The 68,759-nt window shown below is 51.9% G+C and overlaps 4 protein-coding genes and 3 non-coding genes across 10 annotated transcripts in view; 2 read left to right on the top strand and 5 right to left on the bottom strand.

Annotated features, from left to right (window-relative positions):
• PDIA4 (protein disulfide isomerase family A member 4) overlaps positions 1–5,642 on the bottom strand; it is an 18,665-nt gene extending 13,023 nt beyond the window's left edge. Inside the window, exon 1 of the mRNA XM_045834038.1 lies at positions 5,302–5,642. Within this exon, the coding sequence (XP_045689994.1) occupies positions 5,302–5,389 (88 nt within the window). The 5' untranslated portion in view covers positions 5,390–5,642. The remainder of the gene's footprint in view (positions 1–5,301) is intronic.
• A 9,292-nt stretch (positions 5,643–14,934) lies between these two features.
• Positions 14,935–26,008, bottom strand: ZNF786 (zinc finger protein 786). Of its 4 annotated transcripts, none has more exons than XM_045833510.1 (4): positions 25,950–26,008; positions 21,713–21,839; positions 19,059–19,211; positions 14,935–18,260 (listed from the first exon to the last, which is right to left on the bottom strand). In XM_045833510.1, exons 1-4 carry the CDS (start codon positions 25,965–25,967, stop codon positions 16,090–16,092), a joined length of 2,469 nt encoding a protein of 822 aa, XP_045689466.1. In that variant the 5' UTR covers positions 25,968–26,008; the 3' UTR covers positions 14,935–16,089. The 4 variants fall into 4 exon arrangements, with proteins under 4 accessions (XP_045689466.1, XP_045689471.1, XP_045689485.1 ...); XM_045833515.1 differs by lacking the exon at positions 25,950–26,008 and adding an exon at positions 25,539–25,675; XM_045833529.1 differs by lacking the exons at positions 21,713–21,839; positions 25,950–26,008 and adding an exon at positions 18,352–18,466 and having other exon boundaries at positions 19,059–19,182.
• Positions 26,009–28,061: 2,053 nt separating this feature from the next.
• ZNF425 (zinc finger protein 425) lies at positions 28,062–37,316 on the bottom strand. Its single transcript, XM_045833539.1, has 4 exons — positions 37,219–37,316; positions 35,344–35,470; positions 33,589–33,747; positions 28,062–30,451 (listed from the first exon to the last, which is right to left on the bottom strand). The coding sequence occupies exons 1-4, from the start codon at positions 37,294–37,296 to the stop codon at positions 28,584–28,586; spliced, it is 2,232 nt and encodes a 743-aa protein (XP_045689495.1). The 5' UTR covers positions 37,297–37,316; the 3' UTR covers positions 28,062–28,583.
• A 3,988-nt stretch (positions 37,317–41,304) lies between these two features.
• TRNAC-GCA lies at positions 41,305–41,376 on the top strand. The gene has a single exon. It is a non-coding gene; the product is annotated as a tRNA-Cys (tRNA).
• Positions 41,377–42,460: 1,084 nt separating this feature from the next.
• On the top strand, positions 42,461–42,532 carry TRNAC-GCA. Its single transcript has one exon. It is a non-coding gene; the product is annotated as a tRNA-Cys (tRNA).
• Positions 42,533–49,561: 7,029 nt separating this feature from the next.
• Positions 49,562–49,633, bottom strand: TRNAC-GCA. The gene has a single exon. It is a non-coding gene; the product is annotated as a tRNA-Cys (tRNA).
• A 4,353-nt stretch (positions 49,634–53,986) lies between these two features.
• On the bottom strand, positions 53,987–63,555 carry ZNF783 (zinc finger protein 783). Its single transcript, XM_045833552.1, has 7 exons — positions 63,404–63,555; positions 60,487–60,888; positions 60,276–60,402; positions 59,984–60,112; positions 57,730–57,840; positions 56,565–56,675; positions 53,987–55,017 (listed from the first exon to the last, which is right to left on the bottom strand). Exons 1-7 carry the CDS (start codon positions 63,425–63,427, stop codon positions 54,155–54,157), a joined length of 1,767 nt encoding a protein of 588 aa, XP_045689508.1. The 5' UTR covers positions 63,428–63,555; the 3' UTR covers positions 53,987–54,154.
• Between the last annotated feature and the right edge of the window lie 5,204 nt (positions 63,556–68,759).

The raw sequence follows: 68,759 nt of genomic DNA, 5'->3' as shown, positions 1-68,759 counted from the left end.
CCCGGAACCCCTGGACCAGCCCCAGCCCCACCCCCAACCACTCCCCCCCCCCACCTACTTCAGGGCTGGCCCTGCAGCAGCTCAGGGGGGCCAGGGAACTGGTCTGGGGGTCGGGGTGGGGGCAGCTTTGCTCCTTATCATTAAAACTGAGCACTCTGCAGAGAGGTCACCTAAAGCAAATGAAACCCCCACCCCTCCGGCCACTTTCCTCACCCATGGCTCTTTGAACCCCTCACTGCTTTTTCCTGACTCTTGCATCCCTTTGCAGGGGGAGGGAGAAACAGCTCTGCACCCCCAGAGAAAACCCACCCACCTGAGAGGAACGAACCAAGCAGGTGCCGTGTTTCTTGGGACCAGATCCCTGCCCTGCCCTCAGCCTTCCTCCCGGCCCAGCCCCTGTACTCAGGGCTGCAGCCCTCCAACACCCCTTCCCCGGCCCCCTACCACTCCCCTCCTCCACGCAGGAACCCTGTGGGCTGGACGGGCCTGCAGAGGCTCCAGGGCCCCAGCACTGTCATCGGGCAGCACCAAGAACAAGGCTTCCCAGATGGGCAGGACGGGGGATGCTGGGGAAGACAACCTCACTCGCAAGTCCTACCCAAACGACCTGCCTGAGGGCTACAAAGCTGGGGGCTGGACGGTGTGATGGGGGGGGGCGTCCCTGCTCCAGCTGGGGCACCTAGGAGGCGCTGTCCACCCTGGCCCGGATCTGGATGCTCACTTGGGCTGGATGGCCGCTGCGGCCAGCTGGGTGGGACTCGTGGGCCGTGCACACACGTGCACTCTCTCTGCCTGGCTGCTCTGCCCAGTCGGATCTACCTGCAGAATCCAATGTGCTTGCAGGGCGATGGAAAGACTGGAGAAAGGGGGGACAGAAAGCATGGGGAACTCAGCCAGGGGAGGGAGAGGGGCCTCGCAGTCCACCCAGCACACGGGGATAAGGAGAATTTTACAAAAAGGAAGAGCAAAGCTCCTTTACACACGCTCGGCCTGACGTGGTCCGTGAGCACTAGTGGTGGTGGGGGGGCTGTCCTGATGAAACGGGCATCCGCGAGTTACCACGGGCCAGAGCTAAGGGCCGCTCATTTCTTCATAAGGACCGATTCCTCTGCCGTTTGAGAAAGTGCTGGCTCTATATTCCTACCTACTAGAAACCCACACTTCCCTGCAAAGGAAGCTCCCACATTTTTGTGGGGAGACCATTCTTCAAGGGGCTTCCCTTTCAAAGTTGGGTGTTCTTAGCCTTCCGGTCAAGATGGAGGCACAGGTAAACACGGCTCGCCTCCTCGCACGACCACAGCAAAAATTACAACTACACTACAGAACTATTGCCCAGAATTGTCAGAAAATCGAGCTCTCTAGGAAGTCTGACAACCAAAGAATTAAGAAGCCACATTCATTTAGACAGGTAGGAAGGAGGGGCAGAGACTTGGAAGGGGCTGGTCTCACATAAAAACCAGGAGCGGTATCTTGGGAATGAGGGATCCCACCCCCACACCAGACCACGCAGCCCAGGGTTCCAGTGCCAGGAAGGTAAGTCCCCATAACTTCTGGCTGTAAAAACCAGTGGGGGGTGGAGCAGCGGTGGAAGAAGCTGTGGGATTCTCGGACGTCTGCTCTTAAAGGGCCTGGAACAGACTCAGGACTTACTCGGACTCACAGGCTGTGGGCTCCAGCACCAGGGCAGCGGCTGGAAGGGTGCCAGGGGCATATGGGGGCACAAGGGTGACGGGACCCTCCCAAACAAAACTCTACAGAGGCCAGAGAGCAGCGACTGTTCCTTTTCAGAGCCCTCCCCCACCTCACAGCCACAGAGCGGCAGGTCCACACCTGAGGCTGCAGCGACAGGCTGCCTCGCCCTGGCAATCACCTAAGGCTCTGCCCCATCCAACTTAGGTTGTGTTTTTCTACATTAGACCATGCTGCTAAGAAAGGGGGTCAAGGCACATCTACCTAACACAGAGCAACAAACACAGGGAGGCTGCCAAAAGGAGGAGACAAAGACGTGTGACCCAAATGAAAGGAGAGATCAAACTTTCAGAATAAGAACTCAACAAAATGGAGATAAGCAATCTATAAGATGCAGCGTTCAAAACACTGGTTATAAGGATGCTCGAGAAACTCATTAGGTATTTCAACAGCATAAAAAAGACCCAGGAGGACATGAAGGTCACACTAAGTGCAATAAAGAAAAATTTACAGGGAATCAACAGTGGAGGGGAGGAAAATGAGAATTGAATCAATGATTTGGAAGGTAAGAAAGAAAAAACATTCAGTCAGAACAGCAAGAAGAAAAAAAGAATCCAAACAAACGAGGACAGTGTAAGGAGCTCCTGGGACAACTTCAAGCACACCAACATTCGAATCATAGGGGTCTCAGAAGGAAAAGAGAAAGAACAAGAAATTGAAAACTTATTTGAAAAAATAATAAAAGAAAACGTCCCTAACTTGGCGAAGGAAGTAGCCATGCAAGTCCAGGAAGCACAGAGTCCCAAACAAGATGGACACAGAGAGGACCACACCAAGACACGTCACAATTAAGATGCCAAAGGTTAAAGAGAATCTTAAAAACAGCAAGAGAGAAGTAGACTGTTATCTACAAAGGAGTCCCATAAGACTGTCAGCTGATTTCTCAAAAGAAACTCTGCAGGCCAGAAGGGACTGGCGAGAAGTACTCAAAGTGATGAAAAGCAAGGACTTACAACCCAGATTACTCTGCCCAGCAAAGACATCAATCAGAATTGAAGGGCAGATAAAGTTCCCAGATAAGGTAAAGCTAAAGCAGTTCATCACCTCCAAGCCATTATTTTATGAAATGTTAAAAAGACTTATTTAAGAAAAAGATGAAAACTATAAACATTAAAGTGGCGATAAATTCACAACTATCAACAACTGAATCTAAAAAACAAACTAAGCAAACGACCAGAACAGGAATACAATCACAGATATGGCGATCATTCGAATGGTTACCAGTTGGGAGAGGAAAGAGAGAGAATGGGGGAGAAGGTGGAGAAGGTGCAGGGTTAAGTACAAATCAGTAGGTACAGAATAGGCAGGGGGACCTTGAGAACAGTACAGGAAATGGAGAAGCCAAAGAACTCACATGTGACATCCATGGACATGAACTAAGTGGGGGACTGCTGGAGGGAAGGGGGGTGCTGGGTGGAGGAGGGCAAAGGGAAAAATCGGGACAACTGTAATAGCATAATCAATACAATATATATGTTTTTAAAAAGGTGGGAACAGAAAACAGAATAAAGTTGGATGTTCTTGGATAGAAACACACCTATACCTTTCCAGCACCTTCCAGAAGGGTACCATCTTCCTCAGCATGAGGCCAAAGCAGCTCAGGTAAGGGGGATGGGGACGTATATTAGAGAATCTGGTAACTATTTTCCTTCCACTTACTTTCAAAGAATCTAAACCAATCCCAAATAAGAGCAGGCATCAAAATATTTTCCTTCACTCTGGTGGCTGGAAAGACACCAAAGAGTATCTTCTAACTTCTAATCTGCGACAGGAGAGCCCTGCAAACGGAGGCTAAGTCATCAGAGCGGACGCTGTTTAGTGTCCACATTCTTGGGGGACATTTAGAGCCCAGGCACTACTGCGCTGTCTGAACCTACAATGTAGGAAGCAGACAAGCACAACCGAAAGCCCTATGGACTCGGAACGTCAGGGGCAGAGGAAAGCGCGGCCCCAGACTACATCCACAGGAAAAGTCTTATCCGCGGCAGGCACCGAAAGGGAAGGGCCAGGGATGCCCAAAGGATGGGAGAGAGTCCAGATAAAGGCTAGAAGCGCCGCGCCACCCCACCCCAGAGGACGACTGTGGGAGACCCTGCCTTGGCCACGACAACCCAGAGTTCCTGGGCTCACCCCAGAGGCAACTGCCTCCCAGGGCCCCCACTGCTTCAGTGACCTGTGACCTAAATGATAAACGTGCTGGTTATTAGTAGCCCTTGATGTCCAAGTGGTTTTTAACTTTCAGCTACATTCCAAACAGTGTCCTCCATCCCCACTGGTCCTCAAACTTAAATGCGCCTCCCGAAGTTTATTCCACCTACGAACCATGAAGAACTTGTTTAAAATGCCCCCAGCGACACACCCCCACCCCCGCCACTTCTGCTTCTGTATATTTTGGGACTCTGTGTTTAAATAAGCATCTGATGATTTGGGTAAAGGTCCCAAGTCACACTTGTAAGGCCACACTTCTATCTAGTCCCTTTAGGCAAGCATTTTTTTCCACTAGGCACTGGCTTTTACTTCATTTTCTTTTTGGGTAAAGCTTCTTGATTCAGTGACCCCAGAGAAGTTACTCAATCTGCTTGAAAGAGCATAAAGTTCACATTTTCCTACTCACTAATATTTGAAAAGGGGTGTTATTATATTGCAACAAACTCACTAGGGAAACTCACTAGGGAGAAAAAAAGAAAAAAAACTAGTCATCAGGAGAAAGCCCAGCAAGGAGGAAAGCTGAAACCAGTAACAGGATGCCCTGTTCTCTAGGAGTAGCTTTCTTTTCGTGCCTTGCGCGTTCTAATTCTCAAAGTCCTCTTATCCACTTGTTCTGAGCTGGCTGATTTCAAAGCAGAGTGCAGGACCAATGACTAGTAGCAGCCCTACGCTCGTGCGAGGGCGGGCGCTTCTCGGGCAGCGACTACACCCCTCATTCTAGACTCCCGGAACCCAGAAGCAGTGACTGGCACGTACTAGGTGCTCAATAAATGCTCCCTGAGGCACTGGTATCCTCGGATTTCAAAAGATGCAAACCAAGCCATCCCTTTATCCCTCAGATCAGAACCCTTGGGGTACTTATTTCCAAATCTACATTTTTTAAAAAGTAAAATGCTAGTTGACCGCGGCTCCCCAGCCTCCTATGAATTCTATTTGAAAATCAGTGGCTCCGTCTCCTTCACACTCCCTGGGCGCGTTCTCCTGGAAATTTTAAACAATTCCCTAACTCTTCTCCTCGGGAACCTGGACCTCAGGAAAATCTGAGCAGAATCAGAACGAAGGAGCCAATTGAACAGAAGCCACTTTGCACCCCGTCCGGTCCAAGCCTCCGTGGCAGGGGGCTTGCAAAGAGGCCCCGCAGCGCCGGCCCCTTCACGGTGCTGCTCTCCAGAAATCTATGCGATGCTGGCCACCTGCCACCGCCCCTTAAACTCCAGCAAGTTAGCGCCGGCATCAGTCCCGGAGAGGCTCCGCGCGGAACCCACCGGTCCCAGGTCGCACCCATCCCTGGTGCCGCGCCGCGCTCTCCAGCCCGCAGGCCCGGCCCACCGCCCAGCCGCTCACCTCCGTCCTCTTCCCCGGCCTTCGCCACGGCCAGCAGCTGCGTCAGCGCCAGGAGCAGGACCAGCAGGCAAGCTTTCCCGGGCCTCATCACCGCGGTACGAGTGCTGCCTCCAGTCGCCAGCGGCTGCTGAGCTACCTGGACCTGGGGGGGTCTGGTCTGGCGGTCGAAACGCAGGAGACCCAAAGCAACCCCCCCAGGAAGTCCTCGCAGGTGATTGGCTGGGGGCAAGGGAAGCCGAGGGCCGGCCAATCGCAGCCGGATCAGAGACCCGAGCCGAGTGAGCTTCGCTGCGCGTCCGTGCACAGTCGCACCGCCCTCCTCCCCAGCCTCCCCCGCGCGCCCGCGACTCGAGCGTTTAAAGCTCCGAGTCCTAACGTGAGGTGCCCCCTTCTGATTGGCCGTGCCGCGACCACCAATCAGCAGCTGCCACTCGGTTTTCCCGGAGCGCACAGGCTGAACGAGGGAGAGAGGGAGAACAAAGGCGGCAAGCCAGAGCCAGAGAGGCGGGGTCGTTGTTGCGATTGGCCGGCGGCGAGGTGGGCGGGGCCTATAAAACGGCGCAGGGCGGAGCTCGTGCAAGGCGGCAGAGCTTGGCAGGAAGAACACGTGTCCTCAAAAGAGCGGTGGAGAGAGGGGCTGTCAGCTCGGCCCACTGGGATCCCTAGAGGCTGGGATCGATTTGGGAGAGGGATCCGAACCAGTCTGTTGATAAGAAGCGACCGAGACTCTCCACTCTTGGGCTTCCTGTTTTCTTTTTTCTCCTTAAGCAAATAAAAGCATTTCTTTCCTGGGTTACAACACATACTGGGCTTGGAGAGGGGATGAGCATGCAGTTGAGGGAATCCGGAACTGGGATTTGGGGAAGCTTCTCTCCGTGGTTTCATCTATGAATATGCCATCAGATGAGTGTCTAAACTTTGCCTGTTATTTATTTCTCTCGTGATTTTCTGCAAAATACCAGAAATACCAGAATACGCAAGCCTAGGGATTTACAAAAGCCTAAATATAGTCTTGAGGTTTTCCCTCCTGACAATTTAGGAGAAAAAAACTAGGTTAAGGTAATGATTTTTGAATGTCAAGGCTGTGGTATGTATTAGGGTTTGATATTTCTTTAATGCCTAGGATTAGTATGCCTGCAGTTATAAAACAAGAACGAGGGGGGGAACCCTCAAGAGTAGGAGCATCTTTCTGTGTATACAGATTATTAAGTGAGGAAGAAAGAAAGCCAGGCTCTCACAGGCTTTAGCAATTAGAAAATTTTAATTTAATATGTTCTTATTGAGCTGCGTGAACCTGATGGTTTCCCCTCATTTTTGTAGGGCAGGAAGACATTTAGGCCAGAGCATAGCTTAACGCCAGAGTATACATTAAGTGATTTCTTAGAATGCTATGAATGCAGAATATGGAACTGTTCAATATAATTTTAAAGAACACTTCAAAAAGATGGAGTCCAACCAGAATTTTTTTTGTTATTCATGGTAGTTTCCTATCAATCCTTGCTAAACTGAGAGGAGTGAGAGCACCATATACCCAGATGTGGGACAAGTACAACCAATTTCACTAAGACGCTGCTGATGCAAGGTGTAGGAGGAAACCTCTCTATGAAATCACTATTGTACTACTTGTGAAATTAAAGTAGTATGCACTTTTCAGAAGCATATAGAGTATAGCAACAGAAGTTCATTCAATAGCAAAACATTATTTTTTCAAGTTGTAAAGCTCTTTGTTTTTTCTTTATCCCTAAATCTCATCTGATTTGGTTATGGCTACAAGCAGGCTGGGAGACCACTGTGCTGAGGGTGAGAAGGGAGAGTGACACTATTTTTGTGACTGTCTCCAAGATCTCCAACTGGTTATGAGTACAGAGAGACTATTAAGTCATAGAACTGGCCCGAGGCTTGTCCTCAGGGCTGCCATTTAACATGATCAGGGTTGTTGTTTTTTTAAGTCATAATCATTCTTATTTTTTATTGATTGACTTTAGAGAGAAAGAGGGAGAGAGGGAGAGAGGGAGAGAGAGAGAGAGAGAGAGAGAGAAACAGTGATGTGTTGTTCCACCCACCCACGCATTCATTGGCTGATACTTGTGTGTGCCCAGACCAGGGATGAAACTGGAAACATTGGCATATCAGTATGACACTCCACCAACTGACCTACCCAGCCAGGGCCATAATTATTCTTATGAATATGATGTCTGGCACCAGTGGGGGACAAATAAGCAGTAGGTACTGCTGTATTGTTACAGGCAGGAAACCCAAGCGTGCGAAGGTTGACACCCTACTGGAGGGCAGAGTAGGGAACGCCCCATTCTGATGGCATTATCTTTGTAGGTCAGTTTGAACACGTGCTCTCCTCTTCTGCCACACGGCACTCAGTCCACTGAGCCACACCAGCCAGGGCTATTTTATGCCATTTTAAAGTGCATTAAAAAAATTTTTAAACCCTATTGTTCATTGTAAATATATGGAAATATGATTGTTTTTTGTTTATTGACTTTGTATCCTGAAACCTTGCTAAGCTAACAATAGTTTTGGTAGTTTTGTTGTAGATTCCATGGGGTCATCTACATAAATTATGTCATCCACAAATAAAGACAGTTTGCCTTTTTAAAAATAAATTATTTATTTTTAGAGAGAGGGAGGGAGGGAGAAAGAGGAGAGAAACATCAACGTGCGAGAGAAGCATCCATTGGTTGCCTCTTGCATGCCCCAAACTGGGGACCTGGCCCGCAACCCGGGCATGTGCCCTGACCAGGAATTGAACTGGTGACCCCTTGATTTGCAGAATGATGCCCATCCCACTGAGCCACACCAGTCAGAGCAACTTCTTTTCCGTTATGGATGCCAGTCATTTCTCTTGTTTTCCTGATTTCACAGCCAAAACCTCCAATACAAGTTTAAAGAGAAGTAGAGTGGATTTTCTTGCTTTGCTCTTGATCTGATGGAAATAATTCCGTCTTTCCTAATATATATGTCAGCTATAGTTTTTTGGTAGATGCTCTTTATGAGGTTGAGGAAAGTCACTTCCAATTCCTATTTTTCTGAGAGTTTCTTTATTAAATCAAGAATGGATCATGTGGGTTTTCCTGTTTTAAGTCTGTTCATATAAACCATTATGCTGATTTTCAAAATTAAGCCAATCTTGCATTCCTGAGACAAACTGTACTTGGTCATGATATGTTAATCATTTTTATATATTGTCGGATCAGAATTTAGTAAGAGTTGATACATCTATGTATAAGGAATACTGGTCTTCAATTTTATTCTTTTGTTGTATTTTCTCTGGCTTTGATATCACTACAATGCTGGCCTCATAGAATGAGTTGAACACTATTCTCTCTTTTTTAATTTTCTAGAAGACTTTGTGTAGAGTTGATTTTTTTCTTTCTTCCTTTTTTAAATCCTTGCCTGAGGATATATTTATAGATTTTTTTTAGAGTGGAGGAAGAGGGGGAGAGAGGGAGAGAGAAACATCCATCAGCCACCTACTGTACACACCCCCACCAGAACCCAAACCCCACAATCCAGGTATGTGCCCTGACCAGGAATTGAATCAGCAAACTTCCAGTGTACGGGACAATATTCCAAACAACTGAGCCACACCAGCCAGGGCTGATTTTTTTTCTTTCTTAAATGTTTAGAATTCTCTACTGAAATTTTATTCATGGGAAAGAACAATAAATTAAATTTCTACAATAGATATAGGGCTATACAGGTTCTCTATTTCTTCCTGAGTGAGCTTTGGTTGGAGTTTGCCTGTTTCACATAAGTTGTCAAATTTGTTGGCATTAAGTTCATAATATTCTCCCACTGCACTTCAAATAACTGGAATTTGTAGTGAGATCCCCTGTCGTATTGCTGATATTAATAATTTTTGTCTTTTTTCAGGAGCTTTTGAGTTCATTGATTTTCTGTTTTCTAGTATATTCATTTCCACAGTAATCTTTATTTCCTTTCTTCTGCTTCCGTTAGGTTTCATTTACCTCCCCCCCTCCCAGTTCTTAAAGTGGAAAACACTGGAAATGTAAGTGTGTGTGTGTGTGTGTGTGTGTGTGTGTGTGAGAGAGATATGTAGAGATGTCCTTGCTCTGCCCACTGAGAGGGCCTGGGAGTGGCAACTCCCAAATATCGGTGAGCGCACCTAGTCCCAGACCCCCTTTGCCTTCTAACCCACTTTCTGTTCAAAGGAACCAGGGCTCCTTGGAGAAGCGACCAACTTCAGCATCGGGACAGGAAAAACAAAAGAAAAGCCTGGAACAACGTGGTCCAAAGAAAGCCCGGAAGTGGCCCAAAGATGAGGGCAACATGCCAGAGCAACACGGAAGGCTGTCTAAAGGGTTCCCGCTGTCCAAATTTGGGACACTTAGGGCATCAGAACAAACACTGACAAAGATTATTATCCACTGGATAAAAGAGGAAACGATGAGTCCGCACAGCTATTACACAGATAGAAAATTTGATGAGGAATGGGATATTTTTCATGATTTCCACAGTACCTCTGCACAAAATCACAGAACACTTGTTAATGACAAAGAGGGACAAAAGCAACTTCCGAGTGGGGAAGTCGGGCAGACATGACCTTAGTTAAGCGATCTGTGTGACCCTCCTCAGTAACGGAACAGACCGGAGCCACGTGCTGCCCGGCAAGGCGCGGTGAGAACACAGCATCGCTTCTCGGCTATCCCCGCGAGGACGAGGAACCTAACCCGAATCAGGAATCCCGTCCGACACACACAAACTGGGGGACAGTCCCCAGAATAACTGCCCTGTGTTCTCGAAAACTATCAGGGTCCTCACAGCCCCAGGCTGTCTCTTTTTTTTTTCCTAGAAACTTACGGAGGGCTGAAGCCAGCACGCTGCAACCTGAATGCTTTTTCCTACCGACTAAGCCCCCAGTGCTAAGTGTTAGCACTTCATGGTGTGGGTCCCAAGATACGACAGCTGACAGTCACTACATCACAAAGACATCAACTTCTAAGAGCAGGACAGTCATGTCTTCCTCCTATCCTGCTTCCTCTATGCCACCAAGTCCATATTTCAGGATCCATTTATGTGCAAACCCTCATTCTGTTAACAATTTCCATGTCTTTTAGGACTCTTGATTTTGCGAGAGAAAACTCAACTCCAACACATCTCAGATGATAAGACAATCTCCCTGGTTCCCCCACCTGTAGAGTCCAGGGGTGGGGTAAGGTCCGGCAGTTCGAGTCATGGTCACAGGACAGGTTTCCCTGGCTCTTGGTTCCGTTTCCCCCCTTTTCATTCATATCCAGCAGGGAAGAGGGTGTTCCCCCCCGCCCACGCAGGTCAAATAGAATAAGGAAGTGCTGACATGCTTTTCAAGCAGTAAAAGTACAGGTCGTTTTCTCTTCTCCTTGCATGAAAACTCTAAGAGAATGAGGGAAGAAGATAGTTTTCTGGACAGTTACACTCTATGTTTAACCTGTTGTTACCGCTATGTGAATGACTCACTGAATCATGGCTGCACCTTCATCTGCAAAAGAGACTTCAAAGGAAACATATGTGGCCCTGGCTGGTGGGACTCAGTGGGCTGGGCATTGTTCCACCAACCAAAAGGTCGCTGGTTTGATTCCCATTCGGGGCACAGGCCTGGGCTGCAGGTTCGGGGCGTGTGCCAGAGGCAACCAATTGATGTTTCTCTCTCACATGAATGTTTCTCTCCTTCCTTCTCCCTTCCATCCCCTCTCTCTAGAACCAATAAAAGGAAAAAAATCAAATAATAAATAAATATCCATGACTTTAAGTCACTGAATGGGTGGGGCAGGGGATCCTGCTGGTGAAGAAAACGGCTGCCAGGAAAGGCCAGCCAAGCAGCAAACAGAAGGAAGACCTGAGGGAACCTGTGTGGTCTTTGATTTCAGGAACTACTCTCAAATTTAAACGTCATGACTAGACAGATCAATCTCACAGATGTTCCTCATCACACATGTGTAATGTTCTTTCTTTAATTATTGATTTTAGAGAGGGAGAGAGAAACAGTGACTTCTTGTTCCACTTACTCATGCGTTCATTGGTGGGTTCCTGTTTGTGCCCGGACCGGGGATCAAACCCAGAGCCTTGGGGTGTTGGGATGACGCTCTAACCCACTGAGCTCACAGGCCAGGGCTATTGAAAAGTCCTTTCAATCCTCATCAGTTCTCCTACTCCTGTGCTCAGAAAGAGGTGGCCGGCCACAGGACTGAAGGGCGCTCCCCCTGGACCTGTGGACACGGTTCCTTTCGTCTCAGGACGGCTTCGCACCTGTCCTCGCCGATAATGGTTAAAAGCCTTCTGCCTTTGTCCACATCAGGTCAGGAGTTCTGAAACGGATCTTGAGAAGCCAGACTTTTCAATATGCGAAACAGGCAAGGCTTTGGTGACATAATACCAGGAAGACTTTGTGATTGTTTCGCTGGTCCTCTTTCCAAAAGTTAACAGAAGCTGCAAACAAAGCAGACTCATACCCAGGAAGAGGTGGGACACTGAGTAAATATGCCCTTGTTTTATAGGCATAGTGGGGAGAATGCATAAAGAAGTCAGCCATCGGAACCTCGGCAAACACTCATTTCTAACCGGAGAAACAGGACCTAAAATAAATAATTTATTTTTAAAAAATTATTCCTTTTTTAGTTTTTAAAAGATTTTATTTATTTATTTTTAGAGAGAGGAGAAGGGAGGGAGAAAGACAGGGAGAGAAACATCAATGTGTGGCTGCCTCTCACATGCCCCCTACTGGGGACCCGGCCACAACCCAGGCCTGTGCCCTGACTGGTAATCAAACAGCCAACCCTATGGTTTGCAGGCCAGCACTCAATTCACTGAGCCACAGCAGCCAGGGCAATAGTTTCATTAAATGAACATTTGAGCATAAACCACAGGACACAGTCATGTAAGCAATGTATAGTCTTGTGGGACATAGTCATGTATACATGTTACATAGTTCTGCTTGCCTGATAAAATCTGCATAGAACTGTCTTCAATGTTTTCTGTATGATATCTTAAAAACACTCATGTGCTTATAAAAAAGAAATATAGAAAGTTACATCTGAAGAATTCTCTACAATTGGTACTGCTTTTCACTCCAACAATACGAAATTTACGCTGAAAACTATTTGCCCCAAGAACACATTAGAAATGTCAGAAAGAAATGACAGATCATCAATGAACCGTCTGCACCCAAAATCAAAACATCGCTCACTTTCCCCAGAAGAAGGTGTCAAACGGGAGGAAGAAAAAGGCCCCATAGCTTCCCGATAGCCTGAAAAATGTGGGGCAGACATTTGATTAGGGCAGCCACAGTCCAAGAGAGGCAATACTGTGAATATTATTAATGAATATCTATTAAAGGAAAGAAGTCCCAGGAAACAGTTGTTGAAGGGGAGGAGGGAGAGCACAGAACTGGAACTCCAGAAACCTGCGCTGCATTCTCAGTGACCCACGTGACCTGGAGCAAATCACTTCAGCCTGTCTGCAACTCCTTTTACTCGTCCATGAAACAAGGGGTTACCATCTCTATGGGTTCTACCCTGAATACCACTTATTTATTTGTCTTTGCATCAGAAAAAAAGGGCAATAAGAAATTGTCAATTTAGGCTATCAGGAAACTCCGTTCTTGTCACCCCTGGGGGCCTTTAAGACTTAAATAAGGGTTGCAACCATCGGCATCATTTTCTACAGAACTTGTTAAATGGGAGTCCCATTTGGTATTGTACTATCATATGCGTCCCACCCCCCATCCCCGCCCCGCATGGGACTCTTGTCCCTTTCTCAGCCATAACGTCCTCTGTTCTTCTTCCCTCCATTCTGTGTCTCACTAACAGTATTCCCAACTCACAAGCTGAGTTTCAGGAACAAGAACACTCAGAAAGCCCTGAGTTGACTGTAAAATCAGTGTCTGTAGGGCTCTCAAGCCAGTGACTGATTCCACAAGTGTTCGCACAGCGCCCTCTGGGGGCCACAGGCTGGATGGGTAAAGATAAAAAAAGCCGTCTGCTTCACGGAACTCGGTGTGCGGGTGGGTGCTCAGATTTCCCCACAGCGCCCTCCCTGGCCCCAGCGCGCCAGCTCGGGTCGGCTGCGCCAGGGCGGCAGATCTCAGAGTTGGTCCGAGCACACCGGACAGCATCTCCCCGCGGCCTGGACAGCCCGAGCCGGCTCCGTCCTCCTGCCACCACGGACCGACCTGTCTGCCGGCTTAGAAATCACCACTCCCACCTGACGGCTCCTGCAAAGTCTCAGTAGGCCAAGACACCCCACCGCTGCCCAGCTCTGCGTCGGGGGTGGGGGGGGTCGGGGGGGCGGGGAGGGAGACCCGGGCAGGCGGAAAACCCCGGAGGGCGGAGCCTGTGCCAGCCAGCCCCGCCCCGTGGCGGCCGTTGCCCTGGGAACGTTTCCTTCCCACTGCCTTCCCCGAGCGTGGACTCGGCTTCTACAGCGCCACCTGCCGGCAGGAGCACCAAACAGCCTCCCGCGTCGCCCGATAGTGCTGCATTTTTGAACAGCGTCCTGATGGCCCCGGGCTCTGAACACTGGACTTAGCGCAGCTAGGACACGCTAACAGGGCTGCCTCCTTCCTTTTGTGGTTACACGAGGTTGGATCTAAAATGGATCGGCATGTAAGTCAGGGAATTGGGTCATGCGTAATACTGTATTCTCCCCTCAAATTTTTGCTACTCCAGACTGTCCGTTTTCAACATGAAATTGCGTGTGCACATGCTGGTTCACTACAACCACCTCCCGCCACCCACCCGCTTACGACGGTGGGTTTTCACTGTTTCAGGCAAGATTTAGTCTACCTTGGGTCAGGGCAACTCCCCCAGCATCTATGAGGAACTTGGGAGGGGTGGGGTGGGCCGTAAAGGAGGCAAACAGAAAAGTTAAACTAATGCTGGGTCAGGGTTGGTTAGTAAAATTTGTTATCGCGGTGTCAATACGTGGCTCTCCCACCACTCCCTAGGAAGGCTGGCCCCTGGTCAACAGGAATGTGTACTGTTCGGGGAATGGATTGTAACTCCTTTATCTCCTTCTGGGAGCGGCTTCTTGTCCTGCAGCTGCTACACCTACACCCTCACATGTAACACTAGAGTGGGAAAAAATTTTTCTGCCCCTATAGTTCTAAATTCCTAAAGCAATTTTTTTGGTGTACTTTTTCCCCTTGATTTGCCTAACACCTTTCTCCCAACTCTTTCCCTACGTTTACACCGTATGTGCACTTATGATTTATATAATTTTTACAAACTGAAATAAAAGGACCAAAAATTCTACAGAAAAATGGGCAAAAGGCTAGTATTTGTACAATTCAGTTTCTTCCATTTCCTTCCTTATCTTCTACCTGCTGGATACTGGGTTCTGTATCCTGAGAGATTTCTTTAATCCCAGTATAAGGTGTTTTATTTTAGCAATTACTTTTTTCTTTTATCTTCTTAGAACTTACTTTTATCTCTAGATGCTTCCTTTTTCATAAAATTATGTTCTTATTTATAATAACAGTGCTTTCTCCAAATATTCTGAATATTTAAAAAAAATTTTTTATTTTGTTTATTTTTAGAGAGAGGAGAGGGGAAGGGAGGGAGACAGAGAGGGAGAGAAACATCCATGGGTGGTTGCTTCTCACAGCCCCCAACTGGGGACCTGGCCAGCAACCCAGGCATGTGCCCTGACTGGGAGGGAATCAAACCAGCAACCCTTTGGTTCACAGGCCGGCGCTCAGTCCACTGGGCAACAGTGGATATTATATATATATTTGAAGCTAGTGTTCCACAGAAAATCATCTGTGATATATTGTTTCACAGTAATGTCTATTGCACTTGACTGAGTTCCTCAGAATTCCAGGGCAGCCATTCTGTGACACGAAATGTGAACTCTCTCAAAGTCAGCATTCTCCGTGAAATCCAACCCTCTCCCTGTAGCATAAACACTCTGTGCTCACAGAGCCCTCACCTAATGTACCAAACGCAGCCTTTTGTTGGATTTCTACTGGTACCGTGTTTACTTACAACATTTGCTCGAAAACGCTCTACACTAGGCTGTTGTGGCCTGCTATTTCATCTGAACTTGGACTTTAGTCGTCTGCTCAGTCGCTCCGTCCATGGATGGGGACCTCGTCCACTCCCTCAGCTTCAAGGGGCATCTCTGTCCCAGAACTCCCAAATCGACACCTCCTCTCCCAAACTCCTCTAAATTCTAGTCCCACACTTCTCGGCACCTTCAGTTTTATGTTTCTTCAACTCAGATTAGGCAAAACTTTGTTAAATTAGCAGCTTTTTCTTGGGGGAACTAGTTATGGTCACTGTGGAATCTGCTGTGGAAACTTCAGCACTCACATAAACTATACTTTGGAGAACTCCTTTTATCATCATCAGTTTTCAAATAAATCAATCTACACCAAATCTAATGTCCTGTTAGGCCTGCAACCAAATGCGCTGGACTTCACCCCCAGTTTAGGACCGCACTGTGAGTGAGAAGACAGAAGGGGAGCTGACAGGCAGCAGCCGGCGCTGGAGGGATCTCCGGTTTAAATCTGAGCTCCAGATTCCGGAGCTAGCTAAGCCTTTGGGGGGAAATCACCACGTAAGACGGCAGGAAGAACAAATGGGTCTTTTTGTCAACAGGTAGGAAATACAACTGGGATGATTTTGAAAAGAAAGCCCCTCTGTGGTTTCTCACACTCCTAACTTGTGTTCCACTCTGGCTCAGACAAGGGCCCCTGTTCCTGAAACCTGTGCCGCAGTGGCTTGGCCACGGCGACCCCCAGGCCCTCTCCACCCACCCGCTGACGGCTCCGGCGGCTCAGCTCCAGTCGGCCTCGATCATCGCGAACAGCTGGCTGAGCCGCTTCTGGATGTCGGGCCCACTCGGGGCCCGACAGGATTTCGTGTGCACTCGGGCGTGCTCGGCAAGCTTAGACTTATAGATGAAGCCCTTCCCGCAGTCGCCACAGGCGAAGGGCCTCTCGGGCCTGTGAATGCGCTGGTGCCTCAGCATGTGTCCCCGTTCCCGGAAGTTTTTGTCGCACTCGGGGCAGTGGAAAGGTCTCTCCCCTGTGTGCAGGCCTTGGTGGCTGAGCAGCTGGGCCTTCAAGCGGAAACTCTTGTCGCACTTGGGACACTGAAAGGGCTTCTCCCCCGTGTGTGTCCGGATGTGCTCCACGAGTTTTGACTGCTTCGCAAAGCCCTTGCCGCACTCACAGGAGAACGGCAGCTGCCCACTGTGCAGCAGCTGGTGGGCCTTCATGTCCGCCTTCACGCGGTAGCTCTTGCCGCACTCGGGGCACTGGAAGGGCCTCTCTCCTGTGTGCAGGCGCCGGTGACTCAGCAGCTGCCCCTTGAGGCGGAAACTCCTGTCGCAGTCGGGGCACTGGAAGGGCCGCTCCCCGCTGTGCACGCGCAGGTGCTCGGTGAGCTTGGACTGCCTGGTGAAGCCCTTGCCGCACTCCGCGCAGGAGAAGGGCCTCTCGGCGCTGTGGGTGTGCTGGTGGGCCTTCAGGATGCCCTTCAGGCGGAAGCTCTTGTCGCACTGGGGGCACTGGAAGGGCCGCTCCCCGCTGTGCACGCGCAGGTGCTCCCGGAGCTTGCACTGGTGGGTGAAGCCCTTGCCGCACTCCGCGCAGGAGAAGGGCCTCTCCGCGCTGTGGGTGCGCTGGTGGGCCTTCAGGATGCCCTTCAGGCGGAAGCTCTTGTCGCACTGGCCGCAGGAGAACGGCCTCTCCCCGCTGTGCCGCAGGCGGTGGGCTCTCAGCATGCTCCTCAGACGGAAGCTGCGCTCGCACTCCGGGCACTGGAAGGGCTTCTCGTCGCTGTGCAGCCGCTGGTGCCGCAGCAGCTGTCCCCGCTGGCGGAAGTCCCGGCCACACTCGCCACACCAGAACGGCTTCTCCCCGCTGTGCACCCGGGTGTGCTCGGCGAGTTTACACTGCTTGCTGAAGCCCTTGCCACACTTCCTGCAGGAGAAGGGTCTCTCCCCACTGTGCACACGCTGGTGGGCCTTCAGCAGGCCACTCCGGCGGAAGCTCTTGTCGCACTCCAGGCACGGGAAGGGCTTCTCTCCCGTGTGCACCCGGACGTGGCTAGCGAGCGTGGCCCTGGTAGAGAAGCACTTACTGCACTCTGTGCAAGAGAATGGCCTCTCCCTGGCAGGGCAGCGCTGGAGGACAACCTCCATGCTCCCCGCCAGGTGGCAGTGCTCCTCACGAGCTGGACAGGAGCCTGGCCTCTCTCCTGAGTGACCACTGCTGGGCTCGAAGGCCCCGGCGCCCTCTTGGTGGGAGCCGGGCTCTGCCCTGCGGCGCTGGTCCTGGGGGGCCTGGGCGCTGCTGTTCGGGAGGAAGCTCTTGTCACAGCTGGGGCACTGGGACGGCCTCTGCCCCTGGTGCGCGAGGTGGGGGCCGAGAAGGGCCCGCCTGTGGTGGAAGCACACGGTACAGTCAGGACTCGGCAACGGGCTCTTCCCGGCGTGTGCGGGCAGGTGTCTCAGCAAGTCCTGCTTCAGGCGGAAGCTCCTCCCACACTCGTGACAGCGGGAGCGCCTCTGTCCCCGAGGGGCGCTCCACTGATGCTGCGGATCGGCTTGTCTGCCCAGCTTCTCCCAGGCCCCACGTGGCTGGTCCCTGGAGTGGCTCCTGCGGGGCTTCTCTGAGGGGTTCTTCTTCCAAAAGCTCTCCCTGCAGACGGGCCGCGGGGGCTGGGTGCCCTCCCTGGAGGGTGCTTCCTGGGAGTCTGGGGGAGCCCGAGCTCTGGGGTTCGGGATTCTCTCTCTTTGCGGGAGCTCCCTGGAGTGGTGGACTGCTGGGAGCAGAGCCCGTGGATCAAGTCCGCCTGGCTTCACGAGGTCGGCACCTTGGTCAGGCCTGAAGGAAACATCTTTGCTATTTCCCGATAAGGGTTCAGAGGAACAGGGGCTCTCACAAGATGCTACCCGAAAATGGCGTCCAGGTTCTCCGGAACTCCCAGTCTGCTGGCTTCCTGAAATTGGAACCAAAAATCCAGTCAGAATTCCTATCTACAGCATGACTAAGTGCCTCCCGTCACCAGTAGCGGGACCCGTAACAGTGACCTGTGGTGGCCCAGGAACCTGGTTTCCGCTGAGCTGCACTCGGGGTGCATTTCCGATGGCTCTCTTCCATGGCCAGGAATTTGGTGAGGGTCTGCTGACGCTCAGCCGAACAGACCTTCTTAGAATAATACAGAGAGGAGGGAGAGACAGGTCACAGGTGTGGGCCGGGGCTCTGGAGCCGACTGCCTGGGTTGGAACCCAGGTGTCCACGGCAGCGCCCGTCAAGCTGATCTCTCTGGGCCTCAGGCCCGTCTGTAGAAATGGGGCGGTGAGACTGCGGGCGAATTACACGGGTTCACACGTGCAGAGTGCTCAGCGCGGGCCTGGCGTGCTGCACCTGCTCTGCGAGCATCCCCCACTGCCAGACCCCAGGACCGGCAGGCTCACCCTGCTGCGATGAGCAGGCACCCTGGAGCCTCGGAGGGACGGCAGCGGTGTTCCTGGCTGGCCCTGACTGATCCGAGGCTCCGTGTGACCCACGAGCGGCCCCTAAGCCGGGCAGCAAGGCCTCGTCTCTGGTCCCCTCTCATCACTCTCTCCTTCTGGGACCCACGCCCCTACCCACTGTACATAACCTCCTTCCTCTAGAACACAGCCCAGGGCAAGCCTTAGCCCAGCTGAAGCAGGAGACAAGCTCGGAGATTTAGAACTGAGAAGCCTGAATGGGACGTCTTAATTAAGGGCAGGGCTGATTTCTTCATACTTACCCTGGAACTGCCATCCCTCAACAACCGGGCCAAAACGCGGATCTGCGGGGCTGCGAGTTACGTCTCCTGATCCCCGTGGCTCTCCCGACTCCCTGAAGAGCTCCGTCCCCCGTTCAATGCAGGAAATCAGCTCTGGTTTGGGAAGCCCGCCATCTGCACAGAGAGGCCAAACGGGAACTTGGTTTCCTCGAGGGTGACATTTAAGGCACACTGAGTTGTTTTTATATTTCTTAAAATTAACTCAGGACCATGTATGAGAAGAGATGTCAAAGAACAGATTACAGCCCTGGCTAGTGTGGCTCAGTGGATTGAGCACTGGCCTGCAAACCCCAAAGGGTTGCTGGTTCGATTCCCAGTCAGGGTACATGCCTGGGTTGCAGGCAAGACTTGTGAGATGCAACCACACATTGCTGTTCTCTCTCTCTCTTTCCTTCTCCCTTCCTTCCATTCTGTCTAAAAATAAATAAAATCTTTAAAAACTAGTTTTAAATAAATAAAAGTGTTTTCCCAAAAATAAACAAAACAATATTCATTTACATAACATCCAAAAAAGTAAAATACTTGGAGATAAATTTAATAAAAAAATGCAAGACCTGTACAATATAAACGGTAAAATATTGTTGAAAAAAATTTAAAGTCCTAAATAAATGGAAAGATACCCTATGTTCATAAACTGGAAGAGTTGGTATTGTTAAAATGACAACAGTCCCCAAATCCAATCTGCTTTTTGTTTGGTGGGAAGGGGGGCCAGGAGTGGGATAGAAATTGACAAACGGATCCTAAAAGCAACAGGAATCAAAGCAGTGTGATAGTGACATAAGGACAGACACACAGACTGAGAAAATATAGAATTTAGAATCCAGAAATAAACTAACATTTATGGCAGACTGATTTTCCAAAAAGATGCCAGGAGAATTCAATAGGGGAAAAGTAGTCTTTTCAACAAACGGTGTTGGGCCAAGCGGATAACCATGTAAAAGTGGGTTCCCACCCCACGCCATACAGAACAACTAACTCAAAACAGGTCAAAGACCCAAGTGTGAGTGCTGAAACGATAACACTCCTAGAAGAAAACATGGGGGTGAACCTGTGGCGGCTCCGGATTAGGCATCGGTTTCTTTGATCTGGCACCCAGAGCTCAAGCAGTAAAAGAACACACCAACCAGACCTCATGAAAGCCGAAAGCTGCTGTGCTGCAAAGGACACCAGGAAACCCACAGAATGGAGAGGACAGCTGCAAATCATGTGTCTGATAAGGGCCCAGGATGCCCGAACAGATAGAGGACACGTCTAATTCGACACTAAAAGGACGAAGAGCCCAGTGCAAAAGTGGGCGAAGTATTTGAGCAGACATTTCTCCAAAGAAGAGAAAAGAAGACGCTCAGCCTGGTGAGCCACCGAGGAAGCGCAGACACAACCACGAGGACGTGCCACGGCACGCCCACTTGACTGTGATGCTTAGGGTGTGCTTTCTGAGTGGCACGTGGTTAATGACCTAAGATTATATTTATTTCTCTTAGACTCAATCACTGGTTCTTCAGTAATAACGAAAACACAGTAATGTAATGTCTCAGATGATAGGATTCAGAAATACTCTACAGATAGAACCTGGAAAAATTATGGTAACGAAACAAAATATAAATATTAGAAAACTTGCAACATAAAGGAAACAGTACAACTGGCAGGAGAGGGGGAAGGAGGTATAGGAGAACTAACTTCCTCATCTTCCCACACTCAAGGAGCCGAGCCACGTGATGTAAAGTCGAAGGCCCATAATCTGGAAGTTCATTCATTGTTCAAGTTATAAAGGCATGAAAAAAAAAACTATCAAAATCAGGGGAGAAAGGGAAAAAGGAGACAGAAGAATGATAGCATAAGTGAGATAATGCCCCATTTTTCAGAATGATGAGTTCATTAATGCAGCATAAACATGAAACATCAAAGAAGAGAACTGTAAGCATGACAATTAACGCGGATGGGAGGCAACCACAGTAAGGACTAGACTAGAAATGGTTAAAAGTGGTTGCCTTTGGGGAATGAACTGAGTGAGGGGTAAGCATGAGGTAAGAGAGTTTTATCAGTTGATGCTTTTCTGAAAGGCATGTTTTTTAAATTTTTTAATTGATAATAAAAAGAAACACAAAAGACCCTGTCAGCAGCAAGACTAAAAAGAACACCCATACCCACAACCGCGCAGAGACAGCTCAGGGGACAGCGGGGCCAAATCTCACTGCGGGGAAAGGAACAGGAGCTTTTTGGAGGCACGTGGACACCGCCGGAAAAGCTGACAGACTCAGACACCCGAGGTTGAAGGATCCAGGCGCTTCGTGGGTATGAGCTACCAGGCATGCGCCTATGTGGACAGTCCTGGAACCTGAGAGCGTGCAGTGACTGAGTGCCCTGGAATGTACTTCTCTGTCACCCCCGCCCACCTCACATTCCATGCTGTCTCCAGTATTCTCACGTAACGGTGTCTACCCTTGCGTAAGGAGTGGCAGCGCTGACGGGAGTATTAACAGACGAACACCGGGTGAAAGTGCCTTGCGGAGTTGATCTCTGAGAATTCTGGCTACCTGACAGGTAGGAACATCCAGTGACTGGCCCTGTTCCAGGACCCAGGTGCAGACTCACCCACCAAGTCCAACACTGCTTACCTAGAGAAGCCAGGACCTCATAATTGGTTCTCATCACATGCTTGTAAAGCTCCTTCTGCCAGGCCTCGAGGTTCTGCCATTCTTGCTCCGAGAAGTAAATGGCAATATCCTCAAAGGTCAGAGGTAGCTGAAATTACATGCATAACACACACACACAGTCATGACTGCTTCCAAGTGACTCCAGCTCCTTCCCATCCTTTAGATTTGGGGAGTTGACACCGTTTTTTGCCTGTTTGGCAGCTTCTCCCTGGGGAGCGACTCCTCCTCTGCTCCAGGCACATGGTGCTGTTGTTAACCACAACCTCTTCCACGTTCCAAAAAGGATCTAGCACGTTAGCCTTTGCTGATGAGATGAAACACATCACCGCACCTCTGCCAGCACAGGATGTCCTGAAGACTTACTGTTGTTTTTTTTTTTGCCAATGTGATGGGTAAAAAATTTGTATTTCACTGTTTCACTATGCATTAATCTGTGAGGCTTAGCATCCTGTTCATACTTTTTGGGGGGGGGGGTCTACATATCTTTGTGCATACCTGTTCATACCCTTTGCTCTCATAATCTTATATTAGGGTTAATAACTGAGTAGCAAATGTTTTCTCCCAGTGTATCAACTGTAATTTGACTTTATCTTCTGCTATTCTGACCCTTTCACTTAGTTCAAAATCTAAGTCTTCTCTATAGTGTTTCCAGCTTTTTCTTTCCTTTCCCACATCAAAAGTTTATACAAATATTCTAACTGCTTTTTCCTTGTATTATCAGACTTGTTAGAACCTCTTTTGCAGCTTCAGGATTTAGTGTCCGGATTTGGAAGCCTGGGTCTATTCTAGAATTATAAATGATATTCTTCTGAATTCTACATAACGTTTTTACAGCTTTATCAGAACGAGAACTTTTCCTGTATGAAACTCATTTCTCATAACAGAGAGGGACATAATTCTTTTTCCAAAATGATATTCAACAGACATAAAATATATTGAATAGTCTGTTTTTTCACCATTGATTTGGGACCATTTTTTATAAACTAGTTTTCCATTTATATTTGGGCACATTTTTGTTCCACTGGCAAATCTGCCTATTCTTGCTCCAAAACTGCACTCTTTCTTAGTTTTAGTGAATATTTTGCTATTTAAAAGGGCGGAGCCATCTTCCACCACCTCCATCATTTTTTACAGGGAATTGTCTTGACTTCTCTTGTCCATTTTCTCTTCTATATAAATAGAAAACATAGTTTGCCATAGTTTACACAAATTCTATTGGGATCTTGATAGGAATACACTGAGTATATGGATTAATTTTGGGAGAGCTTGATCTCTAAAATATGGGATCTTCCCTCCCAGAAACATGCTCTTTCATTTATCTAGATATTTCATGTGCTTTAATAAAATTTATAGTTTTCTTCATATAGGTATTATAGAATTATTGATAGGCTCATTCCTAGCAATTTTAGAGTTTTAGTTGCTACTGTAAGAACTGAGTAGGAATAATCAAAATGCACACGTGAACACCTTGAAGTACCTGTCTGACCCTGTGTGACGAGCCCCACCTTCCACACCTGGTGTGGTGACTTGCTGATTTCAGATAATCTTCCTTCCACGACTTCCCCATAACTCACAAACCCCACTCCTTCTTACACCCACTTCCACAGCAAATGTCAGGTAGGTCTAAAAATATTATTTCTTAATCATTTAACATGCATAAAACTGCTGTTTTTATTAAGTTCCTGTCCTTTTTTTTTTTTGGTCTTTAAAAAAATTTTTAATTTATTTTGGAGAGGGGAAGGACGGATGAGAGAGAGAAATGTCAATCTGTTGTTCCACTTATTGATGCATTCATTGGTTAATTCTTGTATGTGCCCTGACTGGGGATCGAACCCATAATGGAACAACATTATGCTGCCTGGCCAAGGTTCCTATCTTTTCTTTTTAACATGTAGCTGACAAACTTTTTTTTAAATTATTGATTTTAGAGGCAGAAAAATAATCAATTCATTGCTGCACCCATTCGTGTGTCCACTGGTTGCTTGCTGCATGTGCCCTGACTGGGAACCGAACCCGGGACGCTCCAGCTGAGCGAGACACCCAGGCAGGGCCTGCACTGACAGAAGTTTTGAGCGTTGTGTGCCCTACACCACTTCTCCCCTCAGCTATGGTTTTTACTGCATGATTTTGCCTGGCTCTGTGATCTTTAGAATTGCATGATGTATTGCAGCAGAATCAAATGTGTGTTTTAATCTCAGTTAAATATACTTATTCTCCTCTTCTCTGCAAATTCCTTACTTTAAAAAAAATTTTTTTTAATTTATTTTGAGAGAGAGGGGAAGGGAGGGAGAAAGACAGGAAGGAAAACATGATGTGTGAGAGGAACATCAATCAACTGACTCTCTCAAGCCCCAAACTGGGGAGCTGGCTCGAAACCCAGGCAGATGCTCTGACTGGGAATAGAAACGGCAACCTTTCGGTCTGCAGGCCGGTGCTCAACCCACTAATCCACAACAGCCAGGGCAATTCCTTCATTTTTTGTTTACAACTTTTAAAAAAAGACTTTATTTCTTTATTTTTAGAGAGAGGGGAAGAGAGGAAGAGAGGAAAATGTCAGTGTGTGGTTGCCTCCCACACACCTCCAACTGGGGACCTGGCCCACAACCCAGGCACGTGCCCTGGCTGGGAATCAAACTAGGGCGACCCTTTGCTTTATAGTCCAGCGCTCAGCACACTGAGCCACACCAGTCAGGGCCAATTCCTTACTTTAAAATAAACGTTTTTCAAAAATGTTCAAAAAGCTTTCATTGTTTATGACAGATGAAGCTCAAGTCCTCTTGGTCCCCTCTTCAATCTTGTTCTCGGGCTCAGTCCTGGCTTCCTCCTTTCCGAGAAGCGAACAGTATGATGGATGTGTAACTCTTCAGTCCATGTTTTTAATTTTTAATGTGCACACATATCTATAAATAATATATACCACTGCTTTGTCTTTTATACAAAAATAATTATACTGCAACTTGGATTTTCCATTCAATATTTTGAGATGTCCATTTTGATAGAGAACAGATTTATTGTAATTTTCTATAGGGTTCCATTGTGTGAATGTCACAATTTTCAACCATTCTTTTAACCATTGCCCACTCACTGTTTTCTGTGAATTGCCTTTTCATATCCTTTGTCTGTATTTTTACTAGGTCACCTGTCTTTTCATTTCTAGGATTTCTTTATATAATTTGTACATTGAGTGTTAACTACATTAGGTTGCAAATGCTTTTTCCGAGTGTGTCTAAATCTTTTAACTTTATTTATGCTGTTTTATACTAGACATAATTTTTTTTACTTCGATGTAAATATATCAATCTTTTCTTAGGTTAAATGAGGCATGTGGAGTGGATTTCTGTGTTTTATGAAATCTTTTTCTACACTGAGGTTATTCTACATTTTCTTCCAAAAGGCTAAAGTTTCACTTTTTTATGTTTGGACTTTTAATATACATAGAACGTAATTTTTAAATGGCATACAGTAGTGATCAACTCAATGTGTTCCCCCGCCCCACCAAATGGGAAAAGCAGTATAGCTCCCGTTTATCTATCATTTCCTCTATAAATGCACTGCATTTTCTATATTTAATCCAAGGAATTATGTCTTTTGTTGTGATAAACAGTATTTTAAAATGAACGATCTCATGAATTTGTTTAGGAATGAGCAAAAACGCTCAACATAAAGTTTATATAGGAAAACATAATAAAAATAATGGCCACTCCCTGTAAAACTCGGTTTCGACAAAACGCTAATGAAATAACATGTACCCCAGTTTTTATGTCCTCTTCTACCCCCTCCAACGTACCATCACCATCCTTCCTTGGTACACTCAACACAAACTTGGACACGTTAGCGGCTGAACGCTGGCACTTCAGCCGCTGCCAAACATCGCTTCAACCGCGCAGAATCTTAAATCTTTCAAAACAGTCGCTCTGAATTCAACACACGTCGCCGGCCCCACTCCTCCTTCCGGCCTTTTCCTTGTCGGCCCCCCCCGCCCCCCGCGCGCCCGGGAGCCCCCGGCCCAGGCTCGGCCAAGCCCACGCTCGGCTTCGTTCAGGTGTTTGGCCACGGACGAGTGCCACGAGCGGCGGCCACCAGCTCCGTCCAGGGTCGGACCCCACAACCCGAGTCTAGCGCGACCCCAGGCAGCGCCCCATCTGTCCGCCGCTGGCCCGCCCTGCACCTGGGCGTCCCCTCGAGGGACCCCTCTTACCGGAGCCGGTGCGGCCATGGTTCTCCGTGGTTCCGCCCGGCCCCCACGGCCGTGCCACAGACCCGCCCACCGCCTCCCGCTCCGCCCCGACGCGCAGGCCCCGCCCCAGTGCATGCTGGGACTCGCGGCCGGGCAACGCCCCGTCCCCACAGCGCCCCCCGCGGCCGGGAGGAGCGAATGCTGCTTGAGCTGCGAGTACCTGCGCCAGAGCCCCAGTCCCGCTGCCAGGATAGCGGCCACCTGTCGGAAACAGGACACTCGCACTCTCTTGGGGGCTCAGGGGTGGCAGAGAGAGACAGAGGCTAGTTGAAAGAGCTGGAGGGGGACGGAGACCGAGGCGGCAATGCAGAGTCAGGTGGAAATGGATGGAGAAGGGACAGGGACGGGGACACTTCACTGAGATGGAGACAGAAGCAGCGCGAGGGTTTAGTTCCTCCCAAAGCCGACCCCAGTCATCTGCGAGGTGACCCCAGCTTTAGATTGCGAGGGAGGTGAGAGAATCAAGGGGCATTAACAGGCAGGTCCCCTGTGTGGACAGTTGGGAATCCACACAGAGGGGCATTCTTGAGTGTGCAGGCCACCCCTCAGAATTGTCCCAGTGAGGACGAGGAAGGTCAGTGGTTATCCTCAGAAAGTCTTGCAGACCGGACTTAAATGAGGAGTGTGAGTCATAGTCTATAAAATCCAAGTAGTGGTCTTACAACCTAAACGTGAAATAGATCTCAAATTCACTTTCACTCTGAACAGTCATTGTGGTTGCACTGCCTGGGCATTTGTAATTGCTATTCCTGCCTGAAACATCTTCTTTTCAAAAATTCCATATAGCTCCGACCACAGTGGCTCAGCTGGTTGGGCATCACCCCACAAAGCTAAAGGTCAGGGGTTTGATTCCCAGTCAGGACACATGCCTAGGTTAGGGGTTCAGCACCCCTGTTGAGGCATATACAAGAGGCAACCAATTGGCATTAATGTTTCTCTCCCACCCTTCCCCTTTTTAAAAATAAATAAAATCTTTGCAAAATTACAGATATACATAGCTCTGGTTGGTGTGGCTAAGTGGATTGAGTACCAGCCTGTGAATCAAAGGGTCACTGGTTCGATTCCCAGTCAGGGCACATGACTGGGTTGCAGGCCAGGTCCCCAGTAGGGGGGATGTGAGAGGCAACCACACATTGATGTTTCCCTCTTTCACCCTCCCTTCCCATCTAAAAACAAATAAATAAAATCTTTAAAAAATAAAAATTACAGATATATAAAAAATAAAGCAAATTTTAAAACTAAAAGCTGCCCATAATTCTGACAATGTAAATGCTATATTTTTTCCACGTAACTTCCAGTCTCTGTTACAAGAACAGTTTCCTCCCTCCAGCCTCTCCACTCACTAGATCAAATGTCCTGAAACTTCAGTTTGCACAAGAGCACCTGGGAAGACTCTCACTCACTACCTCTGAGGAGGGTTCCCCGGTCTGCCTTTTTAACATGTACGCCAGGCAAAGGCAAGAGTTGTCCTGAGGTACAAGGATAAGAGGCCAGCCAGCGCTGACATCTGGCCCATACACGCGGGCACAGGCCAGAGGGAAGTGTCATTTCCTTTGCACAAAGGCACCATCGACTCGGCGAGAGGCTTGCACTTACAGGAAAGCATCAGGCAGAGGAGGTACCGCTACTTGTTGTTTAGACACCGTGATTCATTCGTGGGGCACCCTTAATCCCAGCTGACTGATTCAGGTGACTGGCCACAGGTTGTGCTTACAAAGACAGAATATTTATGTGGGCCCTGAAAATCCCTAAGGAAGGAAACCTTTATGTTTCTGTAGGAATCATGTTAAAGATGGACAGTCCACCAGGCAGACGAAGGTTTGCTGGGACAGGCTGGAGAACTGCCTTGTGACAGAGTAGGCCATAGAACAAAAAACAGATATTGTGAACTGACAATATTTTTTCCTTCAGTGTTTAACTCGGAGATCCCAACATTAAGGTGTTTCTTGGGAAACGGATACACTGCTGGACATGCAGAGAGATTAAGGATATACCGCTGCTTGTTACTCACAATGGTGGATTGTTAGGTGATTTAGATTAATCCAGGAGGAAGTAACACCTACGTGGCCATCGTTTTAACAAATTAGATGGTAAATGACATTTATTCGGAACAATGTAGAAAAATGCCCCCAAGACACAGATGCCCTCTCAGCCATTTGCAAGAAAATGAAAATTCACAATGAGAGAAAACGGAAAACTCCCACCACACAAGGCAGCCTGCTAATGGAAAGCAAGCTGAGGTGTTTGGGGGCAAGAGTTCTGTCTGCCACATTTGTTCAGAGGCTGCGGGTTCAGATTGTAACGACGGGATTGACCTTGCTCTTGGATGACACACCAGTGGATGAAACAGAGTAAGACGTTCCTTCCACGACTGGCAGGCCCTGCCCATGACGATTACAGAGGGGAGATGACTGTCGCGCCTGGATCATCTGGAACCTTTGTCAAGGAGGCGCCACACCCTGCCTACTATGTACGCAGCTGGCCCGTGTGTCTGAAGCCAGCGTTCCGTGAATTCTTCATCCTGCCTCAGCCAGAGCCAACAGATCTGCGGGCCCACCTAACGGCCGCCACTGCTCACTGCCTGTGTGGCTCGACCTAGAGGCCGATGGGCTTCTCCCTGGTGTGTGCTGCAGCAATATGGGTGTTCAGGGCCCCCATGTACGTGAAGCTCCTCCCACACTCATCACAAGAAAAAGGTCTCTCCCCTCTGTGATGGTGCAGATGGGACTTCAAACTTCTCTTCTGGAGGAAGCCTTTGCCGCATTCGGCACACCTGAAGGGCTTCTGTCCGCTGTGCGTGTGCAGATGGACCTTCAGACTTCCCCTGATGCAGTAGCTCTTGTCGCACTGTGGACACTGGAAGGGCTTCTCGCCACTGTGGACTCGAGTGTGTTCTGTGAGCCTGTACTGCTGGGTGAAACCTTTGCCACACTTCACACAAGAGAATGGTTTTTGGCCACTATGCTGGAGCAGGTGGCTTTTCAAGTTTCCTTTGAGACGGAAACCCTTCCCGCACTCGGGACACGGGAAGGGCCTCTCCCCACTGTGGCTTCTCGCGTGCTCGGCCAGCTGAGACTGCTGGGTGTAGGCCCTGCCGCACTCGCTGCAGGCGAACGGCCTCTCGCCCCTGTGCACCCGCTGGTGGACCCTCACGGAGGCCTTCCAGAAGAAGCTCCTGTCACACTCAGGACAGCGGAACAGCTCCTCCCCACCGTGCAGCCTCCTGTGCTCGGCGAGGTGGGACTGTCGGCGGAAGCCCCGGCTGCACTGGGCACAGGAGAATGGCTTTTCCTTGGCGTGGACCTGGAGGTGCTCCGTGAGCCTGGACTGCCGAGGGAAGGTCTTGCCGCACTCGGCACAAGAGAACTCCTTCTGCCTGCTGTGGACGCGGCTGTGGCGGGCGAGCCGGGAGGGCCGGGTGAACCTCTTGCCGCACTCGGCACAGGAGAACGGCTTCTCCTCGCTGTGGAGACGCTGGTGGGCCCTCATGGCGTTCTTCCAGGAGAAGGCCCTCCCACAGTCCGGGCACTGGAAGGGCTTCTCCCCGCTGTGCTGCCCCAGGTGGGCTCGCAGGCTTCTCTGCAGGCGGAAACCTTTCTTGCACTCCGGACACTGGAAGGGCCGCTCCCCGCTGTGAGCTCCGACGTGCTCAGCGAGGTGAGCCTCGCGGGAGAACGTCCTGTCACACTGGTCACACGGGAAAGGCTTCTCCCCGCTGTGTGCCCTCTGGTGGGCCTGTGCGGCGGCCTTCCGGGAGACACTCTGGGTGCCCTCGAGACAAGACAAGGGCTTCTCCCCGCCGTGCACCCCGCCGTGCTCAGAGAGCCTGCGCTGCTGGGCCAAGCCCTCGCCGCACTGCTGGCAGGAAAGTGGCCTCTCCCCTTTGCACAAACACCAATGCTTCTCCCAAGTGGCTTTGCGCCGAAAGGTCTTGGCACATTCAGGGCACTGGAAGGGCCGCCGCCCCGTGGGAGCAGCCTGGTGGGCGATGAGGCTGCGCTTCCCATGGTAGCTGCTCTCGCCCTCGCCGCCCTGGAGGCGCTGCTTCTCACCCGGGCTCCTCCGGGCCCACGGGAGGTCGGCGTTCCTTCCGGCCTGGCCCTTGTACTGCGGGGACTCACGGGGCTGGCTCCTGGGGTGGCTCCTTCTGTGCTTTGCCAGGTCTCTCTGGATGGGGAAGACCTTCCTGCAGACGAAGCAGGAATGGGATCTTGGCCCTGGGGGGACTTCCAGGTGCCCCCGGGGACCCCCCGCCTCATGCCCCGGGTCCGTCTTTTCCTGGAGAGATGCTGTGACATTAGGGTCTGTACGCGGAGTCTCCATGTCTTGGCGACGTTTCGAGGTGGCTGCTTGACCCAGTGAAGCTGCGGTTTCCTCCCCTGGTGAGGGAGCACTCAGGCCCTGCGCCTGGACACTGTTTAAATGGCATTCCTCTCCTTCGGCCCTGGGACTTCCTCGGTGACCTGGGGAGACAAAAAGAAGAGCCACCCGCGTCAGTGATGTGCCTGCACTGCGGTGGCGTCCGAGGGCCATCTTCACGTCACCACCGGCGTGGGAAAGGGGACCTCCCAGACCCCTTTCCAAAGCTGCCCGCCACGGGTAAATTACACGTAAGTTGAACTTTGATACCCAGATCCTCTCGTGATAGGTTAAGAAATGGCTGCGCATGAAAAAAAAATGGCAGGCAAATTTGTGAAGCTGTGGATGGCCCTCAGAGGGCGAGCAGAATTTCAGTTTCGCTGAGAATCTAACGGTTCCATATAACAGTTCCTTAAATCTGTGAAATAAACAGCAAAATGGGAAGGCTTCAGGTCATATTCTTTATTTTCTTTTATCATTTAGAAACGGTATCGATTTATTATGAATAACATTCTGTTTTATCATCGGTGGACACACAACCGGCAAAAGAGCCCGAGGGAAGGAGCCCAGGTCGGGAGCCCCTGCATACGGGTCCCCGTGCTGCCGGCCCCCACGGCGGCTGCGCCACCGCTTACGTTCCCACCAGCAGTGGTTCCCACCAGCAGTGGTTCCCACCAGCAGTGGTTCCCACCAGCAGTGCACAACCACTTGGTTCCTCCACACCTGCCCGGCCACAGCGTGGGGGCTCCTTGGAAGAGCGGGAACAGAGCCACCACCCATCAGATGGCACTCCCGCCCCCTCTAGCAGGGCCCTCAGGGAAAGGTTTTCTGGAAGCCACGCTAACGGGAACTGTAGTTCTGGATGTCAAAATAGCAACGTACTGAACTCACAAAGAACGCTGTGCAAGGAGTCCCTTTTTTCCACGAACCCCTGGATTGTAAGGAGGAGACTGGTGTAAGCAAAGTCCCTAACGTTCCCCAAGAAAAGGCCACGATGACAAGCAAAGAGGGAGCTGAGCCAGCATCCCACTGTCACCAGTGCGCCTGGAGAGGACAAGTCTGACACTCGCCTCGGCTGCTGGGCCTCAGAACCACCATTTCTCCCACGTCCCAATGAACCAAGTCAGGCCCCCCTTTTTAAATCTCTTAACCCGGAGCAAACCCCGCCTATCAGGAAGGGCGGGCCTGCCCCCAGAGAAGAACTCTGATACGCTCAGTGGTCACAGGAACACAGGCTGTTTCCAACCTGAGCGTGGCATTTTTTAAGGGAGCCCTCCGCCGCTGCTGCCTGGATGGTGACAGAAGCACGCCCACCTGTCCCCTCGCTCCCTATTCCCCCCCGGGGACAGAGGAGCAGCGTGACTAGGGGGTGAGTACCACCCGGCACGGAGGACACATTTCCATTTAGGAAGGGCCACCAAAGCGGTTCTGTGGTGCCCAAACACCTTTCCAGGCTCCTCCCCTTCTACAGGATGAAGTCAAACCCTCCTTTGGCATTCGTGGCCTCGGATCATTGGACACCAACTTATCCCCGACCCCCAGCTCCTACAGGAAAACATTCAGCTGTATGCAGTGTCTTCCGTTTCCTAAATATCGCAGGCTTGCTCCCACCTCTGAGCCTCAGCTCAGGAACCACACCCGCCGAATCCCTCTGCCCGGCCACACCTGCCCACTCTACGCTATTTAAACCCTAGTTCCTTCGCAAGTCCTCCTGGGCCGCTGCTCTCTCCCCTCTGCTCTTCCGCCTCTAAATCCAGAGAGCACTCACTATCATGGCCACTTACTACTTTATTAAATTGTGTGCAATCTTATTCTAGAGCTGACTAACTTAACTGCCACGTCAAAGGTCACTAAGAAGCGTGGGCTGCGAACCAAAGCGTGGCAGGTTCGATTCCCAGTCAGAGCACATGCCTGGGTTGCAGGCCAAGGCCCCCAGCAACTGCATGTTTATGTTTCTCTCTCTCTCTCTCTTTCTCCCTCCCTTCCCTCTCTAAAAATAAATAAATAAAATCTTTTTTTAAAAAAAAGGTCACTAAGACAATCAACTCCGAGAGGGAAGACTGTTTACAGTATGCAATATATCCCCCTGCCTGGCCTAAGTTGTACGTTACACAGTCCTAAGCACGGGAGGGGCTCAGTACAGGTTACACGAATGAATGGGCAGATGGTAAGATGAATCGCAGCCCTCGGGAGCTCTCTGTCCTCCGGCTGGAGCCTGCGCACTCTCCCTGGGTCCAAATCCCCTCCCCCCCCAGGGTCCTTCCCTCCCAGGGACTGAGGAGATGTCCATTTAGCAAAGCACTGACGTACTCTAAAAAATGACATATTCCCTTAACTGTTTCAAGTGTTAAGATGTCTCAGATGTTTTCCTTATGATGCCAGGAATTCAAAAAGGAATCCCTCAAAATGAATTAAAAAAAAAAAAAACACAAAAACCCCCGAGTTCTAAAAATCTGCACAATGAACAAAGTATGCTGTACAAAATTGGAACGTGGGTTTCACTTCCTTTCTCCATCTGCCAGCGGACACACCGGCGTGATGGGGAGGGAGGACCGTCCGCAGGACGCGACAAGCGGATCCTGCACTTGCTCTCTCCAGCCAACTCCCATCTCCTTCGGGGTTGTAATCTTTGAAAGATGAAATAAACACAACTTCTCTCTTTATAAAAGTAATATATTCTCTCTTTTTTTAAGATTTTATTTTTTTTTGAAAGAGGGGAAGGAAGGGAGGGAGGGAGGAAGGAAGGAAGGAAGGAAGGAAGGAAGGAAGGAGAGAAACACACTGATGTACGACAGAACCAATGTCAACTGGTTCCGTCTTTCAAGCCTCTAACCCCAACTGGGGGCCTGGCCCACAACCCAGGGATGTGCCCCGACTGGGAATCGAACCGGCGACCTCTCAGTTCATAGACTGGTGCTAAATCCACTTAGCCACACCAGCCAGGGCTAAAAAGTAATATATTCTTATACAGGGTGTGGCAAACATAGGTTTATAGTCATGCGTGTGTAAAACAGTTTATTCTTGCATTATTTCATTATTGTATTATTTTCCATAAGAACAACTATAACCCCACTTTTGCCCCGCCCTCTATATGCTACCCACTTGAGTAAAAAAGTATATAACATTATCCAAAAAAACACAATATTTCTTATTCACTGTGTCCTGCTGACTATCCAGAAAGATCCAGGAGACAAGGCCAGGAAAATGAAGTCACTCACGACCCTGAATCCACCAGACTCACCCAAACGCAGTGACTTTCCAGCATTCGTCAGGTCCGAGTGCTCGTCAGCGGGAGGGCCCAGTGTCCCTCTGGCTCGCTGTAAGCAGCCCTGGTCTCTGATTAGCAGCATTGTCCCTCGTTCCATCCAGGAGATCAAGTCCGGCTTAGAGAAAACGCACCCTGCAGAGAGAGGCCGCACGGACTCAGTCTGGGTTTCCTGAGACTGAACTGAAAACCATTTCCACAGTTGATGCTGACTCCTGGAAACACGACATCAAAGTGAGGTCAAAGATAAGGAAACCCACCCCTGGCTGGCGTAGCTCAGTGGATTGAGCGCGGGCTGCGAACCAAAGTGTCACAGGTTCGATTCCCAGCCAGGGTGCATGCCTGGGTGGGTTGCGGGCCATGACCCCCAGCAACTGCACATTGATGTTTCTCTCTCTCTCTCTCTCCCTCCCTTCTCTCTCTAAAAATAAATAAATAAAATCTTTAAAAAAAAAGATAAGGAAACCCTTACGTAAAGTCCAGCCCAGGGCCTGTAGTGCACAATGTTGTAACAACCAGGCAGGGGTCAGACACTACTCGACGCCCCAGGGTGACCACACTGTAAGGTATCTAACTGTCTGCACATCTGAAATAATACTGTATGTCAACCATAATTGGAAAAGAAATTAATTTTTTAAAAGTTGAATGAATGAGACACATAACTAAAAAACAAAACAGAACCCCTTGAAATTACATGAATGGCACTATAATACAACCTAACCAAGACTGTTTAGTTTAAATGATCTCTGCAGTATTTTACAAAACTAAAGGAAACAGAAAAGTCAGGGATGATGACGGTTTTGAAAAGACTCTCAGACCTAGGGAAAAGGTCTTCGAAAGTGATTATTACGAGAACAATGAGAAGAACAATGCGCAGAGCCACAGCGGTCATGGAGGGAGCCCAGATCACTAAATTTCCCAAGTAAACTCTTCACATCCAAGGACACTAACTACCGAGGTGCCAACATTCCTGATCAGTGAAGACACTGGGAAATGGTCAAGTGACAGCAATTATGACAGCGATGTGTCAAATGACAAAAGCCTGCAGGGAAGAAGGCTTCTTATAAAGCAGAGGGGGGAAGCCAGACAACGCCGCCGCAGGTGCCTGCCACGGCGCAGTCCCGGGCACGGCGTTTCTCGGAGAGAACTGCGGACCCCAGCACAGCAGCAGAGGCACCTCAAGCGCTTGTGGGACACACCCATGCCTGGGCCCGGGCCACTGACTCCCAAAATGGGAGCAGGGAGCCGAACGCTCTGTAATGACCGTTATTTGCAAATACCTTACTGCCTGCTTTTCAAAATCTGGGAAAACCAGACTGGATTTTCCAAGCCCAAGGCCACTAGTCGTGATAACTCGAAACACCACCGATCAGCACGGGGCTCCAGTCTCCCCTAACCTGCTGGCATCGATCTCTGGAGCCTGACCTCTAAATGCTGGGATGTCCTGGGCTCTGCGCTAACTACATATTCCTCCTAGATGATCCCAACGAGCCCCCAAGCTTGGAATGGGAGACAGAATTCAGAGAATGAGTAAGACTGAGGGGCAGAGATCCCACTGGATAAAAAAGGGACAAGTGAAATATTCCCAGGCCATTTTGGGAACTTAAGGAGACACTGTGAATGTGACTGGCCATGGTCCCATGTTCATCCAGCCAACAGCTGATAAAGGGGGGGAAGCCTATTACTATTAGGTCGGTTCTCGAGAAGTGATTCCTGGGAAGCCCATCTCACCCAGGGAATCCAGGGTCTCATAATTGGTCTTCATCACTTGTTGATACATTTCCTTCTGCCACTTCTCCAGGAGCTCCCACTCTTGCTTTGAAAAATACAAGGCCACGTCCTCGAATGTCATGGTTACCTGGAATCACAGAGTGCATATAAATACATGCTCACTTTAAGGCTATTTTGTTTTTCAACAGCCACGTCTTTCAGAGAGAGGAAGGAACTATGGTAGAGTAGCTGTCTCTGGATGGTGCCATGACCACACAATAAGGGGTCACAGATGTCTCTCAGAACCAGGTGAAGTGAATGAATTAATGAACAGCAGGTCTTTGAGCAAATGCACCATCTCATGGGAGCACCTGCACTTACCAGCTACCAATTCTGTTATGTAAGACGGTGCCGATGCTGCTAGATGTAGATTCATGGAAGTCACAGAGATAGTACGGAAGGGTTCCCTGTACCCTTCACCCAGCTGACCCCAATGGTCACATGGTACATCATTACACTACAATATTGAAGTCATGAAATCAACATTGGTGCGGTGTGTGCATAATTCTAGGCGATTTCATCGCATGTGCTGATCTCCCTCTTCTGTACCTGGTGTCTTCACCCTCTTAACAGGATTTTCCCAGAGCAAAAGTTTTTAATTTTGATGACATCCAATTTATCATTATTTTCTTTTATAGATCGTGCTTTTGGTGCCACTTCTAAGAACTTTTCACCAAGCCCTAGGTCTCAAAGACTTTTTCCTATGTCATCGTCTATAGGTTTTACACCTGGGTGATGTGATACTTCATGAAGAAAAACTGGATGTTCATATTTCTTTTCTTCAAGATTTGATTTATTTTTAGAAAGAGGGGAAGAGAGAGAGGGAGAGAAAGAACTCACTCATCCCTAACTGGGGCATCTGGCCCACAACCCAGGCACGTGCCCTGACTGGGAATCGAACTGGCTACCCTTTCAGTTCATGGGCCAGCACTCAATCCACTGGGCTACACCAGCCAGGGCCCAGTGCTGTTTTTATAAGGTGGGCTTTCAAAGAAATTCCTCTACCTTTTTCTTATGTGCTTTCCACCTACAAGACTCTTCTGTGAACATACAATTAGCACTGAACTGCTCCCATGAAAAGTAAAATCAACCAGAAAATGCTGATTTCTCCATGCCTATCACAAATAGTAGCCAAGAATCTGGCGTAATCTGAGCATTTTCTGTGGACTCAAATTTATAGCCAAAGAACTACATTTATAGGAGAAAGTCTAGCTGAAGAGACACAGCTTGAAGGAATCTGAACAGAATTTGTATCTGCCAAGGGACGTTGAGGGGAGGAGTGAGAAATGGAAGAAAATGCATTGATTGCATTACTGAGACTATTACATATGAAGCCTCATAGGGTACAAGGAAAACTTGCATATTCAGGCAGGTTATACTGTACTTAACTGACTGTACAGAGTGAGTTTCCTGTATTAGGTTCAAGACATGCCTTTCAAACTCTAAAACCAGCCTTCAACACTAGGGTATTCGCGATAAACGTGACTTAGGATAACCACCCAGACTAGTTTCAAATCCTCTGTCCTTTCCTTGGAAGCAGTCTCCATCTAGTCTTCCTTCTCACTTGTTCTCATTCGCTCGTGAAGACGCACTTCTCAGAGGCCACCTTCCCGCCAGAGAAACCACGACCCGCAAAGAGCAGGAACAGCGGGGGTCCTAAGCGTGGCTCCCGGCGGCGCCCCTTCCTCCCAGGTGCAGTGCACAGCTCCTGCACCGAAGTCGCGCCTTCCCCGGCCGCCGATCCCTCCACTTCCCTCCCTGAACGAGGACCACACTCCAGAACGTGCGAGGAACCAGAAACTAGGCAGGGACCGCCACCTCCATGGTCGCACTTACCCGACACAGGTCTCCCACAGCCTGTCGCGGTCCCGACCAGCCACTATCCGGGACCCCGTAATACAGGACGTCCCGCATCGGACCTCCTCCAGCTCCGCCCCGACGTGCCGGCTCCGCCCCAACGTGCAGGCCCCGCCTCGGCGCGGTGCACGCTGGGACTCGAGGCTGGCCTTGTTCCCCCCGCCCCCACAGCGCCCCCTGCGGCCGGGAGGAGCGAACGCCGTCAGAGTTGCGAGTACCTGCGCCAGAGGCCCAGTCTGGCTGCCAGGATAGCCGCCACCTGTCGGAAATGGATCTTCCCACTCTCTTGGGGGCTCAGGGGTGGCAGGCAGAGACAGAGGCGAATTGAAAGAGTAAGAGGGGGACAGAGACAGAGGCGGCCTTGCAGAGTTAGCTGGAAATGGATGGAGAGGGGACAGGGACAGGGACACGTCACTGAGATGGAGGCACAGAGGCAGCGCGAGGGTTTGGTTCGTCCCAAAGCCGACCCCAGTCATCTGCGAGGTGACCCCAGCAATCAAGCTAGGTTGGTAAGACAGTCAAGGGCGTTAACAAGCAGGTCCCCTGCGGGCAGTTAGAGGCCCACCCTGTTGGGGACTCAGAGTGTGCAGACCACCCCTCAGAATTGTCTCTGCGAGGAGGCGGGTCTTCATCCAAGACCTGCCCTTCATGGGTGAGGGCACTTCTGGCCAGGCTGGTACTAGCTGTCATTATTTGCATACACCTCTCATCAGGCTGGGGGAGTTCCTTCTCACTCCTAGTCTGATGAGAGCTTTTATTGTGAGCAGGTGTTTCGTTTTTCAAAGCTTCCTCTGTATCAATATATACTTTACTGTAGTTTCAACAAATGAACTTGGGGGAACACAAACATTCAGTTTAATACAATCCAGGGAAGGATTTCTTAAATGCAACCTCCAAAATCAAAACTTATATAAGAAATAAATTTGATGATATCAAAATTGAAATTGTCATCGGACAAAAAATTCCTTAAACAAAAGACTCTGGGTTGAGAAACACATACGATGGAGAGTGGATTTGTACCAGAATATAGGTAAGATGAAAAAATTACTGAGATCTGTTGCACAACAGTGTGAATACGCTAACATTCCTGAATGTCCACTTAAAATGGTAAATTCTACGTTATGTTTTTAACCACAACTAAAATGACAGAAGAGGCTATTTTAGAACCAATAAATATGTGAAAAGAGCTCAACTTTGCTAGGAAGTAAGGAAATGAAAATTAATTAAAACGATAAAGAGGCACCATTTTCACTCTCCTTCCAAAACTTAGGGTACGTTGAGATGTAACTAGATCAAGAGGTGATAAGGAGAACCCCGGCTGGTGTGGCTCAGTGGATTGAGCGCCGGCCTGTGAACCAAAGTGTTGCTAGTTTGATTCCCCGTCCGGGCACATGCCGGGGTTGTGGGCCAAGTCCCCAGTAAGGGACACGCAACAGGCAACCACTCTACGTTTCTTTCACACATCCTGTTTTCCTCCCTCTCTTTCTCCCTCCCTTCTATACTCTCTAAAAATAAATAAATAAAATCTTTAAAAAAAAAAGAGTTGGCGAGGGGGAATGGTATTTTCATCTGCACACAATGAAAGTACAATTGGTACATTCTCTATGGGGAAAATTTGGGCAATAAAAATTGTAAAGTAAAATGACAATTACATAACACTGTAATAGTATCATTAAAAGTGTGCATACAATCCAGGAATTTCATTTCGGGGAAGATCCCCCGGAGAAACCGCAGCAGAAGAGCATCCGGAGACGTGTACAAAGCTGTTCATTGTGGCATCATTTGCAAAACAACAGGAAACATTCCTAGTACGTCCATTCATAGTACAATAGATACATAAAACTTTTGCGCTTCTATAAGGTACCCAAATAAAGCAGTTAAAGGTAGTTTGAACTGAGAGTCCTGGATAAAACAGGTATAGGCAGGCAGCAAAGGCAGGAGTGAGACAGAGCGCCCCGGGCACACCCCAAAGTCCCTCCTGGCGATCAGATCACTCACCGCCCCCTCCCCCAGGTGTGAGAGCGTCAGGGCGCTGGGGATCGGCGAGTGTTGTGCAGACACGCTTTTCTGGCCAGGCTGTGCTGTGAGGACCCCTCCTCGGTAGGTAGAGGAAGAGTCGGGGCGTTCTCCCCCACGTTGAGCCTAGGGTAGGGGCTTCGTGGGGTCCAATAGAGGCCTGGGGCTGTGTCCTGGGGCTGGTGTCTGCAGTGGGGTGTGTCTAGCCCTCTGGACAGAGAGGGGCCAGGCCACGCTCTGGGATCCGCAGGTGTCACCCGAGTGGGTGGGCACAAAAGGCCCACGAGGGTTTCCTGGGCCACACGGAGAGAGGCATTCTGGAGCGATTTCAGGCTCCCTGCGAGAGGACAGGGCCACGGGCCCTAACGGAGAGAGCTGGGACGCAGATCCCGGAGAGCCAGGAGAGGGACGCACGGCCGGGCCACGGAGCTGGTCGGGGTCCCGGCAGAGGCCTCGGACGTTCCGAGGAGACGCCCCAGGAGCAACTCCAGACGTTCCCCAGCCCGGAGAGAACGAGTCTGTCTTACCCAGAACTCACCCAGTGAGAGCTTTCCGCGTCCCCTTCCCTCTCCTCCTTCCCTTCCTTCTCTTCGCCTACACGCGAGCATTGGATGCCAGGGGGGGACCGGGAGACGAAGGACCAGTCCCCACTGTCCCCCTTCTCGGGGAGGACGGACGTGCAGTCAGGTCCAGAGTGCTGGTTACTGCCAGGGACTGGACACCCTGATGACGGAACTCAGCCTGCCACCCGGGGCTTTCTGTCACCTAGGAATGGTCATTCAAGTCGCCTGGAGAAAAGTTCACCGAGAAAAGTTTAGAGGGACAGCGTGAGACGCAAAGATGAGGTTGCTCTTCCTGTGACTCCGTGAGGGTTCAGAGACAACGGACCCCTCACATGCAGCAGTCAGAGGCGAACTGGCGCGGCCACTCCGGAAAACAGGGTGACAAACTCCTACCACACTGAATGCACACTCTCCATGCGTGGTGGCCGGTTTTCTGTGTGGCCTTGCCTGGGCCACGTGGCACTCAGATTTTTGGTGGGACACCAGCCTGGGTGTGGGGGCGAGGGTGTTTGGAAATGAGAGTAAGTGCGAGGAGGCCCCTGGGACAGGGAAGCAGCCCCCTGCCCGCAGCCCGTGAGGAGCGGAGCCCTCTCTGCAGCAGCACCTGAGAGCGAGTTCAGACCCGAGACCGGCTCCCCCAGCCCCAGGCACACCCTCAGGTGAGCAGCGCCCGCGGACAGCACAACTGCAAGCTCCTGAGAGACCCTGAGCCAGAGCCCCCCAGCAAAGCCCCCCCCAGATCTCCGAACCTCTGAACCTGCAAGACAGAGTGAAAATGTGTCATCCTAAGTTGCTAGGTTTTCGTTTAGTTTGTGTCTAAGACAGAGTCCTTGTGCCATCAATGCTGACGCACCTGCCCTAGAACCTCCCAAGCCCTTGAGCCTGTTGGGGAAAGCACCAGGAAGACAGGGACTCGGTCGTGACGGAGACATCCCAAGAAACCGTCTAGGAAGTGCGTGTCGTCATGGACTGGAGGGGATGGCTAAAGAACAGACGGGAAGCAGCCGTGAGCCGTGAGGGCAGGGCACACGGGACAGAAAGGTGAAATCAGAGCTGAAGTTCAAGTGCCTTAGAGATCTGAGTCCGTGCTCCCCAGAGATGCCCCCCACAAGCTTGCAGGACTCAGAAGGGAGGTAGAGGAGCTCGTCTTGGCCCCACACTGTGGACAGCTCGAAAGTAGCCTCCACTGATCAGCAGGTAAAGAACAGTCCAGCCCTTGCTCAGGAATGATCAGCTCACCTCCGGGCTCCATCTTCCGCCTGGTACACCAGGCGAGGTGCACACTTCGCTGCCCCGGATGGACCCTCGGTGACCTTTCACGCTGGTGCTCAGAAGAGGTGGCACCTTTCTGGGAAAGGAATAATTATGGCCTAAGAGTCGCAAGTACAGTTGAGCAGGACTAGCAACCCTCTGCTGAGTCAGAGTCAACAGCCTGTGTGTGAGTGGAGGTGTAAAGTGTGTTAATTACACATCACTGTTAATAAGAGGGGGTATAGCTCAGGGGTAGAGCATTTGACTGCAGATCAAGAGGTCCCTGGTTCAAATCCGGGTGCCCCCTCAGAGAGTCTCTTTTTCCTCTTTGAGCTGAACTGACAAAGTCAGTTCTATGGAGACGGTACTGTAGTCCTCCTTTACAGCCCTCCCTTCTGATTCAGGACCCAGCCAGGCACTGGGCACAGCCTTGAAGGCCAAGGACAAGACCAAATCCACCCCCAATGCCAACTTCGAGGGTCTGTTTCCTGGGGCCCCAATGGGTCCAACTTCAGTATAATCCACGGTCCAGTCTGGAGACAAAAACCAAGCCAGTTCTTCTAACCGGATGTGATGTAAATTATCGCTAGCCAGCATACCAATGTCCTGTAGCTTCTGCAACAAAGTGCCGCAGCGTGGGTGACATAAACAACAGAATGCGGTGTCTCACAGTCCTGGACGCCAGCATCTGAAATAGAGGTGTCAGGCGGGCCGTGCTCTCTCCTAAGGCTCTAGAGGGGGGTCCTTCCTGGCCTCCCTCCAGCTTCCGGTGTTTGTTGGTGACCCCTGGCCTTCCTCGGCTTATAGATGCATCACCCAGGCTCTGCCTCTGTCTTTGGCCTGTGAGTCTCTTCTCTTCTTATGACACCCATCACGTTGGAGTAAAGACCCATCCTACTTCATGTTAACAAATCCCACTATTTTAGGTAGAGACAGGAAGAGAGAGAGAGAGATCAATTTGTTCTTGAACTAACAATGCATTCATCGGTTGATTTTTGCCTATGACCTGACTGGGGCTTGAACATGCAACCTTGGTACAACCTTGGCATATTGGGAGTGCCGTCTTTGAGGGGCTCCAGGCTGGGTCTGGCCACGGGGACTTGGAGTCTGTTCTTAGGTGCTCAGCACAAACCCACTGCACAGACGTGACTATCGGTCCTTCCAGCTGTCAGGGGCTGCTCCTCAGGTTACTGCCCCCCTCCAGGCCTGACAGTGGAGAGGCTGTGGAGCTGTGGGAGGAGGTAACCTGTAGCTTCTTCCAACGTGGGGGGATGAGTTGGCAGTAAGGCAGGTCTGGCAACTCAGCCAAGCCACGCGGAAGGGACATCTGGGGCAGCTCTGGGTGTGGCTGCAGGGACAAAGGGTGCTCATCAGGCCTCACTGGTATGGCAGGGGGTATAGCTCAGGGGTAGAGCATTTGACTGCAGATCAAGAGGTCCCCAGTTCAAATCTGGGTGCCCCCTAGCATTTTAGTCTCTAAAGGTCTCAAAGGAGTTTCAGTTTTCTCTCTTCTTGCTGAGTCTGGTCTCCCAGTCTTCCTGCAAAGGGTGAGGAAGCAGAGGGACCCATCCCACCCAGCACAGGGCTGCTCTGCTCAGGTGATGTGTTTGTCCAAGTCCTCTGATCTCCCCACTGTCCCCCTCGCCTGGTCCCCTGCTCTCCAATGTGAATGTGATCTCCTGGCCGAGCCCGAGGACTTGGCCTTCACTGCGGCCAGAGAGAAACCGAGATCCCCTGTGAGGGAACAAGAGTTGGACTGCTGGCCGGCTTCTCAACAGTGGCCCAGGAGGCCAGAGACGGTGCAACTCCGCAGCGCGTGTGTTGAGAAGAGACAAGAGTCAGCTCTGAATTCTATCCCCAGCTAAACTGTTCTTCAGGGACAGACAAGGCTGAGCATCCCCACCAACAGGCTCTCACTAAAAAGAATGTTAAACACATACTTTCAAGAATGGAAAAATGATCCCAGATGGGAGGTCTGAGTTACGAGAAGGAAAGTGGAACAAGGAAACTGTAAGATGCGTAAGTAAATCTAAAATCACTGATCATAGCACACGATATCAATGTCTCATTTACAAGGTTTTTTTTAAAAGATAGAACTAAAATACTGGTTAACAACATACAAGGAATGGGGTCAGAAGAGTTAAGGTGCTTATGTCATTTTGGAGAAAGATAAAGGTATTTACATTTTCAAACTTGCATGCAAAAATTTTTATTACATCATTTTGAAGGTCGGACTGTCGGCGCCCCCCCCACCCTCCGGAGCACACCTCTGCCTTGCCCATCCCCCTCTTCTTGTGCCCAGGTGCGTCCCTTCTGCCTTCTCTCTCCTGAGCTCCGAGCGCCCCTCTTCCGTTTCTGTGACCTGTTTCCTGAGCGGACACAGCCCAGCGGGCTCCCTTCTCCCACTGTTGTCACTTTCTAAACAAACGTGTTCTTATCCTTTGAACATAAACAAATAAATACAGGCTGTGGTTTTGCCAAGTTCAAGGCGGTAAGGGAATGTAGGGCCTATGCTGGTGGTCTTGCTAAGCACTCATTCAGTCTAGCAATTTCTTTGTCGATGGTTTAAATTTCCTGCAGAGAGGATCCTGTCATCTTTAAAGATTCAAACGTTTTCTTTCATTTTGTCCAATCCTTGTATATTTGTATTTCTTTTTCTTACCTGGTTGTGCTGACGAACACCTCCAGTACAGTGCTGCGTGAAAGCATGGACAGTAGCTGTCTCGTCTCATTCTGGTTTCAAATGAAAAGATTTCAACCTGTCGCCATGACGTCCATGCACCTGTCGCCATGATGTCCATGCTGCGGACTATACCTTTTGTCAATGGCCTTTATCAAACTAAGGACGTTTCTATTTCTGGTTTGCAAAACCTTTTTTATCATGGAGTTTTGTCCAAATCCCTTTTTTGGCATCTGTAGAGATAATCACATAAATAAAGTAACCCTCTTTTACTTTATTAATGTGGTAAATTACTTTGATTGGTCTTTGTAAAATTAAACACACTTTGCACTCCAGATATAAAGCCCAATCATTCTTGAAGTTCTATCATGTTTGTATATTTGTGGATTCAGTGAGATCGTATTTTATTTCATTTTTTAGTGAAATTGGCCTGTACACTTTTTTCCTGTACTCGCTGGGTTTTGGTATTGAGGTTGGGGTTTGGGTTCAAGGCCTCGCAAAAGGGGCTGTAGAATGTGCACATCTTTTCTCCTCTGAGAAGGATTTTTATGTCAAATAGTTATTATTTCTTTAACTATGTAATAAAACTCACCACACTACCTTATCTGATTTTTTTTTGTTAAAGGTTTCAAATAAATGGTTTATTTGAGTAACTGTTTAAAACTTAGGGGACTATTCAGCTTTTCTGTTTGTCTTGAGTCCACTTTGGGAAGCCGTAGGGCTTTTTTCGGTTCTTGCTCATTTTCGGCAGAGCGCAGTGGCCGAGTCTGTGGACTCTGGGGACGTAGCGCAGGAGTTAAAATGCTGGATCCTGTCGGAGTGACTTTGGGGTAGCTGTTTAACATTCTCAGCCTCAGTTTCGCCATATGTGAAATGGGCCTGGAAGTGGAAATGGGCACAACGATAAAGCTTCATTTGTGTCGCTGTCATGTGGATTAAATAAAATACTGTTTCATAAGTACATAGAACAGTGCCTGCCACACAGTAAGTTCTGTGTACATGTGTGTTAAATAGATTTAATTTTTTGTATGTAATTTTTATAATGATCTGCAATCATTATTTTAAAGTCTAAAGAATCCACAGTTTTTCTTTTTGATTTCTGATATTGGTCATGATTCTTGTATGTGCCCTGACCAGAAACCCAACCCAAAACCTTGGTGTATCAGGACAATGCTCTAACCCACTGCGCCACCCAGCCAGAGCCTTTCTTCTGTTCTCGAATGCCACTCAAAGCTGTATGTTTTCCTCTAAATGCCGATTTAGTGTCCAGCTACACATGAGTGAACCTGGATGGCATCACGCCAAGGGAGATAAGGCAGAAATCCCACCACCCCCTAAAAAGGCAAATAGTGTATGGTATTACTTACGTCCAGAAGTTTTTAAAAAGTGAAACTCAGCCCTGGCTGGTGTGGCTCAGTAGATTGAGTGCTGGCCCGTGAACCAAAGGATCACTGCTTCGATTCCTAGTCAGGGGACATGCCTGGGTTGCACGCCAGGTCCCCAGTGGGGAGTGTCTGAGAGGCAACCATATGTTGATGCTTCTCTCCCTCTCTTTCTCCCTCCTTTCCCCTCTGCCTAAAAATAAGTAAATACAATATTTTTTAAAAAGTCACACTTACAGAGACAGAGAGTAGTTTGGTGGCTGCCAGAGGCTGGGCATGGGGAAAGTGGAGGATGTTGGTCAGAGGGCACCAGCTTTGAGCTGTAACATGAGCAAGTTTCAGGGAGGCAATGTGCAGCACAGTCACTATAGTTAATAACACCATCTTGTACGCTTGAAAGTTGCAATGGGCCCTGGCTGGTGTGGCTCAGTGGACTGAGCACTGGCCTGTGAACCAAAAGGCCACTGGTTTGATTCCCAGTCAGGCCACATGCCTGGGCTGCAGGCCAGGTCCCCTGGTAGGGGGTGTGCAAGAGGCAACTGATCTGTTTCTTTCACACATTGATCTTTCTCTCCCTCTCCCTCCCTTCCCCTCTCTCAAAAAGTAAATAAATAAAATCTTAAAAAAAGAAAAGAAAAAAGAAAGTTGCTATGGGCTTAGATCTTAAGCATTCTCATCAAAGAGACAAAAAAAGGTAACTGTGTGAGGTGATGGGTGTGTTAATTAATTTGACTGTGGTAATCATTTCACAATGTGTGTATATACACACACACACCTCACATTATCACACTGTACACTTTAAGTATACTGTATTACAATTTTGTTCATTATACCTCAATAAAGATAGGGGCAGAAACGAACAGAAAAATTTTAATTATTCATAATGTTTTTCTATTAACTAATGAGAACAGTATATAACAATTTCCCACTCTAAGTTTAGGTTCCTTTATTTCTCTTTGTTATTCTATCAAGCTTTGGCCTTACATATTTTAAAACTATATTACTAGAAGCATAAAAATGAGGAATTCTTATATCTTCCTGGTAAATTCAGTATCTTATTATTAATAAGTGATTTTTTAATCTCTAGTAATAGTTTGTGTCTTGAAGTCTATTGGTCTGTTTTCTTTTTATTAATGATCTGCAAGCCGTATATTTTCTCATTCTTTTATTTGAAATCTTCCTGCATCCCTAAGTTTTAGATGTAAATAGAATACAGTTGTATTTTTTACTCCAGTATGACAGTCTTTGTCTTTTACCCTGTGGCATTTAATTTATTTACTTTTAATGTAATTGCTGATGTATTTGTATTGAAATCTACTACCTTTTTTCCTACCACCTGATTTTGTGCGTTCAATTTATATCACGCATTTGTCTTCCTTGCCTCCTTCCTTGTTTGACCGAAATGTTTATAGTGCCATTACTTCTCCCTGCCAGTTTGAAAAATATCAGTGCTATTTCTCCTGTTTTAGTGGTTACACTAGAAACTCCCTGTGGGTAATTATTTCTCCAAGTCTGCCTGTGGTTAGCCAATAATTTTACCCTCTTCCAGGGTAATACAAGCCTCTTAGACTACCTTATATTTATTCAGATGTTTACTATTTCTTTTCTTTCTTTCTTTTTTTTTAAGATTAGAGAGGGAAGGGAGGGAGATAGAGAGAGAGAGAGAAACATCAATTTGCCGTTGCTGGGGGTCATGGCCTGCAACCCAGGCATGTACCCTAACTGGGAATTGAACCTGTGACACTTTGGTTCGCAGCCCACGCTCAATCCACTGAGCTACGCCAGCCAGGGCTAGATGTTTACTATTTCTTTGAGCTTTTCTTCCTCCATCTCTGTCCCTCCACCCAGGTACTTTCCCTGCTGCTTAGACTGTCCCCTTTAGAATTGTCTCAGTGCTCATCTGACACTGATACAGCTTTCAGTTTGGGTTTGCCTGAAAGTGTCTTTATTTTACATTTCCTCACGAAGGGTATTCTGCCTGGGTGCAGAATCTTACGTCTGCAGTCATAGCATTTCAGGACACACAGTCCCACTGCCTTCCGACTTTCCCTGTCGCTCGGGAGAACTGTTGTCACTCTCACCGGGGCTCCAGTGACAGCGGTGCGTCTTCTTTCCATGAAGCTGTCTTCCTGCAGTAGCTCGAGGTGCGGATTTCACTTTGTCTCCTGGGTGTGAGGTCCAGCGGGGTCCTCGCGTGGAAGGACTGGTCCAGGCTGTGTCTCCTCGGACACTGCGCCGACTTCCTCCTCTCTCCTTGCTTCTCCCTGGACTCCATCTAAGCGGACGGGAGGCCTTCTCCCTGTACCCTCCGTAATTGTCACTCTCTGTTCTGTTTGCTGCACTTCAACCTCTCCGTGTTTTATAACTGAAAAGTGAACATCTCCTTCCAGTGTTCCAATGTCCTGATTTTCTCTTTGGCTGAATCTATGAACTGAGTAGAACACAGATATAGTCATTAAGTTTTTAACTTTTGTTATTGCATTTTAGATGAAAATCTTCCACGTGGCTCTTGTTTTCAAGCCCTCTTAGCTACTTTTAAGGCCTTCCCTTTGCCTGCTGAAATTCTCAAGTCTGGCTGTGGGCTCCCTGAACACGGAAAGCTCTTCGCGGCAGCCATGGCTCCATGCTTCCCCGCGGCCGTGACCTTGACAACGGCCACCAGGTGACCAAGAACGTGAGCCAGCCGAAGCACAACCACCTCTGCAGGCACCTCACCAAGTACACCAAGTTCATGCGGAATGTGGTCTGAGAGGCGTGTGGCTTTGCCCCCCATATGTGACACACCGTGGAGCTGCCCAAGACCACTAACGGCAGGAGGGCCCTGAAATACATGGAGAAAAGGGTGGGGGACCCACATCCGTGCCAAGGAGAAGAGGGAGGAGCTGAGCAATGTCTTTGCAGCCGTGAGGAAGGCAGCAGCCAGCAGGGACTAAGCCCCACCCCCTCTGTGTGTCATAAAACCCAGTACTTGACCGTATTTCTGGTAGTTCTAATACAAAAAGTTCCTGTGGTTAGTTCCACGGTCTGTGGCTCCTGTTGATTTTCGTCGATGGTTATTTGATAGTTAACCTTGACTATGTGTTGAACATTGGATCCAAAGCTTTATTTGTGACCCTGGTGGGGTGTCTCAGCTGATTAGAGCATCGTCCCAATAGGCAAAGCTGCGGGTTCGACCCCTGGCCGAGGCACATACAGAAGTCAACCAATAAATGCATTGGTAAGTGTAATAACAAATTGGTGTTTCTCTCTTAAATCAGTAACTCAATAATTTTCAAAAAATCAGTAACTCAAAGTTTTTCAAAAACTTTGTAGAATTAATTTGAGGCTGGGTGGAGATAATATGGTCCTGCATTTGTTTTTGTCTTTTTCTCCTTCTCGGGTATCAGTGGGACTCGAGCAGTCAAGATACTTCGATAAAACTTCAAGGCTTGAGTTTGGGGGGCCATTCCGATGGCACAAAACCAGCCACAAATTCTCGTAGCAGCCGTTTTCTTCCAGTTCACCCTTCCCCTACAGGGTGCAAGCTGAAAGCCAGAGAGAGTCTTACCGGTGTCCCTGCGCCAGGTGGCCCCGGATTCTGGCTTCTGTCCTCCGGGTCCTGAGCGGCGTCCAGAAGGTCCCTTAGCCGCCCCGCTGCCTCTCCCGGACCAGAACCCCACGCAGAGACAAAGCAGGGTCTGGAGCGGAGCTTTAACTTCCTGTTCCCATCCTTCCCAAACCTCCACCTAGTATTTCCTGTTTCACTAGTCAGCTCTTTGATGCTCTTAATGAGATGTTTCCAATATTTTTTCAGGCGTTTTTATTTGTCCTCATAGGAAAGGCCGTTTCAAATTACCTTGTTCATTAAGGAAGGTGGAGATCCCTCTCCAGGACTTTTTATACCCCTTAGGTCTTCACTACATTTGAATTAAAAAATAGCTTATATAAAGTAGAATCGACTTCTAAGCATTTTCATCCAGGAAATACTGGCCTAGAGTGAAAAAAGAAAAAATGGTAGGACAGAAAGGCGAGGGAAGGGGGAGTCAGGGGTCAAGTTCGCGGCAGCCGCAGCTCCCTTGAGAATCCCCAGACAGGACAGAGCCTTTACTTTGGACGTGGTTCTCACGTCCTCACGGTTGCCCCCGGGAAGCAAGTGGTAGGAGCGAGAACAAAGAGACAGTTTTCTGCCTGGAGATTACAGTGAGGCTGAGGAAACGAGACATTCAGGGAAAGAAGTGAGGCCCCCACACAAGCCCTGAGGAGCAGGAGTCCCGCGTGGTCTGAGCCAGCTTCATCAGCCTCTTCGCTTCGATGAGACTGCAGCAGCTGCTGTCTGGATGATGGTCCAAATTTTTAATTTCAGTTTTCATCGGAGTGGTCACTGGCCAGATGTGGGAGGAAGAGGCAGAAATTTCAGCACCACCTTCAGTAACTAAAGGGGTCAAAGAAATAGGGGGCACCCGGATTTGAACCGGGGACCTCTTGATCTGCAGTCAAATGCTCTACCGCTGAGCTATACCCCCACTTACATGTACTCTTTCATTAACACCTTTTCACCCTGGCACTGCACCCAGGATAGCCACGCGTCTACATGTCAGTGTTTTTGCTGCATGTCCCGGAGCTGGCCAGTCTTCCCACTCCAGTCCTCTCCCTCGTCTCCCCTTCCCCAGCCTTCGCCGGTTGTCCTCCAGCCCTCCTCTTCCCCAGGTTGTGGGGATGGCACCAGCCTTCCCACCTGGGAAGGCCATTTGAGTCTATCCCTGTGTTTCTGCCTCAGCCAGCACATACTCCTGAGGACAGGCGAGGTCAGGTCCCGGTCTTCAGCGACCCGCCCACTCAGTGCAGGGAGAGCCTCATCCCCATCCCAACGCCCCGGGCAGGGTGCTCTTGTTCCACTCACTCGCTCATTCAGTCACTCAACAGACACGGAGCGTGTGAGGCACCAGGCCCTGTCGTTCGCGGTGAGGACACAGAGACTTGAAACACTGTCCTGGCTCCTCGAAGGGTCTGAGTCGCACAGGAGACAAGCCCACGAGCCACGGTATTCCCACAAGAGGGGCAGAAGCCCAAGGAGAGAGCCGGGGGAGCAGAACTTAAGGAGCCACCCTGCCTGCGGAGTCAGGAGGGCCTTCCTGGAGGAGGTGGACCCTGGGAGGTTTGCTGGGAGAAGCCGGAGGGGCTCTGGGGCCAAGGGAGGCATGAGAACAAAGACCTAAGTGGGTCAGGCGTGTGTGGAGCTCAGTGCGGCTTCAGGCTCGTGTCACACAGAAGGCGTGTGCCCACCAACCCAGGAGATGCTTTGGAAGTCTGGGTTCCTGCCAACGGAAGGAGTGGGGCTGAGCCACGGTCCCGTGGGGAAGGCCTGCGACACACAGCATGACGAGCCGTGACCTCAGTTAACGCTCACAACCACTTTTCTGTTGTCTGATTCTGACGCAGGTTTGGCCAGGACAGGCCCAGGGAGCACCTGGGACACAGCACAGTCAGCATGGGGAGCGAGGGCCCATCGGGGTCTGGGCCCGCTGTGGGTGGCAAGAGCAGCCACTGGCCTCCTTACTCACTACTTTGTACTGAAAGTCAGTTTGGCAAGGGGGCGTCTGGATTTGAACCCGGGACCTCTTGACCTGCAGTCACATGCTCTGCCCCCGGGGCTCAGGTCTACCTCTTGAACTGTGCCCCTGGCTGTTTGTGGCACTCACAGCCCAGCTCTAGGGAGCAGGGGGCCACCCCGTGACACCCTGGCTCCACAGCCGTCACTCCCTCACTCCTCGGCCTGTCCACTCCTACTGGCCACCCTCCGTGTGCTGGACTCACCCTTCCTCCTTCCCTTTTCTCTCCCTCCCTCTCTGGCTCCACTTGCCTCTGCTACCGCAGTGGTTTTGTCCGCCTACAGTGGGCAGTCACCGGCTTGCCCAGCCTGAGACAGCCCGGGGCCCCACTTGCCCCCCCACACTGGGCACTGAGCGGCAGGGAAGTCTCTGCATGGACAGAGGGGTAGGTCTGGGACAGGGAGCTGGCCAGGACACCACACCCTGAGACAGATGGCCCCTTTCTCCCCTTCCTCCGTCTGCTTCGGCCACTCAGCGCCCCCCACCTGCTCAGCCTGATCGACATTGTGCAGGGAAGCGGTGAGCTGGCCCCGGGCCGGGTGGCTCGGCTGTTATTTCGGGAGCGTCGTCCCAGACATACACCAGGTTGCGTGATCGATCCCTGACCCGGGTGCGTGTGGGAGGCAGCTGATCGATGCTTCTCTCTCACATCGATATTTCTCTCTCCCCCACTTCCTCTCTCTGTAAAATCAATAAAAACATGTCCTTGGGTGAGGATTTCAAAAGGAAGAAGAAAGAAAAAGGCGAACCAGCTCCAGATTCCCTTTCCAGGGGAAGACGGATTTGAGGCGGGTGATGCCGTGGCCGCTGGCTTGCGGGTCCCAGGGCCAGCAGCTGCGTGTGAGTGGGGAGGCGAGGAGGCGCAGGAGGGGGCTGTCCTCTCATCCTAAAGGCTGGTGCTGGGGCGGGGCACGGCCGGAGAGAGCTCCCCCACGCCTCCCCTCGCCGTAATGGAAAAGCCAGAAAAGGTGTTGAGTGCTTGCTCAGTTCTTAAGGGACTTGAACACGGGGACCCCACCTTTCTTTGTTTTACAAACGAGGAAGCCAAGACCCAGAGCTGGCAGTGAGTCTAAGACCCTAGCAGGCTCCAGCCTCCCGAGTCCTGAACGTCTGCTCTGCTCCTGCACCGAGGAGGGTCCCTTGGCTCATTTTGGAGAAAAGAACTTTCTTTGAACATTACTGGATGTCAGAACTCACAAGGCCTCACCAGGAGTGCGCAGGTGCCATGCTATGGAAGAAGGAAAGGGGGCGCTAGTGCCTTGAGATTTCTCCTGTTTGGCGTTGGAGAGCACTTGCATTGACCCAGGACATCAGCGTGGGCGAGCCGGGCCCAGGGACTCGCTGCCCGAGGCATCTCCAGGAAACACCTGAGACCAGCTGCTGCCGCTGCGGGTTGAGATCGGAGCAGCCACACTTGCACTGTATCCTGTTTGAGCGCTCGCCGCCAGCCAGCCCCGACGTGCGGGGGCCCTGGAGAGGGCTGGGGGCACCCGACAAGACAAGCAAGCAGGCTCCCCCGCAGGGAAGCGTGGCGCCTCCTCTTCCCAAGCCTGGCGGAGCCTGGCTGCGCTGTCCCCGGCTTGCACGCTCACTCCTGCTCCAGAGATGATGACGACGTTGCCAGCTGCCCCCGAACTCTGCTCGTGACTTTGGGAGAGGTGTGAGGGTTTGGGGGGCAGGGCAGCAGGAAGCGGCACAGCCAGGGACCCGGCACCCGAATGGCGTCCACTTCACAGGGTGCCGGACAAATGAGACAATTAGAACAGCCGAGGAGCCGTTCACCGCAGCCTCAGACTCGCTCTCCGCGACGCACGTCCGCGGGCGGCACCCGAAGTGGTGTGACTTAGGACGCAGCAGGAGCTGGCTGCTGTGGGGACTGCTCCACGGGGCCTGCTACTGCCGCCGCCTGACCTTCCCGCTTGACCCCCGCTGCTCTGGTAAGAATGTGTCTCACTGAAATATTATAAAGCCCGATGGAAAAGTTCCCTCCCTCCGCACCCACGGGGCCTTCACTCGGTCCATGAAACAAAGGTCCTTCCTGGAGGGTTTGGAGGGAACGGGCTGCAGATGGACATGGGAGAGAGAAAGCGGCCTTGACCTTGAAAGAATGGAGCCAGGCCTCCTCTCCTGTTTGTCCGGTTGCCGCTTACTCTGTTGTGACCCCGACAGCCCCGAGGGGAGGTGGGAAGCCCTAGGGCCACCACCCTTATCCACAAACCAGGAACAGGAGGCTGGGGGTGGTTCGGAGACTTCCCCACGTCCCGGGTCTAACTCTGCGGGGGGCCCAAGTCCTGGGACACAGCCCCCTCCTCTAACCTGACAAACCACCCAGCCGGACGACCAGCCTCAGGGAAACAGGGTCCTTCTCTCAGGAGGAGCTCCCGGAGGCACGCCCTCGCGGAGACACACGGGCATGGGGCATGCACACCCTCGAACGCGGAGACCGTGGGGACATGCCACCTACTCTGGACTTCAGGTTCCCCTTTTCTAGGGATAACCAAAGTCAGTCCCTACCCTCTGCAGGAAGGCCCGGGAACCGGGACTCACTCTGCGCGGAGGCGCACACACCTGGTTTCCCGGCGGCAGCGGAGGCAGGCCCGTCAACGCCCAGCTGGTCTGCGCAGCTGCACCACTGCCCCCCCCCCCCCCACCACACACACAAGCAGGCGACAAAACAATCCTGCCGCGCAGGAGTCTTGGTCCCCTATGCAACCACGCACATTTATAAAAGTACCAGGAAAGCTCCACAAGGAGAAAAACAGTTTCAGAATACGAAGTAAAAAAGTCCAGTCTCCAATGCCCGTGCTGCAGGCTCTGTCCACTCCACCGTCTCTTGTGCCACCGCGGGCAGGCTCCACACCTCCGTGCACAAAATCAGCGTCCGCGGGCCTCCACCTTTCAGGCCTTCCTGCTGGGAGACCCCTGGTCTGGGGTCCGCTTCCCGTCCGTGGAACCTGGCAAAGGCCCCCACCCAAACCTGGCACCCCTTACGCCTTAAGGGATCCTTGATAAGTCAGGAATGTGGAGAAGGAAATGGAGACAACTGTCACACTCACACGCTGTCACCCCAAAGGCTGCTGCTTCCCACTTGAATGAAAAGAAAAAAGCCCCGGCTGGCATAGCTCAGTGGATTGAGCGCGGGCTGCCAACCAAAGCATCGCAGGTTCGATTCCCAGTCAGGGCACAAGCCTGGGTTGCAGGCCACGGCCTCCAGCAACCGCACATTGATGTCTCTCTCTCTCTCTTTCTCCCTCCCTTCCCTCTCTAAAAATAAATAAATGCATTTTTTAAAAATTAAAAAAAAAAAGAAAGAAAAAAGAATAGAAAAAACCCCTCTCCAAAGGCATCCCAGAATGAGGAACCAGAGCAAGCACGAAGGGAAGGGTCCCGCAGGCGGAGAGCAGGTCCTGCCCCTGCTGCCGGGCTCGCGCCTGGTCAGCCCTCCTCCGAGCGGCTGGGCCGGGGCCGGGGCCGGGGCCGGGGCGCGCCGCCCAGGCGGGCGGAGGCGGCGGGCAGGTGCGGGCCGGCCGGGCCGCGCGCGTGGGTCTGCATGTGGATGGCCAGGTGGTGGTTCCGGTTGAAGGCGCGGCCGCACTGCGGGCACTGGTAGGGCCGCTCGCCCGTGTGGATGCGCTGGTGCCGGAAGAGGTCCGAGGGCCTGCGGAAGGCCTTGCCGCAGTAGGGGCAGGCCGGCCAGCCCTGGCTGTTGCCCGTGTGCAGGCGCTGGTGCAGCAGCAGGCTCTTCCGCCGCTGGAAGAAGCGCAGGCACTCGCTGCAGTGGTAGACCTTGGAGGCCCCCGGCCTGCGCCCCGCGAAGGGCCGGCCCGCCAGGGCGCGGTGGCCCTCGGGCTCCTCCGGGAGCCAGCGGATGACGGGCCCGGGCACCACCACCTCCCCCGGCTCCAGCGTGGAGGGCGCCTCGCCCCAGCCGGCGGACGCGCCGCCCCGGGCCTCCTGCGCCTCCGCGTCCACGTGGGTCCGCTGGTGGATGGTCAGGTTGATCTTCAAGCGGAAGCTCTGCCCGCAGTCCGGGCAGGGGAAGGCCCGCTCCCGCCGGCGGCGAGGGAGGACGCGGGGCGTCTCCCCGGCCGCCCCTGCCGGCCGAGGCCGCGGGTCCCCTGCCCGCACCCTGGGCGCCGCCTGGGCATGACACTGGTGGGGACCCCCGGTCCGGCTGCTGGGCCCCTCGGGGACTGTGCTCTGGGCCTGGCGGGGGGGCTTCACCAGGAAGAGCTGCTCCGCCACCATCTCGTCCTCAGACTGCGCTTCTGTCTTGATGACCACACCGGCAACACCGCCTGCGGAAGGGACCCTCCGCTGATTTGCTGCCCCCTTGCCCTGCCCCGGTGGGGCCCTACAGACAGAGCCGCAGCCGCCGGCCCGCACTGCCCTGTACCCTTCCACCTGCCAGGCCCACACAGGCTGGGAGTAGGGACCTTCCCACTCGGCCCGCCCGCGGCTCTGCCTCCTGAGGTCACCCAGTGTGCTCCGGGGGCCTAAGCCTGCAGGACAGAGACCAGAGGAGACAAAGCTTCCCACTGAGGGGGGGAGCCAGGAGGTCAGGGGTCAGACCCGTGGGAGACACATAGGTGGGAATGAAGGGGGGACAAGGACAGGCAGAGACTCTGGACCCCGAGACACAGGATACGCTGCCCACCAGGACCCCCAGGAGCTCTGACGATTTCAGTTCTGCTCCACCCCCTGTCCTGAACCACAAGGAGCCCTGCGGGCCCTGGCTGCCCCCAGACTGGGTGAGGCCTCAGGCCTGCAGGGGCTGGGTGACAGCCACACGCAGAGCTCCTCACCCCCATAGCAAGGCCACACTGAGCGTCTGCCACCGCCGGCACTGCCATCACAGTGACACACACGGAGGCGTGAGGACCTGGGCTTCCCAGCTGGGCCTCAGTGGGTCACACCTGAGTCTGAGACAGGACTGGGGCCAGGGAGCTCCCAAGGCCCAGAGGTGAAAGGGTGGGGCCGAGGCGGTAGGAGGAGGCGGTCTCAGCGGCTGAGCCCAGCCAGCCGGAACGCCATGCGTCCTCCCAGAGCCTCCTCCGGCTGCTGTTCCCCCCTGGGCTTCTCGGCAGTCAGCCCCCCACCCTGCCCCCACCCTTCCCGGACCTCCCCCAGCACCTGGTGGCCTCAGCTGCTGGACCGCAAGGTCTGCTCCAAGGGTGACGGGAACCCTGCCCCCCGCACATTAAAATGAAAATCTTCGGCCCTTTACCAGCAACTTCCAGGGGCTAGGGCCAGAGTAATTTCTGTCCTTGTGGGAGCTTGAACTTAACCCGCAGGCCAGAGGGCCAGGGCACGGGGACCTTCCCTGGTGGGCGTCCGGGACAGCACCCAGTGGCAAGGCCTCGGGCCCTCTGCTCCCTGCAGCTGATCTGTAACCCTCACCACGATCTCAGGACAGAACTTGACTTCTGTTGGAAGTGACCCACCGGTATTAATGTAGTCCTGCAGCCACAGAAGCAGTGAGTGTCTGTAAGAATCATCTAAACTTTGGGATAAGACGGTGTCGCGTTTAATGGGCTACGAAGGCATTCCTGAACCTAGGGACTAGTGGTGGCTGTGAGGCCCTCCTGTCACCCGACCACAGACCGGGCAGCATGCAGCCAGTGTCCAAGCCGCAGCCTTCCAGCCAGGCCGGACCACGGGGAGGGAAGACCAGGGCCACAGAGAACCTGGGTCCCCGGAGCCCCAGGGAAGAAACGTTACCTGGGTGGCGGGGAAGCGATCCCGCAGGAGCAAGCCCCCAGCAGGTCCCCCCACCCACCCCAAAAAAGGCCCCCGAGCCCCTCTGAGGCCCTGCTGTGGCCAGAGGACTCCTTGCTTCACTCACCTGGTCCCGTGTCGGGCGGGAGGTCCTTGGGGGTGGAGGCCGGGGACTCCCCACCTGAAGACGCCTCCTCCTGCTTCACTGAGGACAAAGTGCCGGTGCTGGCCGGGGGCGCTGTGGGGGAGACAGACTCCCGTGAGGGCCCTCCCCGACCCCGGGCTCCTGCGGGGTGACGCAGCCAGTTCCCAGCGGGCCTGGATCTGCTCCGGCACCCGCCAGGAACGGGGGGGGGGGGCGCCCATGCTCCGTTCAGACCACTGCAGCCCCCCCCCCAGAGGAGAGGGAAGCGCTGTGAAGGCCACGCCCTCCAGTGCCATCAGCTGGTCCCTTGGCATCTGAGTGTCACCCTGATGGGCCTCAGATGCCAAAAGAACAGAGGGTTTGGGGAGGCCCCTGGGACCCAGTGCCCTGTCCGTGACAGAACAGGGACTATGGGAGGGTCCTGCCTGGCCTTACACATTGGCTGGGAAAGAGGGACACAGGGAAGGGAGGGGTGTCATCACCAAGCTCAGGGAGGCCACACCCCGTGGGGGAAGGCAGAGAAGTGACTGGGGGAAGGACCCAGAGTCTGCAAACTCAGGCCGGCAGGAAGGAGGCGGCGTGGGAACCCGAGGGTGCAAAGTGCAGACTGAAGACAGAAAACACGGCTCTGAGTGATCCTCCGGACGCCAGGCCAGGGCCCTCTGAGTTACACCCCATTTCTGTGCGGGAGGGACAGGCGTCCCCTTCACAGGAGCAGGCAGAGGACACCGGGAAGGGCAACAGACGCCACAGAGCCTCACCCAGGCCTTCCTTCAGAGAGACGGTCCCACCGAGGCGCACACAGGCTGGTCCCGTGCTGGGCGGGGGCACACGCCTCCCCGTGAATGCACTCACTGTCAGGAGCCCCGGCCCGCCCTCGTGCGCCCCTCCCCTCACTCCACACAGACCAGCGTGGCGGCCGCCAGCACGCCCGAGGAGGCCGCACCTCTGCTGGGACCGTCCCCCGTGCTGCAATGCCCTGTGCTCCTCTCCGGCCGTCTCAGTGGCCCCTCTTCCCGGACGCCTGTCCCGCTCAGCCCGGCTGGCCCCAGCTGTCCCTCCCACCCCCCTCTCAGAACCGCTGGCCCCCTGATCCCGCTGCTGGGATGCCGGCCACACTGCCACCCGGCAGGCAGGCCCCACTCACCCGTGCTTGGTCCCGGCGGGGGCCCTCTCGCTCCTGAGTCTCTCTGGTCTTCGGGGGCCTGCCTTTCCCTGGGCCCCTCCGGGTCAGACCTGACTGGGCTGGGGACACGCTCTGGATACGGAGGGAGAGCAGGGACACGCCAGTCAGTGGCACTGAGGAGACAGGGAGGGCCCCCAGGGAGCCGGCAGCCGCTGGGAGATGACTCCCTGCTGTCCCTGGGACCTGGGACGACAGGCCGAGCACGGGGTGTGGTAATGAATGAATGTCACCGATCATCTCGTGACTACATTCCGGACTCGACTTATGCACTAGCACCAAACAGGTCACACAAGAGGGCCGAGGGTCTGGCTTTTCCCGGACTCCTGGCTCAGAACATTGCGGCCCTGGCCCCCGATTCCAAGTCCTCCACTAGGGTGGCGTGTGAGGGCCCCCTGGGGAGCACCCCCGAGACTCTCATCAGTAGATCTGGGCGGGCCTAGGAAGTTCATATTTTCAAAAAGCTTCCTAGGGCAAAACAGAAGAACAAATATTTCACAGAATAAGAAATTAAAAGGGCTGGGCCCTGGCGTAGCTCAGTGGATTGAGCGTGAGCTGCGAACCGAAGTGTCGCAGGTTCGATTCCCAGCCAGGGTACATTCCTGGGTTGCAGGCCATAACCCCCAGCAACCACACATTGATGTTTCTCTCTCTCTCTCTCTCTCTATCTCCCTCCCTTCTCTCTCTAAAAATAAATAAATAACTTTAAAAAATAGTTAAAAAAAAAAGAAATTAAAAGGGCCCATAAACAAATAAGATATGCAAGCCCTGGCTGGCATAGCTCAGTGGATTGAGCGCAGGCTGTGAACCAAAGCATCGCAGGTTCGATTCCCAGTCAGGGCACATGCCTGGGTTGCAGGCCATGGCCCCCAGCAACCGCACATTGATGTTTCTCTCTCTCTTTCTCCCTCCCTTCCCTCTCTAAAAATAAATAAATAAAATCTTAAAAAATATATACATATGCAACCACACTCACAATAAGAGGTACCATCAAAACCACACGGTTACCAAAGCCTCAGAGACACTCCAAGAGAACCACAGACCGATTTTCCTTGTGAACACCGAAATAAAAGCCCGCAACAAGATACTGTCAAACCAAAATCAGCAGCCCATTAAGAGGATTCAACACCTTGACCAAATGGAGTTTGTTCCTGGAATGCAAGGGTGACTCAATGGATGAACATAGATCAGTGGACTACACTTTATGAACAGAATGAAGGGGGAAAAAAAAAACAAGATTACATCAACTGATGCAGAAAAGGTATCTGACAAAATTAGACACCTTTACCTGATAGAAACACTCAACAAAGCAGGCACAGAAAAGGCGACCTCAACGTAATAAAAGCCATGTGTTAAAAACCCACAGTGAACACCACACTTAATGGTGGAAAACTGAAGGCTTTTCCTGGAAGACTAGGAACAAGGCAAGAACGTCCACTTCCCCCACTTCTATTCAACAAAGTGATGGAAGTTCTGGCCTGAGCAATTAGACAAGAAAAAGAAATAAAAGGCATCCAAATTGGAAGGGAAGAAAATTATTTGTTCACAGGTGATACGATCATATATGTAGAAAAGAATGAAAATCTACCAAAGATAATAGGACTAATAAACGAATCCAGCAAATTAGCAGGATAAGAAAAGTAAACACAGAAAGATCAGTTGCATTTTTATACAGTAACAATGACTAAAATTTTTTATTAAAAAAAAAAAAAGCCCCCCATAAGATTCTGATATGAGGTCAAGTTTGGAAGCACAGTTCCACACAGACCCGCTGTGGGAATGAGGCCAGCCCCGGGCTCCCGTGGGCCATTTCCACTCAGGGACGCCAGCGTGTTCCAGGCCCCAGGGCCGCACATTATGCAGGCGGGAGCAGAGGCGGACGGGAACCAGGAGGTGGCGCTAACAGGGCTGCTGCTGCTGCGGCTACTAGCGGCACTGTTAGTAGTGAGTCCCCACCTACTATAAAACACTCAGCTTTACAAAGCCTGCCATCCCATGGAGTCCTCACCACCACCAGGCTGTGCACCTGCTTACACAGAGGTGGAAACCCTAGGGCCCTTAAGCCCGGTGCCCACCCCTGACCGGACAGCCTGGGCTAGGGTGTGCCCCACCTCAGGTCACGGGCCTGCGCTCCCTTCCGGACCTCACAGCCCGCCTGGGAAGCCCGGGAGGACAGGCACACGGCTCCGTTTGCCCCGCCCATCTCGCTCCCACTCACCAGTGCCCGGCCTCTCCGGGCGAGCTGCCTCTCTCTCTTGCCCCTCGTCCTGACCCCACAGGCCTTCAGGACAAGGCTCCTCTCCCCTCTCCATCCTGGTGAGGATGTCCGGTTTGGAGATGGCGTAATCTGTGTACAGAACGGAGACAGGGAGCTGGGTCAGGACGGGCCCCTGCCGCTCGGACCACCACCGAGACGCAGACACTCCAGAGACGCAGGAGCCGAAGCAAAGACACAGACAGCAGGAAGCCAATGTGTGCACAGAGGCCCGGACGCCACTGCGGGACCTCACCCAGGGAGACCAGCATCTCGTAGTTGCCCCTCATCACGTGCTTGTACAGCTCCTTCTGCCACTCATCCAGCCTGCTCCACTCCAGCTCGGAAAAGTACACGGCCACGTCGTCAAAGGTCACGGGCACCTGGAACCACAGGCGTCACGCACGATCGCCCACACTGACAGGCACGGCCCCTCGGACCGTCCCACCGCAGGTGCCCCGGGTTACCTTGGGGACCTCCCCCTTGCTGCCCGGGGGCAGCCGCAGGACCCAGAAGTTCCTGTTCCTCAGCAGGTTCTCCATGTTCTCCAGGCGCCTCTGCAGCAGCCCGTACTCCTGCAGCAGCGTGCCCAGCACGGCCCACTTGCCCTCCCGCTGGTCCCCCAGCTCTGAGGACGTCTTCTCGAAGTCGGCCAGCTTCTTCTCGGCCGTCCCCGCCCGCCCCTCCAGAGCCAGCAGGCGGGCCAGGCAGGAGTCCACTTTCTTCTCCACGGCCTGGACGGCGGCCACCACGGTCCACAGCGTGATCTCCGTGGAGTAGAGGTACGAGTCCTTCTCGGCGGCCGGCCGGGGCGAGGGAGGAGGTGTGGAAGGCCTTGCGTCCCCTGCGTGCTTGTCCCTCTCTGGGGCCTGTCCGCAAGGAGAGAAAGGACACACGTTACTGGGATCATACAGTCGGAACGCCTACCTCACAAAGAAACCCGAGGGCCAGTCAGGCAGCTGTGTGGGGGGTGGGGACGTGGGAACATCAGTTACAAGTCCAGCCTCAGGGACAGGAGACACTGGCTGCACCAAGCTACTAGCCAGTGGGAAACAGAAGGAAAAACACGGCCAGAGAGAGAAGTATGTGCGCTCCCGGACAGGTGACTCCCTGCCTGAGCCTGAGTCTCCTCCGAAAGGGAAGGGACAGGCTTTGCATGAGGCACAGGGAACATGAACTCTGCATTCAGCCAGCCTGGGTCCCACCCGCAATTCTGCCCCTCGCCTGCTGGCCAACTGTGGGCAAGGTTTCTCAGACATCTTTCGGCGTCCCCTCCGCATCTAGAAAATGGAGCTAGCAGCAGTGTCTACCTGACACGGCTGTGAGAATTACTTAGTAACACCGTTTGGTAAACAGCACTCAGCACAGTGTCTACCACCGTGTCCAACCTCTTGGGGTCCCCGGGCCACACTGGAAGAAGAATGTTGTCTTCAGCCACACATTAAACACACTGCGACACGCGATCACAAAACAAACCTCATCGTGTTTTAAGTAAGTTTACGATATTGCGTTGGGCTGAGTTCACAGCCACCCTGGGCTGCATGAGGCCCGCGGGCTGCCGGTTGGACGCCCTGGTCCAGCCCGTGCTCCTCAGTGAGCCTGAGCTGTGCTGACCCAGCCTGTGCTGACCCAGCCGAGATGCTGGTGATGAGCATGTGGAGGCTGGGACCGTTCTGGCTCGGGGACGCGGCAGGACCAGGGCAGACGGCGGCGGCACCGCTCTCATGCGGCGCCTTGGACAAGGGTTTCGGAAGCGCCTCTCAGCACGCCGCGGTGCCTGACCACAAACGCCCCCGGGCACGTGCGAGGGTATCCGACCCAGCTCATCTCGCTGAAAGCCTTGCTGGAGTGACAAACTGACATCTTGGCCCTCTGTCCCCTTTTCTCCTCTTCCACCACCATCGTCTCGTCCAAGCCCCCTCAATGGTCGCTTGGGCGGCTAAGATCCTGCCCAGCGACTTCCCCACTTCCTCCTCCTCCCCGACACCATGCTGTCCTCAGCTCCCCAGCGGGCCCAGAATAAAACCTGAACCTCTTCTCAGGCTGCGGCCTATCTCCCCGAGGCAGTCTCCTCCCGGGCACTGACCGCTCTCCAGCCACCCCGCCTCCTCGGGCTCCTCAGACACGCCCAGCTCCCCGCCACCACTGCACGGGCTCCCTCTCCCGCAAACCCCCAGCGCAGACACTGCCTCACAAGGACCTTCGCATGTCAGTCAGGGCTCTGTCAGTCCCTACCTCCGCAGCCCGGATAACCCGTGACAACTCTGCGTGCGTGCCTGGGGCTTCGGTTCCCCCATGAGGACATAAGCGCCATGTGTAGGGTGCAGGCGCTGGTCACCGCTGTGTCCCCAGCGTCCAGGAGGGCCTCACTCACAGCGGACGCCCAATCAATGCCCGTTGAGTGAACGATGACGAAACAATTCAACGACACACTCGTGAACCACCACTGGACACCTGTCGGCGTGAAGGCACAGCGGGGATGCAGGAGAGGGGCAGGGTTCTTCCTCCCTTCTCCAGGAGAAAACTTCTGTATAGAAACAGTCATAACAAACGAGGGTGGCACCCACAGGCTAACAAGAGTTGAGGGAAAATCAGTCCCGTTGGGGAGCTTTTCTCGGAATCTTGGGGGATGCAAGTGGACAGAGGGAAAGAAGCAGATTGGAGAGGGACAGTCAGAAAGACCGCTGAGGTCCTGGGCCAGGTGGGAGCTGAAGATGTCACCTGAACAGCTAGAGAAAGGTTCCCCCCAGCGGGCAGGGCCATAAGCCTGGAGAACTGCCACCCCATGTCCCCCACCCCGCTCCCCACCCTCAGACCTAAGGGAAAGGGCCGGGGCATCTGGAAAAACCAGGGTTCCGACAACCCTACACCACTGGCACGCACTGAGAACAGCAGATAACCATGTCTGGAGCCAAACGGCAGAAGGGTCGCTTTATCTGATTTGTGCATACAGAACATTATCAGCCAATATTCTAAAATGTGCTAAAGTAATCTTAAACTGCCCCCCCCCCCAGACACACCTCCAAACCCTCTTGTAAACAGCCTTCACTCAATAGCACTGTCCTAGGTACACGCAGAACACTGGGTGCCGTAAAGGGGGTGCAATTCCAAAGCCTTGGCCTGGCCTCGACCCCCTCCCCGCCCTCCCCACCCGCCTCGGGGCGCAGGGCCTCCAGTGAGACAATGGGCGGGGAGCCGGCCCGTGCGTTCAAACGCGCGGCCTGTCACCTAAAGTGCTACAGGAACGCGGGCCGGTCCCCGACGCCTGGGCCGCCCGCCGGGCCTGGCGTTTGGGCCGCCCGGTCGCTCGGCCCGAAAGCGGCGCGGACGCGGACGCGGACGCGAACGCGGACGCGAACGAGGGTGGCCCGGCGGGGCGCTTACCCGGTCGGGCGCCGCCTCGGCCATGGCTGCTGGAGTCCCTCTCTCGGCCGCTCCGCTCGGGCGGTTGTCAGGCCTGGCGGGCGCGCGGGCGGAGGCGGAGCGGAGCGGAGCCGCCCAGCCTCGGAGCCCCTGCCCCGCGGCCGCGAGCTGCGTCCGAGCCACGTGCCGCGCCGGCCCTTTAAACAAGAGCTGCGCTCGCGGCCCGGCCCGAGGCCGCGCGCAGCGCCCCCTGCAGCCCGAAGGACCGCGCGCGCGCGGCCCGCGGCCCAGCGTCCCTGCGTCCCCGCGGCCGCGGGGGCCACCCGGGGCGCGGCGTGGGTGTGGGCCGCCCGCCCCGCCTGGGCCGCGGGAGTCGGCGCCGTCGGGCGGGCGCGTATCCTCTGCAGGATGGCGGGACGGCGGGCCCCGCGCCCGGGAATGGAGCCCCGCGCTGATACAGGGACCGCGCAGACTTCCCCACGCTTTGGGAGCCCCCCTCGCCCCACGGCGGCGGGGCAAGAGCGCAGTCCTCGCCCCCAACCTCAAGGGCGTGTGGTCTCCGTCCTAAGGCCTCTGCTGCACCGGAAGGTGATAGGGACTTAAGAGCTGGACAATTTTATTTTAAGTAATAGCTAATAAGCTTAGTAATCAACGGACGTAAAAGCTTTGTTCCAGCGACTGAAGGCATGACCCGCCCTGACTCCAGGAGACCTTGGGCAGTCCCACCTTTGCGCCTCAGGAGGACTGCCAACAGTTCAAGAGGACATCTGAGCCATTGTGCCCCAGGGGGAGATGACCACCGCCCAGGACGCAGCTTAAGGCCACCGCCCAGGGCAAGAATGCTGAAGCTGGGTTTTTTTTTTAATCCAATTAACTTTTCTCTAAATTCCAAACCCCTTACCTAAACTTCGTTCTCCTTATAAAAAGGGCGGTTTTAAAATGGAATTTAAGACGGTCTGATAGGGTATGAACCCGCCGTCTTCTCAGATCGCTGGCCATCTGAATAAAGCGCCCATAAAGATTCAATCCCTGTCTCTGCTTTTTGGGTCTGGTAGTGACAGGCAGCCCAGATGCCAGTGTATTTTCCCGTTTCAAAGGGACAGCTCGATGCCCAGGAAAAAACATGGGCTGTGGATAAAGTTTTAGGTTTTTTTAAAGATTTTATTTATTTATTTTTAGAGAGGGAAGGGAGGGAGAAAGAGAGAGAGAGAGAGACAGAGAAACATCAATGTGCGGTTGCTGGGGGCAGTGGCCTGCAACCCAGGCATGTACCCTGACTGGGAATCGAACCTGCGATGCTTTGGTTCGCAGCCCACTCTCAATCCACTGAGCTACGCCAGCCAGGGCTGGATAAAGGTTTTTAAAAAAATTTTTTTTCAATTTTCCATAATAAGTAGAAAGACCCCATGAAAATTTAATTCATTAGAAACAAAGCAAAACAAACAAACAAACAAAAACAGAAGAAATCTTCCCTCTCTCCCCCAAAACGCTTTGCAAATCCCGAGTCTCCTCCCAGTACCCTGCGGCCTACCTCCCAGCAGAACCCCAGAAGTCCTCGGAGCCACGCTGTGGACCAAAAAAGGGAGGCTACAAGCTAGAACTGACAAGCTGTGTGGAGGTCTGCCCCTGAGCCCCAGGAACTGAGAGACCTAAAGTAACCACAGTAGGGTGGTCTGAAATGAAAACTCTGTAACTGAAAGTGAGTTAGGAAAGGTAGTCGTGTCCTAGGCCCTTATCTCCCCTGACAAAGGACAATCTTCACTTTAACTGAGCGTCTATTGTCCTTTTTTATCTAAGATAACATTCCTCTGGAATGGCAGGGTGATGTCCTTTTTTCTGCACCCCTCCCTGTACTGGAGACCACACAGCCCCTCATTGTATTGTTATCATGTTAATTGTTGACTGGTAACTGTGTCGCACCCACCTATGCAAAAGAAGTCTGTCTATTCATTTTACTTTGTATTGGATCCCAGAGGGTTTCACCACTTAGCTTTCTCCCACTTATGCGGATTTCCCGAAAGCCCTCCCGCCTCCTCCTTTGATTATAACATATAAAACAAGGTGCAGAACTGCCATTCTCTGGAGCTTTTCTCAGTGGGTTGAGACTTTGCTTCCAGACGATTGCTGTCAGTTTGGCTCGGATAAACTCATACAAATTCTCTACAGGTTCACACATTTTCCTACATCAACAACATCCACTCTTCCTTTGCACAGCAGCCGCCACCCGGGATGCTCGCAGCTCTGCTCTGGGATGGGCTTGCAGCGGAAGCAAATCCAGGTCCTGGAGCATTCTGGATAAACTGAAACCGGAAAAGACTCTGGAGTCTGGTCTGCCTGTCACTACCAGACCCAATTAGCAGGGACAGGGATTGAATCTTTATGGGCGCTTTATACAGATGGCCGGCGATCTGAGAAGATGGTGGGTTCATACCCTAACAGACCATCTGAAATTCCATTTGAAAATGGCTTTTTTTAAAGATTTTATTTATTTATTTTTAGAGAGGGAAGCGGGTGGGAAGAGAGAGAGAGAGAAACATCAATGTGCGGTTGCTGGGGGCCGTGGCCTGCAACCCAGGCATGTGCCCTGACTGGGAATTGAACCTGCGATACTTTGGTTCGAAGCCCGTGCTCAATCCACTGAGCTATGCCAGCCAGGGCTTAAAATGGCTCTTTTTATAAGGAGAACGAAGTGTAGGTAAGGGGTTTGGAATTCAGGGAAAAGTTAATTGGACTTAAAAAAAAAAAAAACAAAAAACTTCAGCATTCTTGCCCTAGGCGGTGGTCTTAAGCTGTGCCCCAGGCGGTAGTCTTTGGCTGTGTGCTGGGCGGTGGTCATCTCCCCCTGCAGTACAAAGGCTCAGATATCACCTTGAACTGTTGGCAGTCCTCCTGAGGAACAAAGGTGGGACTGCCCAAGGTCTCCTGGAGTCAGGGCGGGTCCCACCTTTAGTTCCTGGAGCAATAGCTTTTACCTGCACTGATTACTAAGCTTTTAGCTATTCAACTAAAAGTTGTAAACTCTTAAGTCCCCTATTAAAATCCAGGACCCACCCTTCCTCATTTGTAAAAAGTCTTACGGTGGAACACTGATCACTGAATATAACGTGAAGTGTGCCGTATGCAGTGTAAGTTTTATTTTCCGAGTGTTCTGCACTACCCATTCACCTTAGGGTCTTTGTCCAACAAGCCCGCAAGCTCTTCCGTCTGCACTGCGTGTGAATTCTTATTTTCTAAGATCACGCCTTACCAGCATTTTAAAATCCTTGAAATATTTGATCTGACCGATTCCTGATGAGCTCCTAGTGTAAACCACAATTAATTTTAGCCTGTAGTAATGAGTGAAAAAAAAAAAGGGGGCAGTTATTTGAGCCAAAAGGAGCAGCAGCCCTGGAGACACGTTCTAAGGGGGCAACCCAAACTGGGTCCCGCCAGGACAGAGGGAAGGTCATTTTCCTCGGTGAACGTCCCCGCCCAGGCTCTCAGTTGGGTCCTTTCCGTGCGAGACATCCTTCCTGCAGTTCTGATAGGGAGGGTCTCAGTCCGTTAACAGAAGGTGATTCCGGGGTTTCCCTGCAGGGGGCGACTCAGCGCAGACAAGCAGGGGGAGAGCGCGGGACACTCAGCGTCCAGCCCGGGGTTTCCCCTGGTGCATAGCGTCTGCGAGGAGCCCGGTCAGCACACGGCCGCTGGGCTCGTGTTATTTATGAGCTGGGCCTTCAGCCTGACCAGAAAGCCGTCTCCGCAGATAAATTCTGTCTCGGGTTCGCAGCAAATGAATCTTCCTTCTCAGGGCCCACAGTAGGGATCCTCTTAGCACCTTTAGAGCTCACTTGCCTGATTGTTAGGCTGCGTGCGGTACTTCAACAAGGGATTTCTCGATGAACAATGCCTTATATTGATTTGGTCCCTTGTTACCTTGAAGTAGCACTTCCTAACCCTGCCCCAAATGTCAGAGGTGCACCTAGAGAAAGTATCCGTTTTTTCAGCCGGACCCGCCCAGGTGGGTAAAGCTGAGGAGGGAAAGTATTAGCAGAGGGAGGCCTGAAGTGGAACCAAGGCCCCCTTCCTCCTAGAAGCCCACCCTCGTCCCGGCAACGTGGGGCTCCCCATCCTGTGAATTCCCCTCATGGCGGCTCATTCGGTAAATGCGTGGTGAGTGCCTGTGAGCAGAGCCCCTGTGGTTGGAGTCGGGTGTCTGGATACGGTGAAGACACGGTCCCTGCCTTCAGAAAGTGTCACCTCCTGCTGACGCCACCTTGTCGATCTTGTCCATCTCTCCTGTCCACCTTTCTCTTCCTACTGCAGCTATACCCGGTCAGGGCCTTTGTTTCTTAAAGATTGTATTTATTTATTTTAGAGAGAGGGATAGGGAGGGAGAAAGAGAGGCAGAGAAACATCAATGTGTGAGAGATACATCGGTCAGTTGTTTCTCATACACACCCCAACCAAGGACTGAACCCGCAACCCAGGCACGTGCCCTGACTGGGAATCGAACCGGCAACTTCTCACTTTGCAGGATGCCGCCCAACCAACTGAGTCACACTGGGTCGGGGTTCTTATTGGCTCTTGCTGGTCTCACTCAAGAACCTTCTAACATCCCTCCACCCCCAAAACAAGAAAAAAGCCTGACAGAACACTTATTAGATTAATATTCCCAAATCACAGCTAGAATCAGGCCACGCTTTTGCTCAAAACTCTCAACTTGCCCTGGCTGGCGTAGCTCAGTGGATTGAGCACGGGCTGCGAACCAAAGTGTCACAGGTTTGATTCCCAGCCAGTGCACATGCCTGGGTTACAGGCCAGGTCCCCCAGCAACCGCACATTGATGCTTCTCTCTATCTATCTATCTCCCTCCCTTCCCTCTCTAAAAATAAATAAATAAAATCTTTAAAGAAAAAGAAATTAAGTTTCCTTAAAAAAAAAAAAAACCTCTCAGCTCCCCATTACTAACTCAGTAAAATCCAAACCCCTTAGCCTGACCTCAACCTCTTTCTAACCACGCCCCCATCCCCCCTTCTCACACCCCACCCTCTAAAGGGGTGTCCCACCGTGTGGCGCCTCTGGGCCACACTGGAAGAATAGTTGTCCTGGGCCATATGCTAAATACACAAACACAAACAAAAACTGATGAACAAAAAAAAGGGGGTTTTAAATAAACGTACAGTTTTGTGTTGGGCCGCATTCACAACTATTCTGGGCTGTGCACAGCTCACAGGCCGCAAGGTGGGACACCCCCATGGACAAATTAAATGAACTGGCGTTTATCTGTACACACCCACAGTGTCTCCTATTTGGGCCATGTTGCTCCATTTGGAATGTCTTCTTCCCGTCTTCAGAGGGCCGGTTCAAAAATCACCTCCCATCATGCCTTCCCCAA

This window comes from Phyllostomus hastatus, unplaced genomic scaffold (assembly GCF_019186645.2).
Source record: "Phyllostomus hastatus isolate PE091 unplaced genomic scaffold, TTU_PhHast_1.1 phas_contig_1021, whole genome shotgun sequence".
NCBI classification, from domain to species: domain Eukaryota; kingdom Metazoa; phylum Chordata; class Mammalia; order Chiroptera; family Phyllostomidae; genus Phyllostomus; species Phyllostomus hastatus.
This window is presented reverse-complemented; position numbering and strand designations above follow the sequence as displayed.

Bases quoted from the DNA above. Each gene is read 5' to 3' on its own strand.
- ZNF786 (XM_045833510.1), bottom strand. The intron at 19,212-21,712 runs GTAAGCAGTGTT...CTCTCTGTGCAG, and splicing joins TGAGGTCCTGGCTTCTCTAG to ATGGCGGGCTTCCCAAACCA. The intron at 18,261-19,058 runs GTAAGTATGAAG...TTCCAATTTCAG, and splicing joins TGAGGGATGGCAGTTCCAGG to GAAGCCAGCAGACTGGGAGT.
- ZNF783 (XM_045833552.1), bottom strand. From the start codon at position 63,427: ATGGCCGAGGCGGCGCCCGACCGG. The intron at 60,113-60,275 runs GTGAGGTCCCGC...TTCTGTACACAG, and splicing joins CGAGATGCTGGTCTCCCTGG to ATTACGCCATCTCCAAACCG. The intron at 56,676-57,729 runs GTGAGTGGGGCC...TCTCCCCCACAG, and splicing joins CCCGCCGGGACCAAGCACGG to CGCCCCCGGCCAGCACCGGC.
- ZNF425 (XM_045833539.1), bottom strand. From the start codon at position 37,296: ATGCGGGACGTCCTGTATTACGGGGTCCCGGATAGTGGCTGGTCGGGA. The intron at 35,471-37,218 runs GTAAGTGCGACC...CTGTGATTCCAG, and splicing joins CTGTGGGAGACCTGTGTCGG to GTAACCATGACATTCGAGGA. The intron at 30,452-33,588 runs GTGAGTCTGGTG...TTGTCTCCCCAG, and splicing joins TGGAAAGTCACTGCGTTTGG to GTCACCGAGGAAGTCCCAGG.